Here is a 72,089-nt window from a genome sequence, read left to right on the forward strand (position 1 = left end):
TTCAGTAGTTCACACATGTATAAGTTTGATTCATTGCCTCTAAGAATGTTTCCTTTTGATTTTTCAGGGTGTCCGAATTTATTCCGTGCAGTGTCAGAATTACACAGGAGCAGACCACTTCTATCAGACCATAGCCAAGGTCACCGGAGGTCACTACCTAAAACTTGCCCAGTTCACCAATATCTTCGATTTTATCATGTCGATCTGCTACAGAGAAAAAGGCTCTGAATTTTTACAGGTGTGTAATCATATCAACCCTTTTTTACACTTTTTAAAAATGACAAGTATAAAATATTTTCAATAAAACATTTCGTTGGTAAATTTCAAATCTGATGTGAATCATTTGTTTTCAAGATTGAAAAAGATATAAGTGATCGAAACTCGACTAGAAATGTATTCTCCATTTCAGGATTACGAAAAGGAAGTGAGGGCAAGAGAAGCTACCACGGGAATTAACAAAGATTTGGACTCGTTATTTGGAGTTCTCCGGCGGACTGACAGTAGCCATGACGTCACAGAGACGGATACAACTGTAACAAAACCTCCACCTCCCATCAAAATGCCTTCCCTCACAAAAGTCTCGTCTGTAACAAGTATGAAGAAAAAGTTAGGAAAACCATCGTTGGGATCAAAGCCTACCCGAACAGGAAAGCCTCGCACAGTAAGCAAGGTACATAATTAAATGATTATTTATACATACCCATGTTATGAAAAGACGACTTATTAATTTAATTTTATGTGCATTGTTACGGTGTTATCGGGGTATCATTATCAATTTCGGAATTAGTGGAATTAAATTATCCATAACATATATTAGTGATATAATCACAAGTAACAATCTATTGTTTTTTTTTTCTTTTTAGAAAACAGTTTCACCAAAACTGAGAAGGGAAAATGTGTCTGAATCCAACTTTTCTCTGTCGGGCCGAAAATGGAGCGCGTGGCAAACCTGTCTGTCATGTGATAAAACTGATAGTGAACTTTGGGATAAAAGAAATGGCACCCATCTTGGTTACAGAAGGAAAGAAATATTTGATGGGAAACTGACAAGGCCTTCCATTTACGAGTTTTCAGTTCAAACAGCTCCTGGCCACAAAAGACATATAATGTATTCCAAAATTTGTCATGGACTTACCTCTCCACATAAATGGGAACATCGTCTTCTCGGACAGAAAGATATTCGAAGTCAGATTGAGGAAATTCTCTCGAAAGGCTGCTGCGTTGCTGTAAGGAGACTGAAACTTGTCAACCGAAAACCAACCAAAGCCAACACATTGAACTCCTTACGTCGTTACGACTACGCCTGGCGACGCCACGGCAGTCTGAGAACAGGTCATAGACCTGTAGTTAAAGGAACGGTCCAGATCTCTAATGACGCATTCTGATTTGCACTGAATTGGCGGACACAATGGCTACTATCAAAATATTGTGTAAATGACAATTGATATGATCAGTACATAAAAGTAATGATAACTGCTACTATTATTTTCACAAGTGTACAGCATTATCTTTAATCATGTCATGGTTTCATGGTCTGTAAAAATCGCGCCCTGCAATGTTTAGGAAGAAATTCCAGAGCGATGTTGTCATGTACATTTGTATTATCATAGCATTTGTTTAATGTCTTGTTGTGTTTTTATTATAAATATGTTTGAATAAAAATGTTTTAATGCGAATATGGTAGTTTTTTTCTGTGTCAAGAATGTAATACAATATTTGAAGGATAACAACTCGGATGAATGTAGACTCAACGGAAAACAAATTACAGTGGGCTACCACGTGTCGGGCAGGTTCTTTATGTCATAAACAATACACAAACAATATATAGAAACTGTTTTAATCTGATAAAGTCAAAACAGATATCTAAATTGATAAATGTCTTTTGTCATTCAGGATCTTCTTGTAAATCTCAAATGGAATTTGGAGTTATGAGAAGTGTTCTCGTCTGAGTTGAATCAGCCAGTCCTCCAGAAATTTGGCCACGTTATCTGGATTATCCTGGGACGTTGCCTTATTGTCCTCTACATATGACAGAAGTAAGTCTGACAAAATAACACGGAAACTAGGTTACATGGCCTCGCCTCCCAAACAGCTTAATTTTGTTTGTTCAAAACATGTTACAACATCGTGCATGCTTATGGATTACACATTCATCATGTATTTAAGAAATTAGAATAGTTTTGTTGAAATCACAGTCACCTTAGTGGAAATATATCAACTATTTACGTTGTTTTAACCAGTTTCCAATATAATATGATGCTATAATTTAGCAGGTAGTTCAAAATACCAAAAGCATGTAAATATAATGATGGTGAAGTCTAAATTCATCACAACCATGACAAATATTTCGTTGTTTCGTTGATACTATTTCGTTAAATACATTGTCTGCATTAGTTACTCGAAGTGATACAATTTCATACGATGGGAAGGACTTTATCAAGTACTCGAAAATTGAAAAAAAAAAAAACAAAAAAATACAAAAAAACCACGGCATATTATTTTTTCTGCCGTGATGGATTTCTTAATTTGTATGTAAACATGAACATTTTAATTGCAAAAGCATATCACGATCTGGATCACCAACGTCTAAAGACTTATAAAAACACAGCGGTAACAGGAGGTAAGGAAATAATTGGTTTTACGTACTTACATAACTGACCTAATCACAGTCTCATTGTTTCACGAAGCACTACGGTTACATAAGAAACAAGAAATGAAAAAATTGAATGTATCGCTATGAAATTATTTGACACAATTTGTGGTGTACTTTCCTGGTGCTGGAAGGGACCAGATGTATTTGTTAAGCGTTTAATGTTATTGCGTGTGGTAGAATTCACAACCATCAAACTGAACACATGATCCGCTGGAACTTCATTTCCACAATACACTTACCGCAGCACTCAATAAGAGCTGCAGATTGAATTAATAAATACTTATACCAACAAAATAAATTTCATAAGGAAATTAAAATCAAACTAAAAGTCTTAAATAACTCCAATTGATTAGATAAAATATACGGTAATGGTGTTAAAATCAGGTTGCAAAAATGTTTATTTGAATGTACTTGTGATATCTGTTTGAATTTAATTATGATTAAATATTTAGGAAATTTCCAGCAAACACAATAATTGGTACAATAATTAACAGGATAAATATTGGAAGGTTAGACTTTTTTCTTTTCTTTCAAAGCAGGCAGTTTATGTAATATTGAAACGTTATCAAGAATTTCAATAAAACCTAATATTTTCTCCAGACGGATTTTTTAAGAAATAAAAGATTTTAACTTATTTAAACTTATTTTCTTAAATATAATATTTCAGCAGTTCAATATATACAAAATCATGATGTCGCCCTATTCTACTATGGCCAGTCAACATTGTTGTATTGAAATAAGAGACTCTGGATCCCGTATCTGTCATCTGGTTTTTGCTTAGATAAAATTGCTTCGTCCAAACTAACGGAGAAGAAATTTTAAATATCCAAGCACACATTACGCACTTTATCCCATTGTGCCCCAATGCTCTGTCCCTCAGAGGTCAGCCAAACCATTCATGCTTCAGACCAAATAGAGTCAGAATCCTACCATTCTTACATAAGAAGGCTTTCCATTTTTTTTTATTTCATTTTATGTGGCCTGCCACTCATATCCTCGATTGAGAGGCCCACCATTCATACTAAACCCATTAGTCTTCACCCAAGGATGCTTCAGACCAAATTTTGGTCATCTTACAATGTCAGAAAGATTTCGATTAAGAATTTCCCTAAATGGGCCCCAACTCAGAGGGCAGAAATGCGACACTATACTAAACTGATTTCACTACTAAAAAGGATGCTACAGACCAGATTTGGGAAAATTCCAATTATTCCTACAGGAGGAATAACACTTTGAATGATTTGCCCGATTTTCTCCGATTGGGGCCTACCCCCTGGGGCCTTAGACCTATTTTTTATACAAAATTGATTCACCCTTACCGTTCATCATAAATATGTGAATGTGTCGGAGTGTTTTTTGTTAATATATATTTCAAAATTTTAAAAAGGCATGCTTCAGTGAAACAATGTATACTGTATACTCGTAACTCGTAAATGCAAGAATTTATATCAATCTAGAGATATATATGTGTCTGAATACCAAGTGCCAAAAAACCCGTATAATTTACTGTATACATTTTATGATATTTCACCGTATAAGTATTAGTATCAATAACAGATTATATAGTCAGCTCCAGCCAAGATCAAAAGATAATTCAAACAGAGTACTCCAGCCTCTCCATCCTAGCAACCACCCCAAGTCCAACTAAAACAATTCCTTACCTCAAAATGATCATGATCAACAAACTTATTATGATAAGAAAACTCCAGATGAAAAAAATTAAGGTTTGGTAATACTTGGTTAAATGGGATGGTCATACGCAAACAAACTGGGAACATAGAAAATTTTTACCTGCAATGGGTTTCAGAGTTTCGTGTTAGAGAAAGCAATTCAGCAATTTTCAGTAGAATAGAAAAATAACTTGCGGACCACACATAGAAATCGCTGATGACGATGGTTGATTTCTCTCTCTACTTACCACATTTTAATTATTTTAGTGTTTAGGTGTAATTTTGTACCGACAAAAAGACACTTATCTTTCCTTTCTTCCTTTACATTTTAGTTGTCTTTGGTAGTCCTAATATATCGGATGTGATTGTGATTATCTTTTTGCATACCCCTGGTCATCTCCGGAAAACCATGGGAAGTCAAACGACTGAATTTTGGATTGCTGTGTGAACCAACAACTCAACTTCATCTTGACAAGGAATATTGGTCTCATACGTCAGCGTCGCATGTGTGAGTCAGCTGAGTCTGTCATCAAAACAACGTCCCATTTAAATTCCTTACATTACTACTCTTTTGCAGGCTATTTGTATATAAGGCATCAGTACTATACATTATATTGGAGGTTCCTTCTAGTACCTATCAATGCAACACATACTCATATAACACAATAGATAGGTGAACCAGTCTATTTTACATATACAATTGACAACAAGCACTTTACTATTTTGTCTCATAAGTAACTCCAAACGTGTTTCTCACAAGACAACGATAATTTTGATGTTCATTTCATTAAGCCCTATCGTCAGTGACTAAAATCTCCTATCTTTCATCTATATTTTACAATTAGAAGGAAACAGTATAGTCACCATATAATTTCAGATTTATTCCAAATACCTTATGATCATCAATGACAGAAGTGTCTCCGTCAAATTTCTTGTGTACAAAATGGCAATGTTAGCTCTAAATTGTCCTAGTGGTCAGAAAATTATTAAAGGTTGTATTTATTTAGTACTTAGTTTACCATGCCGATGTATTTTTATACCACCAAGGTTGGGATAAAGTAACGAAAAGAAATTTCTATGTTACATATAGTTAATCTTCCACTGATTCAATTTTTCTTCAATTTTATTTTAGGACAAACGATGTACCCAAATTTAATCAACTTTCCAATTCCAAAATTCAAAATATATAACCACTCCTTTACAGAAACGTTAGCAAATGATCAGACCTTCCATCTCAGTCCAAAGAAAATTGTTCAGAAAGCTCAAAAGATTGTATTTAAAGCTCTTTCACCATCATAGTGTTAGCATCAGCTCAAAATCACAGTCTCAACATCACAACGTCAGCGTTACCTCAAGATCACAGTCTCAGTATCACCATCTTCACAACGACAGCATCATCTCAACATTACAACGTCAGCGTCACCCTAACATCACAGTCTCAACATCACGCCATTATCACAGTGGCAGCATCACGTTCTCACAATGTCAACATCACCTCAACATCATCAAGTTAGTATCACCTTAACTGATTTCCCTTTTTATCGACACAAAAGATACTTTTTGGTGTTAATTCTTATATAGAATATTTTTTTTACTTGCGTCCTTTACATTAATAAGCTTAATGTTAAAATAACATTAAACGATGAAAGATATATACCTGTTGAAAAGTTTGGAACTTCAAGTAAAATAGACGAAACAACGGCTAATATGAGGAAGTTTACACCGTATACTCTTGTAAATATTAAGGAGAAAAAGAAATGTATTAAGGAGGGGTACTTAATCATAAACACCAAGTTGTTAATCTTGGTAGTTCTAAGTGAATAATGCATGTAGAATTCTCTAAACAGAACGTGGTTAACCTGGAAAACGAAATCAACGAATACAACACAAAGAAATATGATATACCCTCCGATTCCCTCCTTCTATAAATTGTACCTGTGAGATACTACTTTATAACGATATCTCACCTTCGCAACGGTTCGCTGTCAGGATTTAAAAAAAATATTTGAAGTAGTACTTACGTCAACTGAAAATACTAGCAACATCATCTAGATATTCTTAAACTCAGGTACAATGTACGTAACTTACAATTGTTCTTCATTCGTTTGAGTAGAAAATTTTGTCAATAAATTCTCTTTTATATTATTACACGAAATCCTTGTAAATCAATTTGAAAATTTAATTAAAATGAAAAAAATATATTGCTTCACTAATGACAAAATTGACCTTAAATTAATTCGATCATTTCAATGATATGAAAACAAGTTTCTTTCATGAGTCTTTATTATAGAGTAATCAATAAACCCCGTTCGGAACATCTAATCTACATTATTTTGTAGTTCATTCGGAACTCTTTCTTCACACTGACGTATAAAATTATGAATGGATCCTGGACAAGTTCAATCTCGTTTCCGACGAGTCAGCTATTCGTGTTCGTTCTGATGTGACGTCAGCAGGTCGGAGTGTATATATAAGCTCGCCAATACACACAGCTTCACATAACAACTATTGCCACCGTGCAGAGTTCCCCATATACATACTAGCTGTGCTTCAGGTAAGGTTCTATATCTACTGACATCGCATATTCATATTAAAATAACTTATATAAACACAGTGTTTTTATAGATACTGTGTACAAGTATTTGTATCATATAAATATATATTTAAATGCATAAAATAACATATTACGTTCAGAAACAATACAATAATTTCAAATTGCTCAGCGAAAGTATTTGTTTTAAAGTTTTGTATTCTATACACTCAACTTTAAAATTCAACTCTGAAAAGGCTCGTTGTCAGTGCCCGTTTACTTCGCATCTGTAATATATAAAATTATGGTTATAAAATGCAGTGTTTATTAAAATGTCAAATCTTTATTAATAGTTAAGAAAGAAGTATGAATACTCTTGACATACTTTTCGCTAACCATCTTTAGTGTAAAAAAAGATAGAAAACAATAGTTAAAAAATGAATGATTAATGTATTTCTTTTAATCAAAGTTAACAAATAATTCCAGAAAAAAAGATGGCTCTACCCCCAGGCGGACTACAGGAAATATGTTTCTCATTTGATACCACTGGGTCAATGTACAGCTGCTTGGATGAGGTCCGTGGTCGTATCCAGGACATGATCCAACGTCTCCAGGCCGACATCCCCGGCATCAGGATAGCCGTCTTCGCTCATGGCGACTATTGTGACAAAAACAACTACATCACGAAACACATCGACTTCTCTACCGACGTGTCGACTTTGTGCAAGTGGGTGAATGATGTAGGGAGAACGGGTGGTGGCGACGCAGACGAGTGCTATGAACTTGTTCTGCACGAGGTCAAGAGTTTGAGCTGGACGCCAGGATCACAGAGAGCGTTAGTGATGATGGGTGACAATAACCCACATAAACCAAGTTATCCACAGAACACAATGAAATTGAACTGGAGGACGGAAGCAGAAGATCTATCGAAAATGGTGAGTATATTTATGATCATGCACCTAAAAATGAGGACTGTCAAAGAAACATCTTAGTGTTACTTCCTTATTTGATTCAGTAGTTCACACATGTATAAGTTTGATTCATTGCCTCTAAGAATGTTTCCTTTTGATTTTTCAGGGTGTCCGAATTTATTCCGTGCAGTGTCAGAATTACACAGGAGCAGACCACTTCTATCAGACCATAGCCAAGGTCACCGGAGGTCACTACCTAAAACTTGCCCAGTTCACCAATATCTTCGATTTTATCATGTCGATCTGCTACAGAGAAAAAGGCTCTGAATTTTTACAGGTGTGTAATCATATCAACCCTTTTTTTTACACTTTTTAAAAATGACAAGTATAAAATATTTTCAATAAAACATTTCGTTGGTAAATTTCAAATCTGATGTGATTCATTTGTTTTCAAGATTGAAAAAGATATAAGTGATCGAAACTCGACTCGAAATGTATTCTCCATTTCAGGATTACGAAAAGGAAGTGAGGGCAAGAGAAGCTATCACGGGAATTAACAAAGATTTGGACTCGTTATTTGGAGTTCTCCGACGGACTGACAGTAGCCATGACGTCACAGAGACGGATACAACTGTAACAAAACCTCCACCTCCCATCAAAATGCCTTCCCTCACAAAAGTCTCGTCTGTAACAAGTATGAAGAAAAAGTTAGGAAAACCATCGTTGGGATCAAAGCCTACCCGAACAGGAAAGCCTCGCACAGTAGGCAAGGTACATAATTAAATGATTATTTAAACATATCCATGTTACGAATAGACGAGTTATTGATTTAATTTATGTGCACTGCAAACGGTGTTATCGAGGTATCATTATTAATTTCAGACTTCGTGAAATTAAATTATCCATAATATATATTAGTGATATAATCACATGTAACAATCTATTGTTTTTTTCCTTTTTAGAAAACAGTTTCACCAAAACTGAGAAGAGAAAATGTGTCTGAATCCAACTTTTCTCTGTCAGGCCGAAAATGGAGCGCGTGGCAAACCTGTCTGTCATGTGATAAAACTGATAGTGAACTTTGGGATAAAAGAAATGGCACCCATCTTGGTTACAGAAGGAAAGAAATATTTGATGGGAAACTGACAAGGCCTTCCATTTACGAGTTTTCAGTTCAAACAGCTCCTGGTCACAAAAGACATATAATGTATTCCAAAATTTGTCATGGACTTACCTCTCCACATAAATGGGAACATCGTCTTCTCGGACAGAAAGATATTAGAAGTCAGATTGAGGAAATTCTCTCGAAAGGCTGCTGCGTTGCTGTTAGGCGACTGAAACTTGTCAACCGAAAACCAACAAAAGCCAACACATTGAACTCCTTACGTCGTTACGACTACGCCTGGCGACGCCACGGCAGTCTGAGAACAGGTCATAGACCTGTAGTTAAAGGAACGGTCCAGATCTCTAACGACGCCTTCTGATTTGCACTGTATTGGCGGACACAATGCCTACTATCATAATACTGTGTCAATGACAATTGATATGATCAGTACATAAAAGTAATGACTACTGTTACTATTATTTTCACAATCAAAGTGTACAACATTATTTTTTAATCACGTCATGGTTTTATGGTCAATAAAATCGCGCCCTGCAATGTTTAGGAAGAAATTCCGGAGCGATGTTGTCATGTGCATTTGTATTATCATAGCATTTGTTTAATGTCTTGTTCTGTTTTTATTATAAATATGTTTGAATAAAAATGGCTTAATACGAATATGACAGTTTTTTCTGTGTCAAGAATGTAGTACAATATTTGAAGGTAACAACTCGGATGAATGTTAACTTGATGGAAAACAAATTACAGTGGGCTACCACGTGTCGGGCACGTTCTTTATGTCATAAACAATACGCAAACAATATATGGTAAATGTTTTAATCTGATAAAGATAAAACGGAAATTTGTCATTCAGGATCTTCTTGTAAATCTAAAATGAAATCTTGAATTATGAGAAGTGTTCTCGTCTGAGTTGAATCAGCCAGTCCTCTAGAAATTTAGCCATGTTATCTGTATATTCCGGGACGCTAGCCTTATTGTCCTCTACATATGACAGAAGTCTGGAAAAATAACATAGATTCTAAGATAAATGGCCTCAAAAACAGCTTAATCGTTAAAAGCTAAATCTTTTGTGCAGAACATGTTACATTGTGCATGCTTATTAATTACATATTCATCCTGTATTTAAGAAATCAGACAGAATAATTTTGTCGAAATCACCTCAGCGGAAATATATTAACTGTTTATGATGTTTAAACCAGTTATATAAAATGATACTATGATTTAGCAGCTAAAATACCGCATGCACGTAAATCTAATGATGCCTAAATTCAGCACAACCATGACATATATTCAAATGTTTCGTTGAAAATATTTCGTCAAATACATTGTATGTATTAGTTGCTTGGAATGATATAATTCCATACAATGGAACGGATTTAACTAAAGTACTCGAAAATTTCAAAAACCGCATATATAACTGAGAGTAAAACGAAAAAAACACAGTGGTGACAGGAGGTAAGGAAATCGTTGTTTTCACTTACTGACAAAACTGACCAAATCACGGTCTCATTATTTCACGAAGCACTTCCGTTACATTAGAAACAAGAAATGAATGTGTCGCTATGAACTCATGCCTGGGGCTGTCGTGATATTGGAAGGAACAAAATATGTTTTAGCGCTTTATGTTATTGCGTGTGGTAGAATTCAAAACCATCAAAATGGACATATGATCCGCCTTAAACGGAAGTGCCGCTGGAACTTCATTTCACACAATACACTAACTGCAGATTGGATTGATAAATACTTTTACCGACAAAATAGTTTTACAAGCTTTTATAGGGAAATAAAAATCAAACCAAAAAACCCCAAAAGTCTGAGATAACTCAAATGAATTTAACAAACAAATACGTTAATGGTCTTAAAGTCAGGTTGAAAAAACTTGTTGAAAAAATAATTTGGATGTACTTGTGATATTTGTTTAAATTAAATTATAACTGAATAGTTGAATGTTTAGGAATTTTCCAGCAAACACCTTTATGATATAGTAATTAATAGGATAACCATTGGGTGGTAAGATTTTTTTCTTTTACTTCAAAGCAGGTTGTTTATGTTATATTGGGGACGTTATTAGAAATTACAATTAAAACAATATTTTCTTATGACGGATTTAAAAAAAATTAAAAGATCTATACTGATTATCTTAAATATAATAGTCTCAGCAGTAAAATAAATACATAAGTATGATATCAGGGAGCATAAACCTTGCCGACTCTATCCATCATGGTCAGTCAACATGGCTTTATTGACACAAGAGGCCCATGGTTCCTGTATCTCTCATCTGATTTTGCTGAGATAAAATTGCTTCTCCAAACTAGAAGAGAGAAGAAATTTTAAATATCCAAGCACACAACATGCACTATATCCTACTGGGCCCCAATCCTCTCCCTCGGAGGTCAGCCAAACCTTTTAAGCTTCAGACCAAACTGAGACAGAATCCTGTCATGCCTTCAGAAGAAGGCTTTTTGGGTTTTTTATTTCATCTTTTGTGGCCTGTCACTCATGCCCCAGAAGGCAGAGACCCATCATTCCTACAAAATCCATTAGCCTTCCCCAAGGATGCTTCGGACCAAATCTTGATAAAATCCAAATATTCTTACAAAATGACAAGGATTTTGAATAAGTATTTCCATAAATGGGCCCTTCCCCAGGAGGCAAAAATGCATAATTTTCTAACTGATTCCCCTGCATAAAAAGATGTTCCAGGCAAAATTTGGGCAAATTCCAATCATTCCTCCGGGAGGGATAGCACTTTGCATAATTTGCTCTATTTCTCCTATGGGCCCTACCCCAGTGGGCCTAGGACCTATTGTTTATACAAAGTTTATTCCCCTTTACCCTTTATCATATATGTAGATGTGTCGGAGTGTATTTTTGTTTAATATATGTTTCAAAATCTTGCAAAATATAAAACAAATTCGAAAAAAGCATGCTTCAGTGAAACAATGTATACTGTATACTATTTAGTGGGGTATGTCACAGAGGTAAATGTTTTGACCTTTCCTGATAGGTTGACATCAGAGACTTGACTGCCAATCAAGGATTGGGTTACATCATTGATAAAAGCTAAGCTAAGCATTGTTAGCTTGAAAAGGGTTCAAAATCAACATATTTCTTACATATTAGCAAGCTTAGCTTGAAATACTTAAAAGAGACACAAAAAGGGCATGCAAATGAGTTGATTGTCCAGTATCTAAGTTAAAACCAATTTATTTCTAATTATTTGTAATCAGTTACAATATCTCAATGTTTTTTCTGAAATGGTCAGTTTTGCATATTAATTAGCGGCATTTCAAAAAAGGTCATATCACTACAGTGTACATGTACCCCCAACTGATGCAAGCGCAACACATTAAGGTAGAGAACATGTCAATTCTGTTTTGGAATAGCTTTTTTTTTTAGATCATCTGATCTGTAGGGTCAGGATGACCAATATACGTTGTGTTTCACCCATCATGTTTCGTCTGTCGTTGTATCTCATGTGTAAACTTTTCATTCAAATGACTTTCTCAATAACCAAAAGGCTGAGGGTGCGAATATTGTACCTGTAGCTTAATGGGATGATGGGCTACCAGGTTTGTTATAATAAATGACCTTGACTAACTTTCAAGGTTACAGAGGTTAAATACGTTAAAATCTTTAAATAACTTAGGCCTGTAGCATGCTAAGACGACAGGCTACCAAGTGTTTTAAATCAATGACCTTGACACACTGTCATGGTCACAGGGGTCTAATATGTTAAAATATTTAAACCGCTTCTTCTCTATAACAAAATGGCCCAGAATGATGATATTTGACCTGTTATATGCTGGGATGAAGTGCTCCGAAATGTGTTCATGTCAATGATCTTGACCCGCTTTCATGGTCACAGACCGTGGCATGCTGGGATGAAGTGTTACCAGTTTTGTCCATGTGATTGACGTTTTCTCTTTGTAAAGGTCACAGGGATCATATGTGTTTAAAATCTTCAAACCACTTCTTCCCAATAGTAAAAAGGTCCAGTCAGTTAATATTGGTTCTTTAACATAAGTGGATGAAGGGCTACCAATATATTCAGGTAATTGACCTATCATTGGCATATCATCTAGGTCTCCAGGGTCAAATGAGATTTGATCTTAAGATTTCCATCAAGCAAAAAGTCAGGAGTAATGATATTTTTTTAGTAGAATGTATAATGAATATAATTTCAAGTTTGCAGAAAATGTTTTTATGAACCAACAATGACTTCTTTGTAACCTGATGAGTAGTTGGGCATTTTTGCGGCCTACTTGGCCTCTTGCATATATACAGGTCTTTATAGTCAGATGACTCTTCAGGCCCCTGTGCCTCTTGTTATTGTGGTAGAAACTAGTCACATAAACTCATGGTTGTTATATATGGTCTTTATTTCACTCTCGTTATTTATTTTCCTAAAGTTAATATAACACTTGCTGAAACTCACGTTATTTTTGTAACTATTGGAAAATGACTAGCTTGAATGAACCACAACCACTGATAGTGTAACCCCTCTGTCAATAATAACTTACCTATTAATCTCGTCCCAGGTTTCCCCTATTGTTGGTTTGCCTTGTCGAATGTTCATCAATGCTTTCCTCTCTGCAGATTCCTTGGGTCGATACACCATTATTGAACCTTCTCTAACGATGTCCCTGAAATCAGAATATATTCAAAAGAACTAATGTTTTTTCTTAGGAATCCTTTGCCAAAGCCATGGAGGATTGAGTTGACCAATTCTTTGACAGCCAATAGTATCAGATTGAGCTTTAGAGGACATGGCATTGCTTACTTAGCAGGTGCTGTCCATAAAGCTGAAGAGGCTTACACTCTGAAACACTTGGTCATATTTTGAACGAATTTTCCTTTTATTTTTCCATATTTTGTGTCTGTTTTGCCTATGTAGAATTCAGATTACAATCTTATGAACATGTCAGTATTAATTACTTTTTTAAGATGGAGCAGCCTCTTTTCACTTACTAATTTGTTTATTTCTTGTCAGAGAATTAACAAAATAAACCTACACTGCATTCTGCAATAAACGTATGATGATGTAAGCAAGTTTAGCCATGCGTTGGGACAGGACCTCAGTTGCTTCATGTCCATCTGTCCAGCGATGAAGCAGTTTTGTTCCCTTGCTCCCACAGGCATCACGCAGGTACTTATCAAGGCAATTTCTAAAAAGAAATGCCATAAGCATTTATCCATTCAATATATGTGAGATGTTTACATTTTTTATATTCTACCTATATTTTGAATAGAGGATTTAGTAACAATAGCCATTACCTGTTTATAAACAAGTGTTTATTTTGTTGAAGATGTTTGAATGGAAGACTTGTGTGAACCAGTGAACTATCTGCCAGAAATAACGTCTCCACACAGCGATGGTCTCCGGACATCAGGAGCTCTCCGAAACGAAATATCTCATGAATGGTAAAATCACATGATTCAGGCTCATTACTCTGACAAGAAATTAAAAAAACAAAACAATTTTAGTGTATTTAATCACAAATTAAGCAGATCTTGATATAATTATGGTCTTAGAATTGATATCAATAATATATAATAAATCCCGTTGAAGATTGTTCAAAAATTCCTTTTTCTATCATTTTACCTTTAGAGTTTGCTTGGGAGGGTTAAAGCCCAGAATGTCATGTGTCCTGGCCTGGTACACCAGGAACATGTCCATATCACTTGTAGGGGTGTGTAGGTTATACCTGAAACAGAAAATCGGTATCCTTTGTAGGTAAATGTATACATATGTTTACATAGTTTCTGTATTACCGTTGACAAAGTATATATATATAATACATGTATTACCTCTGACAAGGTATATATATAATACAGGTATTACCTCTGACAAGGTATATATATAATACAGGTATTACCTCTGACAAAATATATATATATAATACTTGTATTATCTGACAAAATATATATATATATAATACATGTATTACCTCCGACAAAATATATATATATATAATACTTGTATTACCTCTGACAAAATATATATATATAATACATGTATTACCTCTGACAATATATATATATAATACAAGTATTACCTCTGACAAAATATATATATATATATATATATAATACATGTATTACCTCTGACAATATATATATATATATTATACAAGGTATAAATATATAATACAGGTATTCTGACAAAATATATATATATATAATACATGTGACAAGGTATAAATATATATACATCTGACAAAATATATATATATATATAATACATGTATTACCTCTGACAATATATATATATAATACATGTATCACCTCTAACAAGGTATAAATATATAATACAGGTATTACCTCTGACAAAATATATATATATATAATACATGTATTACCTCTGACAAGGTATAAATATATAATACATGTATTAACTCTGACAATATATATATATATATAATACATGTATTACCTCTGACTCAGTGACATATATACATCTGTATATGCTATCAAAATTTATGATATTGTCATACAATTATATATAATAACTTTTTCTAAAGTCATTTATATTCTCTAAAAATGAAGTACATGTAAAGATTAGATTTACTTTAACATTTCTTTTAATATCCTGTAGGGAATGTGAGGTAGATCTATGTCTTCTGTTAAAATTTCTATTTTAATCATATTACATAGCCATGCATCTCATTTCATGAGACACCAGTATGCAGTTTACATGACCATTCTGATACTTTTCCTCTGTGGAAATACACAACTGGGTAATAGAGTAGTCTCTCGTGCATCTACAGTTCAAGATTTTATAAGTGAGTGGAACAATAAGTTTTTTTCTCTTTAAATAAATTTTGAGTTTGTGTGAGGAATATAAATCATGAAACTTGTAAAGCACTACCTCCTGCTACCAAATGGACATGCCATTACAATGCTTCCAAGCTCCTTTGTGACTTTCTCAGATATCTTCATCCAATTTTCATTCATCAAATCTACTTCATCTGAGGAATGAAAAAAAGGAACAGGCAAATTTTTGGCTGCCATTTCTATTTTTTGTTGTTGTTTGGTTTTTAGTTCTTTGTAAAATTCATCAATCAAAATACATAAATTATTTCCTAAATCACATGGCACTTCCTGCCAATTCCGTGCTTTGTTCAAAGGTGTCCCATCCATCAGTCTATACTGTTCCTGATCTGTTGCTTGGAAGCTGAGACACCTTTCACCAAAGTCATTCAAAAAATGTGTTTTCCATTTCACATCAAAGAAATTCCAGTCAGATTGATAAGAATCTGTACATGTTTGATCAGTGGCATGTTTATGTTCTGTATTTTCAGAACTATATTCTGTGGTCGTGGAATATTCACATTTTGTTTTTGTTCCCACTGAAGAACAATTTACACTCTTATGGATTTCAATGTCACTAGCCATTTCAGCGAAACCATGCCATCCATGACAATTGTTTACACTGAAAATGATGATAACGCAGTCACTGTTACTTCGGGCACGAGTGAGAAGGTCACTGGGGTGTGGAGGCGTCTTGCGACATCTACATGCCCATCTGGATGTGGTAATACATTTACGTAAAGACGCTATACTGTCACACTTGGCGATGAAATAACTTGTCTGGCTCTTACTACTTGAATCTGCCATCAAAACTGATCTGAAAGCATTGAAAGATATAACCATTAATATATACATAGCTACATTGAACCTCCTGTATTAACACAGCCTTATGGGGTCTGAGTGGTCTTGATATTAATGTGCACCAAATTGACCTTTCAAGAACGCTAGCTCTGTATGATACATGTACCAGTAAATAAATGTATGCACTTCACATGTAGAACTTCTAATGTACCCTTACATGGCCATTCCTTTTAATATTGGACAAAACTTTTAACGTTAACATTTAATGTAAGATAATTATTCTAATAAATGAATAATGTAATGCATACACAAAAGCTAAGTTTGAATTATCGGGTTGCAATCATGGGGTCAATGGCTGATACTGTAGAAACACTAATTTCTGTAGAGGGTTTGTTTTCATTAATTATGTGGGTACTCTTTAATCCACTGATCCACATGTCTAAGAACTGTGTAAGTAGATTATAAGTAGATTGACTAAGCATTATTTATCCACAAAATTAAGTGTCCACAAAACAGCAATTTTGAAAAAAAAAAAAAAAAAAAAAACAAACAAAAAAACTCACAAACAAAAGTTGAGCCCCTTGAGAATACATGATTTACAGTAATAAGTGGTCTTTAAGACTACCAAAACGGGTAAGTATTTGTTATAAGCAGGTTGCATTATTGAGAGAACCAAGGATATATATAGGGATGAAAGAAAATGTCTGTAATAGTGAAGTGGTTATAATACTGAGAGGGTCATTAAATGATGTTTCATTGTACAATATTAATGAATTAAATGAATATAAAATAAAAATCCAGAAAGTCAAAAATATCAAATTCACTTAAATCAGCTAATTTGGTTTTGTTTAATATTATGTGGACAGTTAGACAATAATTAAATGAAAACTGTTTTCACATTTCAAACTAGTCAGTATAGCCATTTGGAAATTTCAGTAAGACTGGCTGCAATTTAATAAAAACCTATGGTAAAATTCTAATGAATTCTACGTGTAATCAGAGACGTATATATATGTGAAATATACGTCTCTGGTGTAATCCAATTATAAATATATATAAAAATGAAGTAAAAAAAAACAATGTCACTTTGGTTACATGTACATCTCTTTACCCCACCAAACTGATAGTTTAAGACACTGACCATGCATTCTCTATTTATTGGTTAGTGTTGGGTAAATCGACACTTGGGTTTGGTTGCGTTATGCAGTACTGAGTTGTATTTGTTTAACTGTTTGGTAAATCGGCGCGCCGTCGCCGTGTAACACCAACCTGAAGTAACATCAAACACAAACCCATGTGCATGAACTTAATTATTATTTTAAATGGACAACAAAAATCACATTACAATGGAATAATGTTTTAGAATACCTGTTCTCGACCTATCCTATTTTTAAACGAATGGTGCAATATTTACATTTGATTAATGATGGAGGAACGGAATCGGCCGAGGTGTGCCGAGTGCAGCGTTTGACAGTTTACCGGAACCGGAAGTAAATACAGCTTGTGTTGAAATAGTGTACGTCGCAACCAGTCCCGGCAACAGACCCAAAGCCAACAACAGATTATGAGAACAATTTATATCTCGAGAACGATAAAATCTAATAAATCTTAAATTCTCTACGTTAATTTACTTAATATTTTTAAAATCTGACACTTCAAATCAATTGATTTCGTTATCTAGATATCTTAAAGCGTCAATTTGTTTATTTGTTAGTTTTTTTTTTTTTTTTGTGAAAATTTAGGAAGAATAATTCTGATTTAAAATACATAAGTTTCACTCTGAAAAGATGTTCACATCTAATCTTGCCTCGTGGATCTTTTTTTTACATTAGATGTCCGGACCGGTGTTAAGAGGTCACTCCTTCAGTCTGTGACGTTGAACATGTGAGATCATCATTTGTGTACAATTGCTATTATCTTAATAATAAGTCATATTAAAAAAGATAAGGAATATTTATGTAGAAAATCTGAAATCTGTTATTATTTGGAATTCGCGAGAGATAAATTATTTCTTATAATACTGGCACAGGTTTAGGGGCCGAGACTGGGTACGGTGTACATGGTTCACCCGCACAGCGAAAAAATGGCAGACGATGCGGATGGGGAAGATAAGCTGCAGATGAAAACAAGTAGTTCGATTCAGCAGATGCTGACTTCCATCATTCAGGAACGATGCCGAGATGTTGTAAAGTTTACATCAGACGGAGGTTCGATTATTGGATTATATTTCTCAGTTAAAAGTGTACTTCATTGTATATTTTATTTACAACCCTTATAACCAGCGAAATTACACCACGCCATATGATTGTTGTTGAAGATCGTAAATAATAACCTGCTCATTTCAGGTTTATATATATATATATATATATATATGCTTTTTACCACTCTACTAGTCTGAATAAAAGTGTCTTGGTATAGAAGTTACATTAATTGATATAATTTTTTCAGAGTTTGAATTGGTCCCCAGCACTGTAAATGATTTCTGGACAAGCCTCTTTACAAAATACTTCCTCAGTGGCTCAGTGTCCAGGGATGACACCCGAGATGACATGCTGTTTTATGTCCGAAAAATTCCAAACCCCAAGGGCAAGTTTTACATGAAGGTTTGTACTTCGTACTATTAATTACAATTTAAGTTAAGTATTTCCTTTTGGTTGAGACCAGCGGAGAAGTTGGCCAAGGACAATGGCTGGGGTTAGGGACGGTTGCTGGTCAAAAGCTGATCAACATAGCCTAGTGTTTCGGATAGCTGTTCCTACCAAAACAGCTGCTGCATTTCAGTTCTTCTTCCAGTACACTGCACAGCCACATTTATCATGGCTGTTCAGACCGCACATTTGGTGATCAGTATCATTGACTGGCCTGATCAAATGAAGGATTATGGAAATGGGGAAAAAACTGGTTTTTGACAACCTTAGATTTTGAATAAAGAATCTGAGCAATAGAAAAGGAATGTCTTACTCTAATCTTAAATGTCTTTTGAGATGAAGTTCCACGAATTGTTGCTGTTTAATTATCATATCATCTGGAAATCTTCAAGCCATCTGTAATAATTATCTAAATCTTCAGACCCACATCACAGTAATTTTTGCTATTTGATTCCTGGAAATTTCCTCTTTCTTATTGCCCCTGCACTCTGAGATAATTCAGTTTCTTTGGACCCAGTTTTGAAACCGTTATTGTTGTCATTTCTTATCATTATGCTTGAGATTTCTACAAAACTACCAAAAAATATACAATGAGATTGAGTTGCCCTGTCTATATTCCTCAATCTGTAGCAAACATTTCTAAAAAGAAGTCATGTGTAACACGAGAGAATAGCAATCTTTGTGAAAAATAGCGTTTTTTGCACATCTTGTGAAATATCAAACCAAAGGTGTTCTCAAACTCTATTAGTAATAATAAGCCAGGAGAGTCTTTATTGAAGAAAGTCATGGAGTTTACCCCAGTATACCTGCCTTTAAGAAGTCCTTTCTGGTTTTCATGTATACAATACAACTGTTCATTTTTATACGCTGCCGGAGGCTGTCGTATATTGGCGTCATCTCATCCGTCCATCCATACATCCATTTCTTGTGAACACAACTCCTCCTAAAGTAATCATCAGATTTTCATGAAACTTGCTCAATGTCACTACTACAATGGGTAGATGTGCATGAAGGAGCAATTTTTTGGTTCGTTGATTTTTGTAAGATTTATGCCATTTTCAACTTTGTATCTGTAGCTTGCTCATAGTGGAGCCTTGTGAATGTAACTCCTCCTAAACTAATGATCAGATTTTCATGAAACTTGCTCAGGTATCTGTCTCTTCCAGCTAAGCTAACTGGTCTCACAGACTTCATTTTGAGCTTATGTATACAGACATGTTAAAAGGACCAATCTTGATCTTTATATTTTGTGGCGGCATATATTGTGTCCACGGTACTCTTGTTTATATTATTAAGAGTAGGCTTTATAGATAGATAAATTGAATATCTTTATAACAGCTAAACGTTTAAAAGTGAAATCAGATGCCAGTTTATACAGAATAACTTTTGTAAAAAGGTTCAGAGTTATAGCAACAGGTTCTGATTTAAATACTTAACAATTCATTTTCATGCCCTTTTTAGGTCATTTTACCAGAATGGTTAGGATGACCTCTAGTCATTGTGTTTCTTCTGTTGTCGGGCATGGTGGGTAAACTTTCCAATCAAATGACTTCTTCTCATTATCAGTATGGTGCTGCTATTGGGCTTGGGCATGCTGGAAAGTTATTCAAATGAATTACCATAACCATTTTTAAAGACCAGAGGGGTCAATTAGTAAAGGTGTTTAAATGACTTTTTCTCGATTGACAAAAGGCCTATTGATTCATATATTTGGTCTGTATCATGATGTAATGAAGGGATACCAAGTTTGTTAAAATGAACGACCTTGACTCACTTCCATGGTTACAGGCATCAAACGTGTTAAAATGTTTAAACAACTTCTTCTCAATAGCCTAAAAGCCAACGGTGCTGCTATTGGGCCTGTAGCATGCTCGGAAGAAGGGTTACCATTTTGTTCATGTGGTTGACCTTGTCCCTTCTTAAGGGTCATAGGGTCAGATGTGTTAGAATCTTCAAACAACTTCTTTACGATAATGAAAAGGTTCAGTCTGTTGATATTGTTTCTTTAACATGATTGGATGAAGGTCTACCAAATTTATTCAAATGATTGACCTTGATCTACTTTCAGGATCTCTTTGGTCAAATGAGTTGAGATTTAAAAATTTCTTTTTCAAAATGCAATAGGTTTGAAGTGATGGTGTTTTTTTTTTTTTTTGTGGTAGCATGTTTAGGGAATAGGATTTCAAGTTTGTAGAAAATGTTTTTATGAACTGACATTGTCTTTGTAAACTGTACAGTAGTTGAACAATTAATGCCTATTTGGCCTCTTTCATATATAGGTCTTTATAGTTAAGACCTGTAGGCCTCTTGTCATGTGTGTGTTTTTTAAAATGATTTCAAGCTTACTAATAAGAAATTTGTTGATTCTGAACCCTTTTCAAGTTAACAATGCTTAGACCATTTATAGGTCTTCTGAGACGATGTCTCAGGGTGTTCTATTGCAATCACCTTTTGTTGGAAAACTCCTGAACAAATTTCATGTAAATTTTACAAAAACCTTCCACTGCTAATGATGCACCAAAATTGTAAATAATATGTACCTCAGCCTGAGGGGCAGGGCCAAAAAGGGTAAAATTGATTGAAACTTCAAAAATCCTCTTCTCAAATCGTAGGTGTGGTAGAATGAAATACTCTTCCTGGAAAGGCATAAGATGCTTTACCAAACTTGTAAATTTAAACTGCAACTGCTCCTGTTGAAATCAATGTATCTTACCCAAATTTGGTCTGTAGCATTCCTTGGTAAATGGGAATTGATCTTGTTTAGGCATTAGCTTTCAGACCTCCTAGGGCCAGAGGGGTGGAGTCATATAGGTGATATAGAAGAAAAACAAATTCTTTAAAATCTTATTCCTCCTATAAGAATGATTGGATATTGCCCAGATTTGTTCTGTATCATTATTAAGTGAAGGGGATTTTTTTGTATGAAAGAATGGTCTCATTCCCCTGAGGCAGGAGGATCAGGGGCCCAATAAGGGAATAATGTAAATTCTTTGAAAAACCTACTTCTCCTCCTGTAGAAATGATCGGATTTTGGCCAAATTTGGCCTGAAGCATTCATGAGTGAAGGGGAATCAGTTTGATATGAACAATGGGTCTCAGCCCCTGAAGGAGTGGTGAGGCCCAATAGGGGAAAAAGAACAAATTATTTAAAATCCTACCCCTCCTTTAAGAATGATTGAATTTTGGCCAAATATGGTCATGGGTGAAAGAGATTCAATTTTTTATTAACAGTGGGTCTGGGCCCTATCGGGCAGGAGGGGCAGGGCCCCTACAAGGGAAATTGAAGTAGCCTAAGAGCAGATTCTTTAAATTCCTATTCCTCCATTAGGAATGATTATATTCTAGGATGAAGGGGAATAACTTTTGTATAAACAGTGCATCTGAACCCAACTCACGGAGGGATGGGGCCTTATAGGGGAAATAGATACAAGATCAACAAAGTAGTAAATAAGGTGGGCTCTACAGTGCCTATGAGCTTCTTGCTATCACTCCTTTTTGAGAATGATCAAATTTTATATAATCAAGAGCAAAAACTGTAAAGAAGAAAAAAGAAAGGAAAAATTTCTACTTTTAATGAACATATAAAGTTCAAATGGTGGGTGCCAATATGTCTCTTGTTATAGCTCAACCAGATATATATGTATTGTAATCTGCATTATTAGAGTACATTTTATAAAATCATTATATTGTTGTATCTAAACTATGTAACAGACATCTTTTATTTGTATAAGAATTCATTCATTGTTATGATATTGATTGCAATGATGATGGATCTCTTTATTTTGTTGTGTTGTCAGACGGAGATCGAAGTATACCGTAGAGCCTCAAAGAATGTTCCATCCCTTGAGGACAAGACAATCAACTGGGAGGAAACTGTATACCTCAATATAATTTTACATCAGGTTAGCAATCTGTTCATAAGAATGTCACACAGACTAATGCCTTCATAGGGATTTAGAGATGGAAGATTTGTATTCGAAGAAAGAAAATAAGATAATTTTTAGTTCATATTAATGGAAGGACCACTGATCTTATGTCATGGTGCAACATCAGGCGTCTTTTGTCTGTCACCCTGTGTATATCACCTTTTTACAAAAAATCACTACTTGTCATGAACAACTGAACAGTTTTTGACCAAATTTGGTAGGAAGCTTTGAATTAATCACAGTGCGAAATATGATTGCCCCACCCCACCTTACATAAAACATATCAAACCGGAAAGTGACTTTGTATTCTTTCCAAGCACTAACTCCTCTTCCCTACCCCAACCCCCACCCTAATCCCAAACTCTAAACCAACCCTCAGCTCCCTTTCAGAGAGTAAGCCTACTTTAAAAATGCCTGGCATTTTCAGAAAAAGATGTTTTTCTGAGCACCCAAATCACTTTAATTTGGTTCACACCTTAGTTGAACAGTACCATTTAACATGTAATAGGAATTTTTCCCATGGTTCTTCGAAATGTTGGTTGCCATGGTAACAGGGAAATGTAGACATGACTTGATGACAGTTGTGACTGCATAATGCATGATTGTGGTATTTATTGTTTATATAATGAATCGCAATTAGGATTAAACTGTTGTGTAGCTTCCCATTCCTGTATGTATGAGGATTAGCAAATTTTTTGTCAGTAAAAGTAAAAAGTAGTTTAATTATCTTGTAGTTTGAGTATACGGTCACGTGTGCTGTTTGTACAAGAACAAGTGAAGCTGATCTTCAAATCCTGAAAAAATTTTCACAGGTAAGCTTTCTATTAGGTTATCTGACCCAAAGGGTCAGAATGACCTATGCATAGCTATAGTGTTCCTTTCATCATCATTCACGGTTCACCGTCTGCCGTTTGTCAATTTTTCACTCAAATGACTTCTTTTCAGTAACCAAAAGGTCCAAGGTGTTGAAATTCTTTGTCTTTTTTCAAGGTCACAGGTGTCAAATATGTGGGACAGTTTAAATGGCTTCTCCTCCATAGCCAAAAAGCTTAAGTTCATTATATTGGCCAGTAACATACTGGGATGAAGGGCAACCAATTTTGTTCATGTGATTGAACTTTTCTCTTTTTAAAGGTCACAAGGGTCAAATGTCTTAAAATCATCTCACAACTTCTTTATAATAAAATGGTGGATGCAGTTTAATTATTGGTTCTTTAAGATAAGTGGATGAAGGACTACCAAATTCATTCAAATAGATGACCTTGACCTATATTCAAGGTCTCTTGAGTCAAATGAGTTCAGATCTTAAAATCTTTTTAAACAAACTAAACATCTGGAGTAATGACATTTGTGTGTATTAAGAATATTATTTCAAGTTTGCAGAAAATGTTTTTATGAACCAACAATGACATCTTTGTAAGCTGATTTGTCGTTGAGTACTATTGTTAGGCCTACTTGGCCTCTTGCATATATAGGTTTTTATACTCAGATGACCGTTAAGGCCCCTGGCCATGGACCTCATGTTTTTTTTTTGTTTTTTTTATAACCTTGAATTAAAAGAAATATGATTCGATCAAGGTTTACAATAGAGTAAACTTTGATGAAAAATAGAATGGTATCATGTACAATACATTACAATACCTGTTAAAGTAACATTCCCAATATGATTTAGAGGATATCATATAACATTAGATAGGGTGAAGAATATCAGTAATTCTGGGTCAGAAAGCAATTTATTTTCACAACAATGTTCCCTTTTAATGTACAATCAAAACAGCTTGTGGAACAACCTCATTAAAGACACCACCAGAGTTGGAGATCACTATAAACTGCACCTTACTACTAGATCACATGTAACATAACACCACTTGTATTAACTTTTAAAGGCTTTAAAAACATTACAATTAATTTGCATATTTCACCACTAATATAGCACAGCTGATGCTAGTCAATATGCATGGCTCCTTCAAATTGTCCACACTAAGTTTTGTTTTGGGATTTTCTTTTGCTAGAGAGTATACCCATCTCCTAGTCGACGAAGGATGGACAGCAAAGGAACAGAAGAAGAAATTACTTATCCTAATATCTTCTTCACTGTCGACAATTTTGAAGAGGTAAATATTTGTTAGGGTTTTTCACCATTCCAATTAACTGAATGTCTTCAGTTTTCCTTCTGCATTTACCATCAATATTGGACCCATTAGAGGAAATAGAGATAATTCTTTAAAATGCTACTCCTTATAAAAGAATTATTGGATTTTGTCCAAATTTTGGTGGAAGGGGTGTGGCCCAATGTTGGAACTGGAGAATATTTTTTAAAATACTTCTTAAGGAATGCCTGGATTCTTTCCCAATTTGGTCTGAGGCATGCATAGGTAAATGTTTATGAAAATTTTGTAAACTTTGAATATTGTAGTCTTGTGTGATATTTTCAGGCTTTTGGCGACATCATTGTGCGAGATAGTGAGATGGTATGTGTGGAACTAACAGCAGCTGACAGAAGGGGGAATCTACAGGGAGTTATCTTTCTTGGATCAATACGCTATGAAGCTCTGAAAAAGGTTTATGATGCTCGGGTAAGAGAATATCATAGCTGATCTAGTTTTGAACATGGGCACATGATAAAAATCCTTCAGAGCAAATGCAAAATGACAAATTTTATAAATGAAATAGTTAAGATAATAAACAAAATTTCTTAAATAAAAAAATTTGAATTTGAACTTATTTACATAAAACTGCTCCATCATAGAAATGATAAATAAAACGTTCTATTGGATAGATTGGTGTTTGATATAACACAGTTCTGTATTCTCTGAAATGGGATAAGCTAGAATATAGAATGTGTTAGACAAACTTGAAATTTGTGATGGTACACTCCTGTGGTATAGGCAATTTTAACATTTAAGATGATACAGGTCTGTGTGAAAGACAAGCTTATCATCTAAGATGGTTCCATTTTGTGTTATAGGCAAGTTTGACATCAAAAATGGTACAGACCATGTCTCTGGGATGGATCAAGAGTCATAAACGAGTTGAGTTTGTGAGGATGAGAGGCCCACAAAGTAAAGGACATGCTGAAGTAGCAGTCAGTCGGGTAGAAGGATCAGGACCAGAAACACCAGATTTGGAGAACTTTCCTCTCGAAGACTTTGATGGCCAAGAAAGCGATCAACAACAGGTCAGTGTGGTCATTGTGGTAGTTGTGGAAAAGAAAATGATTTTTAAACAAACATCAATGTTTGTTTGTTAGAATCGATAGTAGACTTTCAGTGCATGTCTATATAAGGATGGCTTCTACTGTGTCCCCGTCTGGTAGTAATACTTTCCATTTATAAACTTTTCTTTTCATTGATAAATATGCATAGTTCTTTCTATTGCAGCCAAAGAAATTGAATTAGGAATGTGTCACATTTACGCCATCGAAAAGATTTGCTCAGTCTTGCTAATTTTTGATGTTCACCTTTGACCTCCATTTTCATGGCATTCTTTTCAAAAATGAAATGGCAATGTCATCTACCACTAGTAAAATGAAAGTAATTTACAATATTGACACTTATAAAATATATACAATTTACTTACATTAAACATACACTAATTTTTGCATTTATATATAACGACTCTTACACCACACATCTTTCACACAACATGAAATGATATCTCTCACACTGATGAATATTTTTGCACAGCTGGCTTGGTCACAATGTGTCATGAACAGGAAGTGAGTTCCTAAAGTTATCCCTGATTAACATATGCATAAGCCTCTATACAATGCAGTAAATCATGTAGATGACCTAAATACACATTAAAACATTGTAGGGAAGTTTATGTTGTAATTAAAGGTTTGATTTGTACAGAGCAGTACAAATAACACGGGGAAATGCAATTTTGCTTTTTTATACCATTTTATGTTTGAATTGGTTTTTTTTTATTTATTGGATAATGTATTCTTACAGTGTGTATACAGCTACTACTGCTCAAACTCAGAGGATGAAAAATCATTTGTAAATAGAACTAGGGATGTACTGTGATAAAGACAAAATTCACAGAAGTTGAATGAGAAGTTGACCTTATTTTGTTGTGATATTATGGAGGAAAGATGACCAGAATCAGATGCAGAATCAGATAAATATAAATCAAGGTCAGCATGCAGTCACAGGTGTAGGTCAAATTTTGAATATTTTACTGGTGATTTCCAGTAAATGGTTTGTATGACAAGAAGGAAAGTTAACAAGAATCAAATAAAAAAGTGTCACCCAATCAGAGGTACGGGCCACAAGGTTAAAGGTCATATTTTGAATATTTAAGTTACTATGTATGACAAGAAGTAAAGTTAACCAGAATGAAATGAAAAGTGTCACCCAATCAGAGGTCCAGGCCACAAGGTTAAAGGTCATATTTTTAATATTTAAGTTACTATTTTGTTATGACGCTATGAAGCAAACTTGACTAAATTCAAAGGAGAAACCAGCTGACCACATGTCAAGGTCAGCAGATCATAGGTAAATGTCTGTTGATGCTTGTTCAGGTAGATATAATACTGTTTACAGTAAAAGCACTAGGTGCTTTTTCACAGGTAAGAAGAGTTGTAAAAAGAATTCAGAAGACCACCATTTTCATAGTAATCATGGTAGATAAATTACTGAAGGAGCAAAAGTCATGAGTGCTGATATTGGGCCTGTAAGATGCTTGGAGGAGAGAATGCTACCAAGTTTGTTCTATTTTGTTTATTGCTATGAGTGACTGCCTCATCAATAACTGATTTAATAGTACCTTTTAACTTACACCCTTGGTTTTAGAGATATGTCTCCCAGTATTTTCAGTACTTTTATTGAGCAATGTATTGATTTATCATTAGAATATCCCGCACCTTAGTGATATATTATTATACATGTATATTCGCAGCAGAGACAGTGATCAGAAACAGATTGAGGTTTTTTTGAGTTAAGTAGTCTGACTGTAGTATAAATTTTCAGCAGAACCAGTACACACAACGGAGAATGAGTGACCCTAGCTCCTCACTTGGCTCCCTGGTGCGAGGTGGCATACGAAGAATGAGCATGAAGAAGTCACGATCAGAGACGGAGAGAGTTGATCATACACTAGATGTTGATGGATGTCATGAAGTTGAGGCTGGCACCATTCAGGAAGGTACATCTTATGAAAGGTCACGGGTCAAATTTGTTAAATTCTTAAAAAGACTTCTTCTCAATAACCAAAAGGTCCAGGCTGTTGATAATGGTTCATTAACAATAAGAAATTAATAATATGTAATGAAAAAGTGCTCCGGACCAAAATCCCTATACAGGGTCCTTTTCAACACCTCCTGGTTTATATCTTTTCAACTCTTATTTTATATCTTTAGTAGGGAAGACACCAACACCTTGATCTGTGGACAGAACTTGTCTGTATCTCCAACATTTTCTTGATAATTTCAGAATTGAAAAACAAAGAACAGTATGATGGTTTTCTTGGAAAAAGTTTTGGACAAGCCTGGCAAATCTTCAAGGAAAGAAAAAGGCTTAATAGTGTGGCTCTCAACTCCTATCTTACCTATATCACACTTCCTTGGCATCGGATAGTCGCAGGTAAGTCAAAATCTGACAAAAAATATCAGACATTGTCATAAAGGTTAGGGATGGGGCTGTAGTTGCCTGGAAGACACAAATCAACAGAATATTTCGTGGGGGAGTGGAAGGGGAGGAAGGGGGAGGGGCAAATATTCATGATGGCTACACCATGGCATTCTGAATTATATTGCATGTTTAATGACAAGCCATGACATGTTGAAAATTTTGGAGGTATAACTTTGCTTAATTTCCATTGGAAATCTTTTAAACTTGTATAAAATTACTAGTAATTACTAGTAAAAGTTCAAACTGATTTTCAATTTTCAAAATCTTCTTAACATCCAGATATAATAGAATCAAACGTTCTTCATGATTGTTTGATACTTTACTGAAAGTTGTGAGTTTCATGACCCAAGGGTCTCACATTTCTTCCAGGGGAAGAGGTTAATTTTTAAGTTTACTTTAACTTATATAGCAAAATTGAATTTTTATGCATAACATTTATTTTGCATTGGAAATAACTTATAAATTATTTAGTATAGGATGAGAGTTTTGATGGTATGCATGGATTGACACTGGCTTTTTATGATCAGTGTCACAATTTCTTTTTCATGACACTGGATAGCTACTTACCCTGTAACCTGTATATTCCATAATGCTCGTCACAAATGATTGTCAAGGCTGCTAGGCTTATCCAATTATCTGTAATTTTTTTCAGGTCAAGATGACCTGTTGGTATCATGTGTCTTCCATTGTCCTTAAACATTTTATTAGCTTATCTGGCCCGAAAGTTCGGCATCCATCCGATGTCAACTTTTCCATTTATACAACCTCTTCTCAAAAATCAGCAGACCAAATGTCATATTTGGCTGGTGGGTTGTTAGGATGAAGCCTGACAAAGTTTGCTGAAAAAAATAACGTTATACAATGCAAGGTCACAGGGGTCAAATTTTCAATAACTTTAAAGGACTTAGAACAAAACGAAATGCACAGAAGTATGATATTTTGGTGGAAATGTGTTTCCAGGCCAAAAGCCTAACAAATTCGAGAAAAAACAGAACGGCATTTACCTATAATCCAGGGGCTAACTGTCACTGTTTAGAATTGAGTTTTAGAAGCTGTTTGTTGTGAAAGTTGGCTGAAATTCATTGGATGTGCCTTCTTTGAATGCCAATGGATTTTTGATTATCATTGAATATCGGATGAGAGATACAGGCCCATTGGGCCTCCTGTTCTCTTAAGTACTACTCCTGCTTAACATTTCTGCAGATTTCAACCAAATCTGATCATAAACATAATTGGGATTCAGGAACCATTTCTTTAATTCAGAAAAATTCAAGTTGGTCTGAAACATTGTGGATAGGAAATCTTTTCTGAAATTCAGAAAGTAGATTTGAGCCATAGGAACTTTAGGGCAGGGCCCCTATAATGGAAGTTAAACAATATTTGCTTCAAAACATTACTCCTTCTTAATGTAATGTGGGCACTCCTCACTTTGGACCTTTAATTTTTCATGAAACATTCTTGAATGCAAAATGAACCATTTATAATCTGTTGCATACATTATGGATTATCTCCCCTGCATCCTTCATGCACAAATGTCACTTGTAGTTTCACACTCACAGGTGAGCGCTTGCATTGTGAAATCATAATCAGCGAGTCAGGAATCGCTGTCACAACGAAGGTGGATGTGGGGTGGTATACTGGAATTAGGTTGTGTCAATCCATTCCTCCATCCATCTGTCTGTAGATCCATCTCTAATCTGTATACATTGTAGATCTATATCAGTTTGAGGGTTAAGATACCTCCCCTTTTTGGAAAGTTATGCTCTTTTAGGAACTCAGAATAATATTTAACATAAAGGGTGAACTCTCGTTAAAATCAGTTAACAGTTTCTTCGAAAACTTTATAAGACATAGGTATTTGGCATGTAGATACCTGGAATGATTGAATGCTGTACAGTTTCTTGCATTTGCAAGTTAACTGCTTTTATGCTGCCATGTGCCCTCTGTTTTCTGGGCTCAGTTGACTGTGGGTCTTATGTCCTGATTTGGTGAAGCTAATTGTCAGCAGGTTCAAGCCTTCCACTTCGGAATTAATTGTCATGACAATAATGTGAAATAATGTGAAAAACGTTAGCTATCGATTCGTTTAACATTGATGTTGATGGAATCTATGCACAAATACATTACCATCAAAACAACATCAAATCATTCTTTTGATTTACTTGTTTTTATACTCAATTTGCTCACAAGAAAATTTAAACGATGACAATGTCTTGAAAATAATTCATGTCAGTGAAATGAAAATTGCAAAAGTGTCTCTTCAAAAATTATTTTCTTCCAGAAAAAAATGTTGCCAATTCATAAAAATTTCTGATAATACAAAATATTGTATATTCTTTCAATAATCAATACAAGCAGATTACAAAAGTATATCATAAATAAAAAATGTAACTACGCAATACATTTTATTTAATGGTAGAATATCTGTATTTGTCTAAAACAGTGTCCGAAGTTTTTTGTTTTGGAGGGGAGCTAGACTAAGTGTAAAGTTAGAAGAATCAAAATTAAGGAACATAGAGAGCTGCTTAATGTATGAATTCTAGGAGAATTACTATGAAGATAAATAGAAACACAGATTAAGATTAAGTGTTATTTTGTATTGTTGTTTTGCCATGTAAATGTCAACATATCATAGGATAGGCTTTCGTATGACTGTGAACTCAAAAAAGTAAAAAAATGTTATTATTACTATGAATAGGTGTGATCATATATGACAAACTTGCATCTTCCATAATTGGATGAAATTAAATTCACTAAATTTATCTATTTATAACAGCTATAATGAAGCCATACATACTGGTTATTCATTTACTGCTGCAGATACTTTCTACTTGAAGTTTTGACCAGGCAAATCATATTTCAAAATATGTCACTCCCTCACCCTTAATCCATTACTTTAATATCATTATTCTATTTGCAGATGTATTGGACAATCGTCAAAAGCCAATATTGCTTTTCTGACAGATAGGGGATAGGGTTGAAACACGTCGTATGAATATGACTAGTACAGCTGGAATAACCAGCACAGTTAATGTAGAAAGATGACCTGTATAGATGGAGTGACCAGCACAGTTAATGTAGGAAGATGACCAGTACAGCTGGAGTGACCAGCATGTACGAAGAATGACCAATACAGTTGGAGTGACCAACACAGTTCATGTAGGAAGGTGACCAGTACATCTGGAGTGACCAGCATGTATGAAGAATGACCAATACAGCTGGAGTGACCAACACAGTTAATGTATGAAAAAAATGCATCTGAAGAGACCAGTACAACTTCAGTAACCAGTACACAGAGAATGTAAGAAGATGGCAATTTAATTGTTAAACAATAAAGATAACATGTGTGGCAGGTACTGGAATCAATATACAGTCCAATGTGAATCAATAGCATCAGCTCAGTAGGAATCTGCAAAGACAGGAGGAGATGACAGTTGGTATATGAATCCGTGATAACAGCGGTTATGTGAATCAGTGATGACAGCGGTTATGTGAATCAGTGATGACAGCGGTTATGTGAAACAGTGATGACATGGTATGTGAATCAATGATGGCTGCCAGTATGTGAATTAGTGATGATAGCCGATATTTGAATCAGTGATGACGTTGTATGTGAATCAGTGATGACAGCCAGTATGTGAACTAGTAGTAACAACTGCTGTGTGAAGCAGTCCTGATAGTTGGTATGTGAATATGTGAATAGGTCATGACAGCTGGCATATGAATCAGTGATGACAACTGCTATGTGAATCAGCGGTAAGAGCTGGTATGTGAATCAGCAGTAACAGCTGCTATGTGAATCAGCAGTAACAGCTGCTATGTGAATCAGTGGTAACAGCTGGTATACAAATCAGTTTTCACAGCCAGTGTTTGAATGAGTCATGACAACTAGCCATGGTATGTGAATCAGTGATGACTGCTGGTATGTGAATCGGTGATAATGGCTTGTAAGTGAATTGCTGATGACAGCTGCTATGTGAATCAGCAGTAACAACTGGTAGGTGAATCAGCAGTAACAACTGGTAGGTGAATCAGACCTCCAGTATGTGAATCAGTGATGGGAGCTGGAATTGAAATCTACAGTTCATGATGGTCAGTATTCAGATCAGTGACGACAGTCAATATGTGGATCAAAGGCCAATATACATACATAGAAATAATCAGATATGAATGCAGTTGTTGGTTATAGAGCCTGTTTCAATGAGATAGTAAAAGTGGCAGGTTGATATGTGGACTGATGATCTGTGTATGTGGACACAGTATATCATGTATTACGAAAACATGTGACCTTGTTAGGGACAAACAGACTGAGGGATCATTAGAATATTACAATTTACCATGGGTATAGGAAATGTCATCTATAGTCTCCATGCTGAACAGATTATATATTATTTCATAGACATCACTATTTCAGACAATGTAACAAAAGAAAAAGGCTTGACTATAGCCAAGGAGTTAGTGTTTCTTCCGACTTTACAGTTGGGGCCAAAGTTTAACTCCATATTTAGAAAGTTAAAGATAACTTTTTATCCATTCTAATTAAAAGACACAAATCATTTTCTTTCCTCTAACTCACCAAGCCCGAAGTGCCAAGTGACCTTATGATACACCCCACCTTCTGATTGTCCATCCATACGACTTTTCCTACAAAATGTCACTATATTAAAGTCATGAACGACTGACCGCCAACTTTTCTTACAAACTGTAACTAGTCATGAACTCATGAACGACTGAGCAGATTTTGACCAAATATGGCCCAAACCATCATCAGTGGAAGTAGAATCAGTTTTATGTAGATGGTTGGTCTCAGCCCCCTGGGGAGGGGTCCAATAGGGAAATAGGGTAAAGACTTTAAAATCCTTTTCCTCTTTTAGAAATGATTAGATTTTGCCTCCCAATAGGAGGGGCGGAGCCCATTTGCCCATAAGGTTATATAGAACAAGTTCTTGAAAATTCTTCTTCTATAGGAATGACAGGATTTTGTCTCAATTTCGTCTGAAGCATGAATTGTTTGGATGAATCCCTCATGAATGCTGAGTGCTGAGGGATGTGTGGATCTGTTACAATGAAAGTATTGGAAATCTTTTGTCATTTTCTGCTTTGATGCAGAAATTTTGTTGATATCTAGTTTAGAGCTTTAGAATTACTCATCTTTTGGGGAAATGAAATAACATAATTGTAAATAAAATTTTTTCTAGTGAAAGCTGAAAATTTGATATCTCTTGTTAGCTCACTTTGTCCATTGAGTTGGTTAGATTATGCCATACCATAGCTTCCCATGTCCATCCAGCAACTTTTTCCTAAAAATCATGACCAAGATTCGTGTTGCTTTCTTTCTTGTATCATTCTAATTTTACAAAAGAATCATTTTCCATTCTCAAGTTGATATGAATACTCTGTAAGGGGACCATCTCTATGTGTTATATAACTTTATTCTTTTTCTTGGATAATGCAGAGGTCAGATTTGGCCATGCATAAAGGTAGTCGTACATAATTATGTATATATTGTTGCCAATACTTAACTTAAGCTTAACATTTGTATATAGAATAGAAGTTCTTATTATAAACACAACCAGTAGAAGATTAGAGTGTGATATTTCAATGAGTACACAGTCATCTTCATCAGAAAAATGACCAGTGTGGAGCATACTAGCACTAATGTATGTAGTTGTATGAGATAGTACAGAACCAACCAACTTTTTCGACTTTACTAAAATCCTATGTACACTAAGGTCAAAAATAGTGTGACAAGATGGTAAACAGATTATAGACCCAAAAATTACACCAGATGGTAACAATGAACTGCAGTCAATTTGGCAATGTTTTGTGACATTACCAACCTGAAGAAAAATATTCAGAAAAAAAAAATGCATTTTAGTATTTCTCTCTTTCCCTCCACCATCTATATTTCCTTGTATATAAATGATGGTTTTGTTATTCCCAAATTCTGAAATGTCATCTCTCGTTTTGTTGCGTTGTATGTATATAATATTATATATGATATATCTGTTTTGAATCATGTTAATTGATATCCTTTTAATGTCAACTACCATTACCTAGATTGTATATATTCACATTTTGGGTTGTGCAATGTCATATTTTAAGAAATATTTTTGCTGCCAAATTTTTAGGTCATCTGACCCAAAGGGTCAAGTTGACATATAGCCATTTTGCTTTGTCTGTCATTGTCCTGCTTGCGTTGTGCGTAAACTTTAAAACCCTATTCCTCTTTCATACCTGGATGGATTTCAACCAAATTTGTCCAAAAAGGGAAAAATAAGATAATAGTTTTCTTCAGAATGCTACTCCTTTTTCATGCTTGTATAGATTTCAACCAGATTTGGTCTGAAACATCACTAGGAGTGGAGCATCATTTCTGATCTTCAGAAAGTTGATTCTACCCTTAGTTAATAGGAATGACCTTGATCTGCTTGAAAGGTCACAGGGATCAAATATGTTAAAATCTTTAAATGACTTCTTCTCAATAACTAATATGCCAAAGATAATATTAGACCTGTAGCATGCTAGGATGAAGGGCTACCAACTTTGTTAATATGAAAGACATTGACACACTCAAGGTCATAGGTATCAAATGCGTTAAAATGTTTAAATGACTTTGTCCCAATAACCAAAGGCCCAGAGTGCTGATATTGGACCAACTTTCAAGAAAACAGGGGCCAAATATTTTGAAATGTTAAAGCAACTTTTTCTCAATAACTGAAAAGGTCTTGATATTTGGCCTGTAGCTTTGCTTTTTCAACAAGCAATACGTCTGGAGTAATGGCATATGTGTAGTGCAAGTATAAAGAATATTATTTCAAGTTTGCAGAAAATGTCTTGATGAACCTACAATGTCTTCTGTGTAAGCTGTAAGAGTGGTTGAGGAATTTATTTTAGGCCTAGCGGTATTTTGCCCCTTTCATACTTTGGTCTTTATAGTCAGATGACCATTAAGGCACTTAGCTCTTTTTTTTTTTTTTTTTTTTAATGCTATCATGAGAAATGTTATGGTTTGTATTCAAAATTTTATTTATATATTTTTATCTTAAGAGATAAATAGGTATTTTTGTTTACAGCAGATGACCTTTCTTTTGATGAATATAAATTCACTGTTGAAAGGTCATATTCATTATTAATAGTGGTTCTATCAAATATGATATTTAATATACTATTGCTTTTGATATCAAATGAACATCGCATTTGATATCACAGGTTTTTTGTTGTCAAATTTATTATAGCTTTTGATATCATTTCTTGTCACAAATATCGCATTTCAGGGATTAAATTGCATCAGCTGATAACAAAATACATCAAAATGATCGCAATGATTCAATTATTTAGTGCTCATGATGTGTACAATGCCTTAATTGTACGAAGGTTTGCTGTCTCCATGACGATTCATAATGGAAGGTGCATGTCCCATAATTCTTACAATGTATAAGGAACCAGGAATATAACAGCTTTATTCAGCAATATTCTTGCAGTGTAAGGTGTTGCTTTTCCGACTGCAATCTTCCTTTAGGGAGAAATCACGTCGCAACTAAATATCTAATGAAGTCACGAAGAACCTTTTGTTACGGGCACTGGAACCTGCTTTCTTTAGAATATGAGTTTGCCATTAGTCTACTTCTAGTCGGATTTAAAAAATATAGATGTTAATATATGAAATATTCTGTTAATATACAAGATTATTTAATTGATTCTGTTTAAGTTTTTGTTTCTAATGTGCCTGATTTGTGTGACATTGTGTAGCTTAGCTTCTGTCTGTGTCTTATCTGTGTGACATTGTATAAGTTACCTGTTTTCTAATCTGTCTCATCTGTACAACATCGGACAGCTTACTTGGTGTCTAATCAGTCTTATCTGTGACATTGTATAGCTTACCTGGTGTCTAATCAGTCTTATCTGTGTGACATTGTATAGCTTACCTGGTGTCTAATCAGTCTTATCTGTGTGACATTGTATAGCTTACCCTGTGTCTGTGTCTTAACTGTGTGACATTGTATAGCTTACCTGGTGTCTAATCAGTCTTATCTGTGTGACATTGTATAGCTTACCTGGTGTCTAATCTGTCTTATCTGTGTGACATTGTATAGCTTACCTGGTGTCTAATCAGTCTTATCTGTGTGACATTGTATAGCTTACCTGGTGTCTAATCTGTCTTATCTGTGTGACATTGTATAGCTTACCTGTTTTCTAATGTGTCTTATCTGTGTGACTTTGTATAGCTTACCCTGTGTCTAATGTGTCTTATCTGTGTGACATTGTATAGCTTACCTGTTGTCCAATCTGTCTTATCTGTGTGACATTGTATAGCTTACCTGTGTCTGTGTCTCATCTGTGTGACATTGTATAGCTTACCTGTGTCTGTGTCTGATCTATTTCGCATTGTATATCTTACCTATTGCCTAATGTGTAGAAATTGTGTGACATTGTGAGGTTTTTGATAGTGTCTAATGTGTGTTTGAGGTTTTGTGGAAGACAGTCAGTGTAATGATGTTTTACCAATATAGTGATTCATTGTTAATTGTTAATTATGTTTTATTTTGTCTATTATCATGTTTACAGCTACCATATACTGTAAGACAATGTAATTTTAATACAGTAAGCCAACTGTTCTAAAACTTATCACCTACAATTTGGAGATTATTCTGCCTTTCATAAATGTGTTGTAAAGTTTTATCACCAAGATTGACTTTATCCATCTAATTTCAACAGAATTTTATATCATTTTAATTTCTCTAATTACTCTGTACATTGTTTATCAATATGCATAATTTATTGATTGACTTTTTTATTCAATTAAATCAAAAGATAAAAAGTTGGTTTCAGATTATAGAATGATGTGATCAAATATACATTCCCAAAGCTACATCAACACTTGAATGTTTTTCAAGAAAAAAAAATGCAGAGCCAATTTTCCAAGTTGTTTGCTTGCAGTCGCAAAGCTTAAAAAACAAAGTTTGAAAATACAAAGGAAGAATAACGTAGGAAAAGTTATAAAGATATTTAGTATATAATGTAGCTTTTGCCATTGGATAAATCCCATGTGACTTTTGTTAACTTGTGATATCAACTGGATATTCCCAGTTCAACCAGTTAATATCCGAAAACTGGTTAAAATCAGGCGCCACAAAAAATGGTTTATGGAAATACTATTAACATGCGGGCTCCTATTACCGCAACCACGATGTGTAAAGATGGAGTCTGATGGTGTGTCTGTCTTTTCCTGCACAGAAAATCAGATGTGTCATCATTAATCTTTATTATATTATAAAACTGTTATGGACATTTTACTTGGTTAGTATGCTGTGATATTGACCAGGAAAAAACAAATATTGACCACAGTCCATAATTGTATGATATATATATCTTGTAATGAATTTTATACACTGTATTGAAGTTTTCACTTGATAATGAAAATCATGACACATCTTTGCAAACAAGTGGAATTTGAACGTTATAATAATTTGTATTTAAGTTTACATCTTGTAACCGGTTACAAAAATGATTTACTCTCAGTTTTTGTGTCGCCTGCAGAGCTGGCGGACACTTAGGGATCACTTTGTCCGTCGTCACGCGTTGTCTGAGGCGTCGTCCGTACGAAAGCTTTCCGGACTTTTTTCGGTAATGCTTTGAGTTATCAAAATGATATTTGGCATATGGCTTTTTGTTGCAAGGGTACAGATTAAGTTTGATTCCTGGCTGTCTGTGACATTTTTTGGCAGAGTTATGCCCCCTTCAACTTAGAAAATTTCCTGGGAATATTGTTTCCTGGATGTTTTTGGCTTTTGCTTTGAGTTATGGAAATGAAATTTGGTATATGGCTTTTTGTTGCAAGGGTACAGTTATGCCCCTTTGAACTAAAAACATTTCCTGGGAATAACTTTTTTGGCTTATGCTTTGAGTTATGGAAATCCAAGGGTACTGTCTGTGACCCTTCTTGGCTGACTTATACCCTTTTGAACTTAGAAAATTCTCTGGGAATATTGTTTTCTTGACTTTCTTTGGTTATGCTTGAAGTTATTGAAATGAAATTTGGTATCACAACTTTATGGTTGATCGTTGCACATCCAGTTCAATTTCTGGGTGACTGTGACACTTTATGCAGGCCACACATACAGTTCCGAGGAACTCTTGTTAATGAATAAATATGGTGTATAAATTCGAAAAATCCTTCTTCTAACTGAACTTCCTTAACAAGAAGTTCCCAAACATCTCTTGTGAACTGTATATAACTTTTATGTAATTTCTAAATTTTACAATTTCGGAAGTTCTGATTTTAAGTCTACCATGACATGAGATGGTGTCGTTTTCAAATCGCTGGATATCCATGGTCTACAATTACGGTTACTACATCTTGAAAAAGTACTTGATGGAACCTCGTCAACTTTCATTTGGAGGTTGCCCTTGGCTCAAAGAGGTGCTCTTATAATTTTGGGATTGTCTACAACAAAATTTGTCTTCTAGCGGTATCATTCCTTGAGGGATTCTCATCAAATCTCATACACTTTTAAAACATAAAATCATCTTGGGCGATTGTTTTTAAGGGTTGTTGGGTCGAGCTCAAGGTCACCCTTACTACATTTAAATAGTTGTTGTCAGTTCTCTAGCGGCTTCATTCCTCGAGGTATTCTCATCAGATTTATAACACACTTACGAAGCATGGAAATACCGTTAACAAATTTGAATTATTGGGCCAAGGTCACTGTTACAAGTTCTAGAGAAATCTTTAGGGATTCCCACTTACAAACTACCATAATATCACAGACAAGATCGGGGTGCAGGATTTTTGGATCAAGGTCAAGGTCATTTACTATTTTAAGAAAATCTTAGAAAATCAGTCAGTGCACTAGAGGTTTCACTCCTTGAGGTTATTCATGAAAATTCTTTACATTGTTCTATTTAAAAATCAAACACAAACTAAAGGTATACTTTTTATTTTCCAAATTTACGCTAAACAGCACCACCTCTATGAATTCATGGCAGTGAAATAGCTTGCTTAGACTGTTAGCAGGCAGCTGCAGTGCTTTTAAATAGCAATACTCATGGAAGTATTAAAGCCGTTTCTTAATGATCTGCATTTAATAGATAGCAAAACAAATGTACATTCAGTCAAACTTTGTAATCTTAAGTCAGCAGGACCATAGGAAAACTGAAGTTATATAAGTATTCAGGGTTAGCCAGGTGTTTGGTCATGAAGTTTGCCCGAAACTGACAAAAGACTTTGAAGTAAATGGAGTGTTTGAGTTATACGAGTTCCAGAGAGGACCGTGTATAGTGGACGCCAAGATCTCAGCTCCCTTTTATGATATTCCATTGAGTGAGCAAGTACATACATTTATGATATACTTATCCTTGAAAACAGTCAGGGTTACATGTCAGATTGGAGTACAGTTTACTGTTGTGTGTCATTGTTAGAGTAATTACATTTGGTGCCCAGAAAATAACTTCAGACCATACTTGTTTGTGCATTTAGTTATGTTGTTATAACGCTATTGCAGTGTGCTTTTAATCATAATGTAGTATATTCTGTCATCAAATGTGTTTATTTTTGTCTGTCATTGAGATAAGATATCTAAATGTTGAAAATATAATCAACCAGGCATTGTAGATGATCTGTTTTAGGGCGGTTTATTAACAATCTGCTTACCTCAAATACAATGTGTATTACAATGTTAACAACTCAATATATAAGATGGTAAAACAGATAAACATTTTTTGATAACCTGAGTTTTTGTTACAGGCATTTTGATGACATAGAAGTTCCCGTATATCAGAACATCACACATTGATACTGAGATAAGGTTCAACTTCAAGTCACGTGATTTTACAAAAAGTTGAATATATGTCTAATGACTTCATTTCTGCAGTTTTCCAATCTGACTAGATTTTCCTACATATTAGCTTGAAAATTATTTTTATTGTCTCTGTTTATCTTACACCCAACTTTGTTTTATGAAAATTTTATTATTATATTATAATGAAAACATTATATAAAATTTATCAGGTCTGTAATTATATATATTAGGAGGTTGTGATAATTATCACAATCTTAGACTCAAAACGTCACATATCCTCCTATGTAGAATTAGATATACATGTATTTGTATTTTACATTTAAAAATTCTAAATCATGATATCTTTTATCCAGTAGAGATGAAGTTTTGATTGTTTTGGTTGTGTAGTTGAGATACTGTGTAGAAATCTCTTGTGATAATGATATACCAGACCAATTAATAAGTCAAAATTGTTGTGTTCTCATGCATTTTGTTCAAAATAAAAAAAAAAAATTTCATATACATTATTGAATGTTATTCTACACTTCATCATACCGTGTGACATTGTTGGATATTCCATGATAATTAAGATATAATGTTATTTGTCAGAGTATTAATATAGGGCTCAGCTTTTATGATAATTTCAAAAAAGAATTTTGTATGTTTTTTTTTCTTAATGAAGAAAATACCTGTAAAACATGCGAATAAAAGTAACAAATTGATGCAGACTTCTTTATTTTTTCCACATTACATGCAGGTTAAGAGTGCTTTTGATGATTTCTCTGTAAATACATACTGAAAGCATCATTTTATACTGACAGATGGGTTACCCAGTAAGGAATCACACAATATCAAGGACTTTACCACCCCGATAAGAGGTTAAACAATGAAAACATAACATTTTGTAATATCTAGAAGGACAAATTCATTAATAACCTCCCCGTGTAATTTTTCTATAATTTGTGAGTTTTGCATTCCCTGTATATCACATATTGATTGTTTTAACAATGTATCCAGGTGTTAAAGTCGTTGATATTGCATGTTAGTCATTATTGGTACTATTGGAGGGTGTTTCATGTTTTTTTTTTGTTTTTTTTTTAAATGTCTTTGCAAATAAATATCTTATTATACACAATAAAATCCTGGATTGTCACATGTTCAAAGTTCCCGAAAATGTTGTTATTTCTATTGCTATATTGCTAATCTCTTTAAAGAATATGGACGTGCTATGTGCGTCACGGTCTGCTGAGTTTCGATAAACTCTTGCAGTTTCTTGTATAAGCATAATCAATATGCATAGTTCCAACTATATTACCTATGATCAGGTGAAAATTTTGCAATCTTATTTGTTCCCTCAAAAATTATTTGTTACTGGCTGGACACATATTTATTAGATTAAATATAAACAAATTGATTTTATCATTTCATTGCGTTTCAATAATATTGAAAAGGTTTAATAGAAAATGAAGAGATAATAAGTAATTCTGCAGTTCTTAAGTTCCAATCACCCACAAATTACAAACTAACCTTTCTAGTCCTTGTTGATTGTTTTTTGTAAAACGCAGTGTCTGATCAAGCGTAGACCAAAAAAATGGGATATAATCCACTTGCATATTTAAATAACTTTATCAAAATATCTTGTGAAATCAAACATAGAAACGTTTAAAATTCTTTTTTGAGACAAAGACATGCCCACCGCCTTCCCAAACAATAACCAACAGTAGCAATATGTTTTTGCGAAAAAGCTGAAATATGGTGAAAATTTGAAGCTAATGGGTTCTCGTGTTGCAGATCTGTTTTACATACGTTCAATATACTTTTTCTAGCTCATAATGCACAATCAAATAATTTTAAAACGATTAAACGCAATAAGTTAAACGACTGTAATTTTCACAATTTACAAAGCCGTTATTTTCTGTGCATGATGTTAATGTGTATGCGTGATTCAAACAGGGTCGTTCGAATGTCAAGGTTATGTCTATATTGAAAAGGTGTTTACACGAAAGTGAAGCTCTTCATTTTCTCTTTTCAAATGTTAACATGTCATATATAGATTTTCATTTTACATGTATAACATGTGTGTCTGCCTCGTCATTACAAGACCTGGATGATCATGGTTCAGATCAATTTCTTTACAAATAAGATTTTTTTCTACGCTTTGAACTATAGATATGTCTCTATAATTTATTTTAGTTAAATTGAAATATTACATTCACACGATAATTTAAGTAGCTTTGATATATTTATAGGGGGTGTCTGGTCGTACTGTAAAAGTACGTATATATTTATCTTGGAAGATACTTATGTCATCTTACAACCAGATTATTACTGAGGTAGCCACATGTATCCTGTGTTAAACGTTTGGTATAAATAGACCCCGCTTGATTTACTAGGAGAAGGGCGACCATACAGCAGAGAGAGAGGAGAGAGGCTAGTCTCCACTGGCGGGACGACAACTCACTTGGGCTTTTCCCTGAACTATATTAGAATGTATTTTTTAAAGACATGGATGTACTTTTGTAAAATTATGTATACATACATTCTAAATAAAGTAAACATGAAGACCAGAGGTTGGATTTCGGTGTCATCACAACTCTAACTCCACATCAACACCATTAGACTCAACAAAACCACAAAAATGTATTTCGCTGAAGGTTTTTTTTTTTCGCTGACACTACATATATAAATAGTTGAAGAATTTTGAAATTATAATCTATGGTGATCAGAGGCATACATTTTGAACTTTTTATTTACTAAACGACATATTAGTATTTTTCTTCTGAAATGCCGCTAAACAATCTATAATACAAAACAATCGTTCACCTGCGCGACGCGGTACGTCCTCAATAGCTGTATAAACTGATTTGCCGGGAAAAAAAGTGATCCCTGCCATATGTGTACATTGTAAGTTACAGTACATGTACATTGATTGGCAATGCAAGACTTGGCTTTCTGAACATGTATACTAGATCATGACACTTTGAAACCTCAACAGGTTTATCAACATAAACATGTAGTTAGTAGGAGTTGTCGCCCTTCGGTTGTGGAATGAAATCAATTGGAAATGGAGAAAATTGTTTCGTTTTAAACATACTCGATTATAAATTATTTCATTTCGGAGTAGGGTCCGACAAAATGGACAATTTTTGCGTTAACAATTTAGATTTAAGACTTCTTAAAAAGTCCAGATCCATTTTTCATGAAATTCCACCGAAACCTTTCATGGCAGATGAAATACAAAATTGTGAAATATTAAGTCCCCATCTCGGAGGGATCTAGTGGAATTTTAGTATAGTTTATATAGGAGGAGAACATTTTTAAGTTTGTCAATTAGAACGATGGGATAGCAAATTTTTCCATGACTGACTCAAAGGGACTCTTGAGACGAGGCAAAATAAATGAAATTGATTGTTTTCTTCCACTGTTGACACGGGTGCTGGAATAAAAGAATTAAATATGCTCGTATTTTCTTTCCAAAGTACTTTATTTACCTACATTTAGCGTATCATATAGTTCAAGCTGATACCAATTTTCGTGGATAGGATTTAAGCTTTAACTATATCACATTAGATAAGGTTCGGCTGTCTGAAGCCTTGTACTTTTGTGCACTGTTTGCCAATCTAATACTGCATCGGTACATCGGTATTGAGGCGAGGAAACCACGTATCGCTTAAGGTAGAAACTTTGCAGATCTCTACAGATCAAAGATGACAGATATCTAAAGTATTTTTTTTCCCTGATAAGTAGCGTTTGGACATAAATGCAGCCGATTAAAAGATAACCTATCCGAATTTGTTGAAATAGAATCTTCGTTTCCATATCATTGTTGGCTATATTCAGGTCGAATCACGTGATTGTACGCCATACCTCTTTGAAAGCAGTCAAAGCTAGACCTTATTTTGGACTTGGAGTACCTTGGCATATTACCATGAAACATGTTTTTTACAAATTTGAATTTGCCATAGTGTACATCAAGGACACCTTCTTGGTCCTTTTAGGTTTTTTTCAAACACCAACATGTATGCGGATATTCATTAGATGATATCAGAATGTTTGTAAATGTTGTGTTGAAAATGTAATGATGATTGATAATAATAAAACAAAATTGTGTTCATGCCATTAGATTAAAAGATGATTAAAGTGAGGTGAAGAACTTTAAGAAGTATCTGGTGACTACGTGTAAGATATACATATATAGATAAAGTATCAATGAATATCAAATTGTAATGACTTCAATATCTCATATCTCATTATATCCTTTCCCATGAACTCTAAATTAGGTATAGTAGTTAACCCTGTGTGCACTTTCTGTACCTCCGAAAGTGAAACGACAATTCATTTCGTGTGGGACTCCCAGGAATTGCAAAATTTATTACAAAGGCTTGAAAATCTTTTAAATGCACTTTACATTCCGTTTTCAATACATAAGCACTCATTCCTTTTTGGGTTCACAAATAATGGTATTAATGGTAAAGTGGACAATGCAGTAATCAAACAGTACATTTATAGAACCAGAATTTGTCTTTACAAATCTTTAAATATAAATGCATTGGCCAGTAGCATAAATTATTATTACAACATACAGAAGTATCTATCAAATGCTCAAAATGATCTTGCAAAACAAAATTTACAGATATCTGGAGAAATTCCGTTCAACTTGTAAAAACTAAAATCCTAACGGTTTCAGAAATGTGTATCTACTAATGTTACTTTCCACATCTCTCTTAGAATTATTTTCCACACGTCAAGCTCTTTCTGACCTCTTTCTTCTCTATACAAAAGAAATTTTATAATATCAAACTTAGGTGGCAAACTAGCAAACATAGAAATTAAATCAATATCACACCTTTTATATCACCTTGTTTCTTTCTTTATTTTTTTCTCTATGTAAATGTGACTGAGTCATATGGGTGTAAACAAAATTAAAAAATGATAAATCTTGCTTTTATAAGGTTTTCCATAACTGTGTACATATGTGTGTGTATGCGTGTACATATGTGTGTGTATGTGTGTACATATGTGTGAGAGAGGGTGTATCTGTATGTGTGAATCATAGTGAAAACGCAGTACATTGTATATATTATTGTGTTTGCTCTTTTAACATGTATGTATGTGTATATATTCAAAATGATTTCAAAATAAATAAATATATATATATATATAAAGTTTCTGGTGACAAACTACTGATGATGGACTGACGTGGGTAGATAATATTACAACAATTACATCTCGAGTAGACAAATATTGAATGCTTACGACGATATATCAATCCGTATCTGTCTAATGAAGTTGAATTAAATGTTTCTTCTTTAATGCTTGTGTTTCCTCATAATTTTCAAAAATGTAGTATTGTTTGGTCAGAGAGCAATTCCGATTTATTGATTAAAAAGATCAAAATAAAAAAACAGCTAGAATTATTCTAAATAAACAACTTGACACGTCTTCTTTTTCTTGAAATGCTGAACGGCCTTCGATAGGTGCCTATTGATGAACTTTTTGGTATTTATTATCCCACATTCATCTTGTGGTAGATTATCCAAATCGCCTACGTCCGTGGTCTGTCCGTACGTAAACAATTTGTTATCGACATTTCTTGTGCTGTATGGATCTCTATAAGATTTCATATGCAGGACCCTTAGATGTGCCTTTTTGCTTTTTGGGACTGACCTCAGAAAAAAATGGCGACCAACTTTGATTTGGCTGTGAAAGATTCTTATCGATATTTCTGCAAAGAAATGCTCAAATTTCATCGCATTAACAGCAAAAACAGAGGAGAGAAGAGAGAGAAAAAAAATCTTTTAGGAATAAATAAAGATTGATGGGTCCCAAGATCCATCAGGGATTTCTTGTTCTTAGCCTAAAAATCTTTTTAAGTTTAGGATTTTTTTCTTTTACTATGCTGAATCATAGTTATCTAACAAGGTAAATTTCTATCAGATATAAAAACCTATCGAAACCTCAGGGGAAAACTGTTGTCATGAATAACAAATAAGATGAGGAAAGAATTTAGACCCAAAGATACACCAAAGTACAATGTAAAGGGAAAAACACATGGCTAAAAGATACCAGCAGGGACTTTGGAGGCACCATCCCAAACGTAAAATGCAAACAACACGAACTGTAAAAATAACAATCTAAAGAAAAACAAGGTCAAGACCCGAAAAGACACCAAACCACAAGGAATGAAACTTCAAGATATAAGGAGACAAAACCGAGGAGAAAAACAACACATGACACAGAGAAATTCCAAAGCTAACGAAAATGTAGCACCATTAGCTGACAAGACGACAGATTTAAATAAAGGTCAATAGTCAAACAACTTCAACAACACCTACAGGGAAATACAGAACTATAAGGAAAGACAACAGCAAAACATTGGGATAGAACTGTAGGAGAGGAGGAAATACAGAACGGGAGCTACCGAGTCATTTAAGCTAAAGGAAAGAAACTTTCAGGAGTAGAAGGGACACCAAAAATTATCAGACAAGCTGAAGGAGATCAAGAAACATTCTAAAAAAGGAAGACGACATCATGAGACACAAAACAAATTGGGAGATAACACAGGGACATGGCGAGACAGCAAGCTAAAAACATCGATGCAACACAGATTATATAATTTCTGCACAAAAAACTCGTCTCTCATTGAATACACGTGTTGCTGCAACCAAGGATGCTTAAACTTATACACGGAAAGTGGCAAACGTGATTATGTTGTAAATTGAAAAGACAAGATTTGTAGAATATTAGGTTACGATAAACAAGATAATGCACTGTTTGAAGTAATTGGAATCCATCAGATGACATATACTAGTCTTGTCTTCTTTGTACTTTTAGGAAGATAATTACACTCACGGCATCAAATTAAGCCTCCGAGCTAATGCCCTTACGTCTGGGATGTGCAGAACACCATTCTTTCTGCAAACAAGTTTCAAGCATTTTCCCAATTTCTACATATACAGTAATCAGCCGTAGTAGGCTATTTTATGGTTCTGTACAGTGACGTCATTGCTAAATATCAAGATGCGATTTGTGCACGTGTCACTGACCTTGCTGCTAATGGACGTGTATATATAGGAAAGAATGTAACCAGCTGTTGGTCATGGAGACGGTTTGGTGCCATAGAATTGCAGTAATGACGCTAGCGGTACACATGGACGTGGCAGTCACATATGGTGACGACGGATAATTGGCTTGTCGAAAATTGGAAAGACAATATAATAGCACTTTGAGAAATGAGAACCAGATATACAAAAACGGAACTAATAGACAAAATTACGTGCATCAAACACATCCAGCTTCATATCGCACGGAGTAATAGATTTTTTCTCAATGAGATCACTATGACGACCGTAAAACTTCCCCATCAACCTGCAGCTTTTGAAATCTTGTAATATGAGCTTGTCCGTCAGTTGACGACTTCTAACACGAAAATTGTAATAATGCGAGCAGGTCCTTAAAGATCGAATCAACTGCGACATGTTAACACCATAAGTTGGGGATGCAAGAATGTTGCTATCCAAAAATGGAAAAATGATTAATGCAAAATGATATCGAATGTTTGGTCACTAAATGACACATGTGATCCATAAAAGCCAATTATATTTAGGGCTTTTAGATTCATTTTTCCTTATTTTTCATGCGAGCTGGTCAGATGATAGATGAGTGAATTACAAAATATATATCATAAAAAAGCAAATCATAACGTTACGAAGTCAATATTGAAAGCATATAACACACGTATTTACTTTTTGTTCATATGTGTCATACCACCTTATTATCTGGAAATTAATTGAAAAAAATACTATTATTTTCCATCGTATAAGCTGCATATTGATGTTTTAACTCACCCGAAACAAGAAGTTCCCAGAGGTTAAACCCTGAAGTTCAAAGCAAAAAGATGTAATAGGTTTTGCTAGATAGAATGTACGAGAACACACCCTTCCATAACGGTAACAAGGAAAGTAAATATCGGCTAAAACCAATGTTCAATAATGGATAAAGGACGTTACCTAATTATCGATTTTATTAAATTTTTTTTGTGTATTTGAGAGTCATCTAAGATTAATTAGAAACATGTATTCTGAAACGTACACACAGAGGATTTCAAATAAGGATAGAGATTTAGGTATCAGATAGGATTACATGTACCCTCCTGATGTCCGCTTAAGTCTTCGTAAGACATTTTTTTCAGCACTTGTATAAGATGAATTCCGACATATTTCTTTCCCATTTAGAATCCAGTCTATTTATATTGAGTCTTCGGCACTGCTGGTCTCTTGCACTGATGTTAGTACCTGCTGACACCATTGCATGATGGTTGGGGGCGACTTAGGGATCTCTATCTCCTTGACAACGCTTTTTGACTGTTTTGAATGAATCGCTGTCACGTTATTTCCCCTGTATGTAACTAGTACGATGAAGCCCTATCAAGATTAATCTGCCCGGTGAAAGAAAGTTGTACGATTTTGGATGTTTCGTTTTTGTGACATCATCTTGATTCAACAAAATTTTGCATGGCGAGTTGTCGATGAATCATAAAACGTTTATCTTCCTGGAACACTTTGTGTTATTCACGTGTACTCTTTAATATCCATTCGTTTGCGCGTTTTTTGTCCTCATTTACAACAATTTGAGTAAGAATAGAGATTTTATCAAGGTGAATGTATTTGCTTGTGTATTTCTTATAGAAAGACCGAAAACCTCATTATCCTTACTATCAACAACATTCATTTCTGACCATACCATCACGAACTCCGTTCCAGCAACACTTTTCGCGAACCCTGTACATCCATTAACACTACAGTAGTCAACACGCTATTTGCGAAATCGAAATACGCTTCGGAATTAATTTGATTTATTCAAAGTTAATGAAAAGATGGAACACCCGGGGTTTTCTCCATGTCATGCTCATTACGAAGGGTTGTGAAAGATCTAAATATGCCAAAGGTGTTGATCTAATCATGACGCGTTGAGTCCGGTGTCTCTTGTTTGTCTGTCACTTTTGTCGAATGTTACTTTTATCGTTGACATAACTATATCGCTTTCAGCACGACATAAATGCACTAATATATCTAACCTCTGGAATTGAAATTTATTCCGACAACGGAAACAGGACTGAAGGCAACCTGTCTCCATTTTTACTGATTATTCATAAAGACGAAGACAAACGACGTCGCCGACTTCTATTTCCGGCGTCTCCACTGTAAGAAAGAACACATTACACTCTCCATCCCGCTAGGCCGATTAAACGAAATCTCCCGACCGACTTCCTATTAGAAAAAGAAAATATTAAGAAGGAATAAAAAGGTTTATCGACAATCCGGAAGCACTTTTCTTAACGTTCTGTTAAATAACATTGGACACATTCATCCTAAAACGATGAGTGTAACGTTTTTTTTTTACAAAGTCGTATTACCTCCCTTTGGGGAGTTTTATTACTGGAAAAATATTCTATCAAAAGTCAGATCAGGTTATGTAGAGTCACCTTTTATCTTGTGATGGTCATAAGAAGGGCCATCATTCTTTTGCCTGTTATTTCAAAGTTGCTTTTGTTGTTTTCTGCACTGAACACATAATTCGCCGTGCAGTTTTCTTACCGAAAAAATATAGCCCAAATAACTTCCCATTCGTTGTTGATAGATAAAATCACATTTAAAGATAACTTTCTGTTGGTTAAACATTGTTGCATTTTGGGTCATAAACTCATTTATGATTTAGCCTGCCTATGCTATAGGCACATTCCAGGTAAATTCCGAATTCATAGAGAGCTTTTCGATCAAAATGATCTCTTCGAGAAAAAATATTTCATGCTGCAATGTGAAGCTGGACGTGTTTGATGCTTGCAAACTTGCCTGTTGTTTCCGTTGTTGTTCTCATTTGAACATGGCAGGTGTTGTATCAAGGTGAAGCAGGAGACGCTTACACTTCTGGAACATCTGGTCTTATCATTCTTGTACGTTTACAGGAGCATCCTTGTAAATCTTTCTGTCGTTAATATTTGCCCTGGTTACATGGAAAGTGGCATTTCTTGAATAAACTTATATGCCCATAGGGGATGTATGGTGTCGATGACACCGGAGACAATTTTCCCTTCCGGGAGGTCGTGTTTTGTCCTCGTATCCTACTGTGTTCATATCTCGTAAAATCGATTTTGAGTAAGAACTATTTTTTTTTCTTTAAAAATATATATGTACGTATATATATATATATCTTGTAAAAACAGAAATTCATTACAGCTTGTCAGATCAATGAACCATCAGGTTGTCGCACGTGGTCTCCATGACCATATCTTATTACGACACGATTGTCACGCGAGAAATGGTACTTTACTGTCTCTTAATTTCACTTCTGTCACGTGAGTTGATATATGAGCATTTTGTTTGCGAATCCTATTTATTTATAGTTTTTAGTTAGTTATCTATTGGTTCATTATCTATGTATTTATTTATCCTGACAAAAGGGGCCGAGATAGCGTCGGCGTATTGAATGTTGCTCTAGATCCCAGGTGCATAGTACAACGCCGACATTAAATCTGTGTTTCTCATGAAGCTCTGAGAAACGGACCTGTGTTAACATGGTTGTGTCCTTTGGTAAGGCACTTTATTCTTATTGTTCTTAATGGCATGCGACGGGCCTCGCTATGTTATTCAGTGAGGTTACCACTGGCTACTAAGAGTAGACAACTCTCTAAATGACCCTGGATGTTGAGAGTGCAAGAAAACCCAACAAACAAACAATCCTGACCTATCCTGGTATAATTGCTCTTGCTGGCACACGATGGGACTCTCATGTATCGTTCAGTGACCATTGATGTTCACAAATCGACAAACCCAGTTAACAAAGAAACAAATCATGACCTATTACCCCTCTCCCACCTTGTTTGTTCTGCCATTGTTTTCTCCAAAAATTCAAACTAAATTCCTTCGTGATTTAATATGTGGGATCTACTTTCAATTTACGAGAAAAAATAAACCTTTCATGTCACTGGTTTTATTATCGATGTAGCTACAGATATTGTATATGCCCGTAGCGTCTTCGAGATGCGTTGATACGAATAGAAATCTTGGAACTTCATAGAAAAATGGAATAAACCGCTCCGAGGAAAATGAATTTCCTGTACCAGATGTGTTACTGGAAAGAATCCGAAGTAAATGCGCACCAATTTAAAAGCATATCTACATGAATGTAATCTCACGGCCAGACATGTTCTAAGGCATGATGTCATCGAGTACGAGATATTGAAGAAACTTATCTAAGATCTATTCACATTAACCCATGTCTTTTGTCAATGCGTTGTCTTCATGAATAAAACAGTTTTAAGGGCGAATGCCACCAGTTATAAATTGGCTTCCAAGAAAAAAAGAGTTCTGCATTAGGACACCGACACGGATGTTAAAAGATCTATTTATTCCCGTGTAAAAAAATAAAAAAAGAAAAGGGAAAGAAAGCATGTGCTTTTTATTTCTACGGGTCCTGTCTGTTGAATTGCGGTGCACTTTATGGTCCAATGGTGGCTTCAATTATCTACGCCCAACCTTATCTGTCCAAACAAGCAATTAAAATCACACGTCTGTATGTTTTATATTGTTTTCCTGTAGGTGGTGTTGAAAGCTGACATTTGATGACGTCATCAATAATGGAACCGCGTATCTATACTTTCATGTGAGGAAACGCCGTGATTCATGACTAAGCTACCATCCCTGATTCGTCCCGAGAAACATTCTGTTTTCTGTAAATGAAGTTTCATCTACCTTTTAAAATGTGTCAGAAGAGGTGTTAAACATACAGTAACTGATTAAATTGACAATGTATGTGTCATAAGGGGAGTTAAACATACAGTAACTGATTAAGTTGACAATGTGATAGGTATTTTTTTACGGAAATCTTCCTGGATGGCCTTAAGAACGACATGTCTGCTCAGTATGGGATAACCGAAAGAGCTCGTGTGGGTTTCATTTTGTTTTTAAAAATCGCCATACCATTTATATTCTCAAAGCTGAACAGGGCATCCTGCTATAACACCATAGAATGGGTAAAAGTGGATAATTTTACCCGTTCTCGTCTAACCTAGCTGTTGGTGTTCCCTTTTGATACTCGTCCTCGTCTGACCCTAACTGTAGATGTCGCTTTAGACAGCCGTCCTCGTCTGACACTAGTCTAGCTGTTGGTGTTCCCTTTTGATACTCGTCCTCGTCTGACCCTAACTGTAGATGTCGCTTTAGACAGCCGTCCTCGTCTGACACAAGTCTAGCTGTTGGTGTTCCCTTTTGATACTCGTTCTCGTTTGACCCCAACTGTTGGTGTCACTTAGGGCAGCCGTCCTCGTCTGACACTAGTCTAGCTGCTGGTGTTCCCTTTGGACATCCGTTCTCGTCTGACCTTAGATGTTGGTGTTCCCTTCGAAACGTGTTCTCATATGAGCAGGGCTCTTGTTGTCATCCGTCCTCGTTTGATCTTTGCTATTAAAAGAGTCGACGTCATACCTTCAGCAACCTATAACATAAATATTTAAATAAATGAATAGATAAAACGTACTTCTATTTTGAAAAGCATATGTCTTTTTTTGTTTATTTCATGAACATCCCTTGAGTTAGGAACTCATGACATAAAATTTTATTGATCTATTTTAACATTACTATTATTTTTTTCCTTACTTAACTACAGTGAAACATCGAAAATAACAAAATCGTTGGCAAAAAACTGCTTGATAAAAGTAATGTAAAGATAAAATTGTGTCCCTTGATCCAGTACAAAATATCTAAGGAAACAAAAATTGTCATAGATCAATGTATTTGTTGTTGGAGACTATTCATCATTCGGCATAAATCGGCTGATTCCGGTACACTCCGTCATTTTGATGTAGTGGCCACGTGTTTGTCGTTTAACAACAGGAACACAGACGTCAGTCTCCAGACACTGGAAACTACATAACAAAATTAATTATTGCCAATTTCAGTTTTATTGCCAATATTTTTAAGGAAATTTTATATTACATTTCGAACCAGACAAATAGTGCGTATTTAATCTATGTTGTAAGCTCTCATTCAACTGAAAACCACTTACGTAACAGCGTCTAGCCGACAACGGTCTTGTCTTAGAACGAAGCTATCCAAGCGACAATATTTCTTAACACTTTTCATGTAGGTGGGTGCTTTATTACGGTGTTCATTCATATATGATTGAATATCATGTTATTAACAGTAAACAGAGAAATCAAATAAAGATATTCTGTCTGGGTTTTTCATTTATAGGTATAAAGCGACGATCTAAGCGAAAAATGTCTTTTTGTTGTGTAACGAGGAAAAATTGACTCTACTTAGATACAAGTTGTACATGTAGCATCTGTCAAGGATTAAAAACCATATTTCTTTTACACATAAAGGTAATGGATAATCTACTCTGATTTCAATTAATATTTTTACGCAGAAGGCTTTAGATTGAAAAAAGTAACTATATCACCTGACATCTTTCTCAGCATCATATTCAATGTTAGGTTCCGAGGTCGTGGTTCGACGCTTCCTACCACTTGTGATTTGTGATTCCCCAGAAAGCTGAGAAACAGACCTGTCTGAGCTGAAGTTGTTGTGCCCTTGGGGCAAGACAATTACCCTGGACATCATGCGACGGGCCTTCCGTATGTTTCTCGGTGAGGTAGGCACTAGCTGCTACAAGGCATAAAAATTCGAGATTCAATTTCATGATGTACGTAACTATCGGACAATATTTGTCTGTTAGTCAGTCATTTTACCGTTTTACTGTCTGTTAACAAGTTACAGTCACTCTCCCGGTCTTACCACCTGATTCTCACTTGATTTATATCACGGAACTCTATGCTTTTTTACCTTGTATAATTTTGAACTGATCTTCCCGAATATTTGCGGCGTATCCAGATGGCTGTGTTCTTGTGTCCATCAGTTTTTAAGTATATGAAATCCTCAGAGCTTCAGAAGATGATTGTTCTGGCATGTAGTTAAGCCAAGATATGGTTTGAATTACGCTCTAAAATAGAATGCCTGTTGATCTTTTTTTTAAACTGACGGTCTAATTTTAATAGATACCAAAGAAATTGCAAATAAATAAATTTAATGGTAAAAAATGATTGCCATTTGTTTATATGACAAAGACTTTTATAAAAACAGTTGATGCATGTGATAGTGTATGGTATATTTTTTTTACTTCGCTAACAGTCATTTTGGCACTTGTCAGCATGTCCGAAATCGACGCTATTCCACGACAACTCGTACACATATCACACCTTTGTGTACTTATGCTTTTGTTAGTGTTATTTCTTAAAAGCGAAATATAAGTTAACAATGTCGATTGATAAACAACTCCATTTCGTCCCGCATATGAAAATTAGTGTAGTGATTAATATTGTTTTAAAAGTCACATTTTATTAAAATTTTCCTGGTTGTGTATAAATGAATCTTTACATAATCCTTGGACTTTATTCAACAACCTTTGAATCATAGACCATATGTAAGTAAAATTGTTGTCAGTTTTGTACTATTTGTCTAAGTGTGTTATTGTCTTAATGTCGTATCTTATTACTGTTTCCCTTTGATCTTAAATGTGCATTATGGGTTTCAATTCGTGAGTAGAATAATTGGCACAAATGCAATGGATATACCAATTACCCCTCTTACAAGGTTAAAATATTAACATTTGTAGTTATGTATGTGTACCTGTATGTGTGTATATCTAAATGAATGAATGAATGAAATAATGAATGGATGAAAATGAGAATGGAAATGAACTAACGAAAGAAGTAAACGTGACCTCCTGCGTGAGGTTCCATGATGTATGGGGGAATGATCTCAAGGTCCCATCCTTGGCATCGCTCCGAATTATTTGTCGAGAAATTGAAAAAAGAAAGAAAAGAAAATTCACACAATTTGGAAGTTGTAGCAGACGCGTATAAAACACTTCACAAATTACACAGAAATGTTATACATGTTAAATAGTGATGTCTCTCGTTTCCGTAACAGTACACGAAACCGCGGGGTAAAGTGCGTGCGACATCAATAATTAATGTTAATTTCATAAAGAGAGTGGATAACGAGAACTGAACATGTTTCCGGATCAGTGATATAGCCGGTACTGCTGTATGCTTCAGGGGTTAAATGGGGCACCTCGAATCTATTCATATCTTTTATCCTGTTTGTAATTAGTTATCTGACTATGCATATATATTCAAGAAAAATATCATTTGAAAACATAAACGAAACAAATTTAAATGAAATTAATGAAACTGTCATTAAACACGAAAGAAATTGTAGATATCGCTGTTTCCATGGAACCTCTCCCGGTGCCGAACATTCTGTCAGGGTCTAAGATTCTCCTACGGCCTAACATTCTGTCAGGGCCCAACATTCTCCTAGGGCCTAACATTCTCTCAGGGCCCAACATTCTCCTTGGGCTTAACATTCTGTCGGGGCCCAACATTCTCCTAGGGCCTAACATTCATTCAGGGCCCAACATTCTCCTAGGGCCCAACATTCTGTCAGGGCCCAACATTGGCCTAACATTCTATCAGGGCCCAACATTCTCCTAGGGCCTAACATTCTGTCAGGGTGTTACTATCTGTCAGAGCCTTACATTCCGTCAGGGCGTAACTTTCTATCAGGCCCTAACATTCCCCATGCCCTAACATTTCCCCAGACCCTAATATTCTGTCAGGGCCTAAATTTGACCAAGTCCGAATCAATCCTTTTGACTTTTCCCATTGATATATTTTATCTTCCCGATTACTGTCCGTTCCATATATACATCCTTCCTCAATAAATTTTCCCCGTCCCGATTCTTTATCACTACCTAATGACAGAAGTTCCAGATTGGGGCCAGGCTTCATATTTACCCATACTTCCACATCGATAGTATCTCAAATCATTTATTTTCCTAACAGTTAGTCATTTATCACTCCCAATATTGCTCATATAGTCAGATCAATGTCGATGAAACCAATCACGTGACATACCGATGTCGACGACCACTTTTCGGTGTGCCTGGAGGTATATGTAGCCCGCAAATGGAAATCCAGCACCAGACTCTCAATTTTTACCAAAATAACAACACTGAAACATTTTTTTTAACGGGAACATATATACAGTTACATCATTAGTGAATACAAAATAAAAATAGATTACAAAAATATACACATCTGAAGGCAACAACAGGAAGCACCGAAGGAAACATTCCCCATAAACCACTCCTGTGAACAACAGAAACACAGGAGACAAATTATAATGTTGTCCAAACTTTTGTTATCATAACTGACTACACAGTTTCTGTATACTTCCCCCATTTGACACTTCCGTTAAATTTGATACTAAGATGCTTTTGAATCTCCGTAAAATCTTATAAGGTTCCGTCAAATTCCATATCACATAACTTTCTATCAGAAATAAAAAGTACTTCACTTTTATCAGGACTAACACAAACCAATTAGGCTTTATACCCACATGTAGTTCAAAGATTCGATGTCTTCATTAGGATTTGATTGAATTTCAAGACAGGAACAAATGGGGAGGGGGGGGGGGTTGTGGGTTGTGGGTTGTGGGGGGGGGGGGCACTGAAGTGATGTATTATCTGCGTAAAGACGAGAAGCTAAATCCAAGACATCTGTTATATCGTTTATATGAACCAATGATAGGTGACCTAAGATTGAACCCTGGGGAACATCAGGATCCATAAAACCTAATTCTAAAAGCAATTCATTAACATTAAGCCTTCGATGTAAGTGATGACTAGACCCATAACGGTCTGCCCATTCCATAGGGTTTTCACGCTGATCAAAGGATTTTAAAATATCATAAAAGACAAAACACGTATGGTTTGTGGCCTTATTCCGACAATTCCTGCGTAAATTGAATATTCTCTGGTAGGAAACATTGACTAACAAGTGACGTACGACATCTATCATTCAGAATACCTACCATGTGACCGCTTTGATCGCTGTTGTTCCATTCTTATGCCATTTTCGTGTTGTTTTCCACCGTAAGAGCCATTATTGCGAGAAAATTACATTACATGTCACTTGGACCTAGCTTCTATTTTGAATACAGCTCTCAAACCAGATGAATCGGACAAACCGAGCATATAAAAGGACTCTACTAGACTTACCGCCTTCACTCAATGTATTGTAAATCCTTAAGAATTTAAACCAACTGTTAAAAAGTTTTTTTTCTCTTACCATTTTTCTTTTCTTTATTTTTCGTCTTTCTTTTATTTTGTGAAACGTAGCATTTCAGGTGTACTCATAGTGAATATTGGTATTTGTCTAAATATATTTATATTTTTTTCTAAAAAGAGGCAAATAATAAATTCAGTTATTCAGTTTCTAGATAAAAAGTGTTCAATACTATAATACTCCTTCTCTTGTAATACCTTTTAATCTGTATAAGACTGTATTTGAGGGTTTTTTTTTCAGTGTAATGTTTTTCATACTTAATGGCAAATTCTAGAGAAGAATTGACAAATGACAAAACTGTTATCTATCGGGATATACAGAGTCTCGCTATTTGGGTTATTGTTAAATTGAATTCACAAAAACTGACACTGTTTTAACGTATATGTAACCAGAAGATTGAACAAAAGACACACAAGTGAATTGCATATTTAGATACCAATTAAAATGAGATAATAATAATAATAATATACAACATTTATATAGCGCACTATCTATTTTGACAAAATACTCTAATGCGCTTCACAATGACATAATAATCTTACTACAAAATTTACAGAACATGTATAACACAGTAATCAACATATGTAACACAGTAACCAAATCAAGTAAGTAGTGGTGAAAGTATGTATATACAGGACGTCTGCGTGAGAGTCTAAAATGCAGACGTAAACAGGTGGGTTTTAATATCCCTCTTGAATTTGGCCAGGGATTTTGACTTTCTAGTAGCAGATGGTAAGCTGTTCAACAAAGTGGCCGATACCTTTCCAAAGCATCGGTTACCATAAGTCACAGTCCGAGAGTTCGGAACGCACAACAAGGATTCTGTCTCCGATCGTAGTGATCGTGACGGCCGATAAACGGTGACAAGTTCCTGCAAATATTCAGGAGCTGTTCCATTTATTGCCTTGTATGTATACATCAAAATCTTGTACTGTAACCGGAATCGCACGGGCAGCCAATGCAATAAGTAAAGGACTGGTGTAATGTGGTCCCTCTTTCGAGTACGGGTAACTAGGCGTGCTGCGGTGTTCTGTACCCTCTGCAGGCGGCTCAGTAGTGTATCAGCTACACCAACGAGTAACGCGTTACCATAGTCTAACCTAGAAGTAACAAGAGAATGTACCAATGATAAAGATAAAGAAGAGTCACTTAATGAATTAAATGTAATTAGCGCGCTTTTCTAGCACTCGTCAGTGATGCACAAGAAGCCGCTTAATTTTGAAACCTAAGAGACAACAGAGAAAAAAAACAAAATAAAAATCAATCGAAAGAAATGTCAAGATCAAGACGGAAAGATGTATTAGCCTCCATTCTTATCTCTCAGAGTTACTTCCCTTAGTTTCACCCTGTCTTAGCTTGACAGCCAATCGGGGCTGAGATCGACTTTGAGTGACTACCCATGAAATAAGATTTAAAAGATTCAAAAGGTCCATAGGGCCTGTGCTACGACCCATTTAGTGTCGTTACCATACAATTGAGACATGGTTATGTTTTTCGTCTGAAAAAAGTATTAAAACCACAGCGCACATTACGAAATGATACACGGTTTGATTAACAAAGATCAGTTTGACAATATGGTGGTAAATATGTATCAAAATATTGCAAAATAAAAAAATAAAAAAATTAAAAAAAATAAAAATATGTTTTTTCCCTTTTTTGATATTTTTCCAGGTAAGACAATTTTTCAAAGAACTGAAGCATCTACTTTCAGTTTGAGTGCACCAAAAGTCTCGATGTATTATTTGGACCCTTCTGTCAAGAATATTTGGTGAAAATTCCAGGAAAATCGAGAACTGGTAAAGGGTGTAGTTTAAAGGCCAAAAGATTAGTATTTCAACTCTAATAAATTTTGTTGGGGTTCAACAGCGGTCAGTATTTTTTCAGTAACATTTTTCTTATTTGCAGACCGTTGTAGGCTATATCATTGATCAGATTTAAGTTCTTACAAGGCTCCATCCAAACCGGACATGATATCTTACAATTGAATGAATGAACAATTTTGTTTTTTTTATGTCAGGTCTGGACATGCTGTGTTTTTCTTCATCATCACAAATATCTTTATCAAGAAAATGTCTACATGTTATATACAGGTATATATCTAAGCGAGTGGGCGTAAAGAGTCACACAAAATGAGTGCTGCGCTGGTATTTTCCCTGTATATAGTTTCCTTCGATCCCCCTACAAACAGTAATACTAATGCAAGCAGTGGTACCTGTCATGCTGAAGATGCAAGCCGGAGGTTGTATCGTGTAGGCGATTTTACAATAGTACTGTAAATTTGTCGATATACTGATCCTTCTTAGTATGGTATATTGCAGATCCTTGGATCAGCTGCAGCAAACAATCAGTCTAGGATCATTACCACGGCAAAAAGCAGGTTCATAGTCAACACCACAGCAGACATAGGGGTAAGGGTCAACACCACAGCAGACATTAGGACTGGACTCAACGCCACAACAAACAACGGGACCGGGGTCAATTCCACAGCAGACGAGACCAGGGTCAAGAGCACACCAGATAACGAGACTAGGATCAACGTCATGACAGACAACGGGACCATGAGCAACACAACATTAGACAACATAACCGGGATCAGCGCCAGAGTAGACAACGGGACCAGGATCAGCCCACAGCAGACAACGGGACCAGGATCAACACAACAGCAAACAACGGGACCAGGATCAACACAATAGCAAACAACGGGACCAGGGTCAACGCCACAACAAACAACGGGACCAGGATCAACACAACAGCAAGCAACGGGACCAGGATCAACGCCACAGCAAACAACGGGACCAGGATCAACACAACAGCAAATAACGGGACCAGGATCAACACAACAGCAAACAACGGGACCATGATCAACACAACAGCAAACAACGGGACCAGGATCAACACAACAACAAACAACGGGACCAGGATCAACACAAAAGCAAACAACGGGACCAGGATCAACGCCACAGCAGACAACGGGACCAGGATCAACGCCACAGCAAACAACCGGACCAGGATCAACACAACAGCAAACAACGGGACCAGGATCAACACAACAGCAAACAACGGGACCAGGATCAACGCCACAGCAAAAACAACGGGACCAGGATCAACGCCACAACAAACAACGGGACCAGGATCAACACAACAGCAAACAACGGGACCAGGATCAACGCCAAAGCAAACAACGGGACATGGATCAACATCACAGCAGACTACGGGACATGGATCAACATCACAGCAAACAACGGGGTCAGGATCAACATCACAGCAAATAACGGGACAAGGATCAACACAACAGCAAACAACGGGACCAGGATCAACACAACAGCAAACAACGGGACCAGGATCAACACAACAACAAACAACGGGACCAGGATCAACACAACAGCAAACAACGGGACCAGGATCAACGCCACAGCAGACAACGGGACCAGGATCAACGCCACAGCAAACAACGGGACCAGGATCAACACAACAGCAAACAACGGGACCAGGATCAACACAACAGCAAACAACGGGACCAGGATCAACGCCACAGCAAACAACGGGACCAGGATCAACGCCACAACAAACAACGGGACCAGGATCAACGCCAAAGCAAACAACGGGACATGGATCAACGCCACAGCAAACAACGGGACCAGGATCAACGCCACAACAAACAACGGGACCAGGATCAACACAACAGCAAACAACGGGACCAGGATCAACGCCAAAGCAAACAACGGGACATGGATCAACATCACAGCAGACTACGGGACATGGATCAACATCACAGCAAACAACGGGGTCAGGATCAGCATCACAGCAGACAACGGAACCAGGATCAATGCCACAGCAGATAACACAGGACCAACGTGGCACAGGCACAACGCGTGAATACACTAAAAAGGGAAACAGGTGTTTTCCCGTTCCACTACAGATAATGAATATATATGTACTTGTCACATTAATCATCTCTAAATCTCGTTCCAACCTTGTAGTTCTCTCTCTCTCCTACTCTGTGTGTCTCTCTCTTCCTCCCCCCTCTATCTCTCTCTCCTACTCTGTGTGTGTCTCTCTTCCTCCCCTCCTCCCCCTCTATCTCTCTCTCTCTCTCCTACTCTGTGTGTGTGTCTCTCTCTTCCTCCCCCCTCCCCCCTCTATCTCTCTCCTACTCTGTGTGTGTGTCTCTCTCTTCCTCCCCCCTCCCCCCTCCCCCCTCTATCTCTCTCTCTCTCCTACTCTGTGTGTGTCTCTCTCTTCCTCCCCCTCCCCCCTCTATCTCTCTCTCTGTTTTTGTTTGCCCTCTGTTGTGTGGTTGTGTGTGTGCATGAGTTCATTTAATATTGGGGGTATTTTGCTAAAGAACAAAATGTATAAAAAGTATCAAATCCTTTTAATGAAATAAAAAGTTAACGATGTTTGATTTTTGCATTTATCATAGTTGTTTTGCATTAAAGACAGGGTGACAAAAACTGTTATCACATAAAATTATCTGTTATATGTTAGCTATGATTACACAGACGGGTATAAAATCGACATGAGCTTTTGAATATTTTGGAACAAGTTAAATATGTGTTGAAAACAGAGTTTAAACAACGTGAATCGAAATTTTCATGAGAAATACTGCATTGACCAACACAGTGTAACATATGTACACACTTTGCAATATTTATCACAACAAACAACGGGACCAGGATCAACACAACAGCAAACAACGGGACCAGGATCAACGCCAAAGCAAACAACGGGACATGGATCAACATCACAGCAGACTACGGGACATGGATCAACATCACAGCAAACAACGGGGTCAGGATCAGCATCACAGCAGACAACGGAACCAGGATCAATGCCACAGCAGATAACACAGTACCAACGTGGCACAGGCACAACGCGTGAATACACTAAAAAGGGAAACAGGTGTTTTCCCGTTCCACTACAGATAATGAATATATATGTACTTGTCACATTAATCATCTCTAAATCTCGTTCCAACCTTGTAGTTCTCTCTCTCTCCTACTCTGTGTGTCTCTCTCTTCCTCCCCCCTCTATCTCTCTCTCCTACTCTGTGTGTGTCTCTCTCCTCCCCTCCTCCCCCTCTATCTCTCTCTCTCTCTCTCCTCTCTCTCTCTCTCTCTCTCTCTCTCTCTCTCTCCCCCTCTATCTCTCTCCTCTGTGTGTGTGTCTCTCTCTTCCTCCCCCCTCCCCCCTCCCCCCTCTATCTCTCTCTCTCTCCTACTCTGTGTGTGTCTCTCTCTTCCCCCCCTCCCCCCTCTATCTCTCTCTCTGTTTTTTGTTTGCCCTCTGTTGTGTGGTTGTGTGTGTGCATGAGTTCATTTAATATTGGGGGTATTTTGCTAAAGAACAAAATGTATAAAAAGTATCAAATCCTTTTAATGAAATAAAAAGTTAACGATGTTTGATTTTTGCATTTATCATAGTTGTTTTGCATTAAAGACAGGGTGACAAAAACTGTTATCACATAAAATTATCTGTTATATGTTAGCTATGATTACACAGACGGGTATAAAATCGACATGAGCTTTTGAATATTTTGGAACAAGTTAAATATGTGTTGAAAACAGAGTTTAAACAACGTGAATCGAAATTTTCATGAGAAATACTGCATTGACCAACACAGTGTAACATATGTACACACTTTGCAATATTTATCACAACAAACATCAACACAATATGTTTGTCAAGTAAACAATCAACGCCAAAGCAAACAAAGGACTCAAATAATTTAAATTTGCATTGCAGACCAACATAAATCAGATATTTTGTCAGCACAAGCTGTGTGTGTCTCTCTCTTCCAACCTTGTGTACTCTGTGTGTCTCTCTCTAATTCCTTCTATCTCTCTCTCCTACTCTGTGTGTGTCTCTCTTCCTCCCCTACCTCCACACCTCTATCTCTCTCTCTCTCTCCTACTCTGTGTGTGTGTGACTCCTCTATCTCTCTCTCTCTCTACTCTGTGTGTGTCTCTCTCTTCCTCCCCCTCCCCCCTCTATCTCTCTCTCTGTTTTTGTTTGCCCTCTGTTGTGTGGTTGTGTGTGTGCATGAGTTCATTTAATATTGGGGGTATTTTGCTAAAGAACAAAATGTATAAAAAGTATCAAATCCTTTTAATGAAATAAAAAGTTAACGATGTTTGATTTTTGCATTTATCATAGTTGTTTTGCATTAAAGACAGGGTGACAAAAACTGTTATCACATAAAATTATCTGTTATATGTTAGCTATGATTACACAGACGGGTATGAAATCGACATGAGCTTTTGAATATTTTGGAACAAGTTAAATATGTGTTGAAAACAGAGTTTAAACAACGTGAATCGAAATTTTCATGAGAAATACTGCATTGACCAACACAGTGTAACATATGTACACACTTTGCAATATTTATCACAACATGTAATATGTTTGTCAAGTAAACAATTCACAAAAGGTTACTAAAATTCAAATAATTTAAATTTGTTGATACCAACATTTAGTCTGTATTTTGTCAGAGCTGACATGCATTTATCTACAAAGAGGATTTCTAGTCATTGTTCCAAACGTCGATTTTAAGTGCATGTGTACTAATTCCTTAGGGTCTGGCTAAGATGTAATCTTCCCTAAAGTACCTCCACACAAAGCATCATTTTTATACAAGATAAAGGAGTTACGTTGTAACGAAAAGACTCACTAAATCTCAGTGGAACACCTCGAGACATATCTGTGTGCGATATCTAGACATCCTTAAGTCCGAAAAGTGCAAATAAGTTAATGTGTTTTAGCCAATGAAATTGCTGCACGCCGGAACCTAATACACTGAAAGATATATAAAATTGGGCGAAAATTTCGAACATTTACATAGATAAACGGACGATCTGATATCATTCATGAATGTAATTAAGAGCGAGAAATGGTATAAACTATGTTACACAGATCTAAAATGTTTAAATAAATCAAGTTTCAAACCGGTCGTCCATCGGGCTGTTTTCACCACCACGGATATATACCACTTTTGAATAAAAAATCTATATCAAATCAACTCTTCAATAATTTGACTAAAACATTTGGTTTTATATAAAAGATAAAAATCCTATTGATGTGTATTTTGAATCTCAATGGAGCATTGTACTGTTTTAGATAAAAACTAATCTTATGAAACTTGGGGAGAACACACTAAGTCGGTGTTCTATCACACTAAGTCGGTGTTCAAGCACACTAAGTTGGTGTTCTTACACACTAAGTCGGTGTTCTATCACACTAAGTCAGTGTTCTACCACACGAAGTCAATGTTCTGTCACACTTAGTCGATGTTCAACCACACTAAGTCAGTGTTCTATCACACTAAGTAGGTGTTCTACCACACTAAGTCAATGTTCTACCACACGAAGTCGGTGTTCTAACACACTAAGTCGGTGTTCTATCACACTTAGTCGGTGTTTTACCTCACTAAGTCGATGTTCTATCACACTAAGTCGGTGTTCTACCACACTAAGTCGGTGTTCTATCACACTAAGTCGATGTTCTACCACACTAAGTCAGGGTTCTACCACACTAAGTCAGTGTTCTAACACACTAAGTCGGTGTTCTAACACACTAAGTCGGTGTTCTATCACACTTAGTCGGTGTTTTACCTCACTAAGTCGATGTTCTATCACACTAAGTCGGTGTTCTACCACACTAAGTCGGTGTTCTATCACACTAAGTCGATGTTCTACCACACTAAGTCAGGGTTCTACCACACTAAGTCAGTGTTCTAACACACTAAGTCGGTGTTCTACCACACTCAGTCGGTGTTCTAACACACTAAGTCAATGTTCTGTCACACTTAGTCGATGTCCAACCACACTAAGTCAGTGTTCTATCCAACTAAGTAGGTGTTCTACCACACTAAGTCAATGTTCTACCACACGAAGTCGGTGTTCTAACACACTAAGTCGGTGTTCTATCACACTTAGTCGGTGTTCTACCTCACTAAGTCGATGTTCTATCACACTAAGTCGGTGTTCTACCACACTAAGTCGGTGTTCTATCACACTAAGTCGATGTTCTACCACACTAAGTCAGGGTTCTACCACACGAAGTCGGTGTACTACCACACTCAGTCGGTGTTCTAACACACTAAGTCGGGGTTCTTACACACTAAGTCGGTGTTCTACCACACTAAGTCAGTGTTCTATCACACTAAGTCGGTGTTCAAGCACACTAAGTTGGTGTTCTAACACACTTAGTCGGTGTTGTACCACACTAAGTAGGTGTTCTAACACACTAAGTTGGTGTTCTAACACACTTAGTCAGTGTTCTACCACACAAAGTCGGTGTTCTACCACACTAAGTCGGTGTTCTAACACACTAAGTCGGTGTTGTATCACACTAAGTCGATGTTCTATCACACTAAGTCGGTGTTCTACCACACTTAGTCGGAGTTCTACCACACTAAGTCGGAGTTCTACCACACTTAGTCGGTGTTCTAGCACACTAAGTCGGTGTTCTTACACACTAAGTCGGTGTTCTATCACACTAAGTCAGTGTTCGCCCTAAGTCTGTTTACAAACCGTTCTACCTAAACTGTAAACTCAGAAATAATAAAAAAAAATCCATTTAATAAAATGTTACAAATTTATATATACATAGTTTTTGACGCTTTATTTCATGGAATTGACACAGTATACATGATAACATAAAATCACATTCACACGCTCTAAAACTCACTTATATTAACCTGTAAAACAGCTTTAGGAGTAAGTAAACTTTTTACATACACTATATTCATTTTTTATAATATCTGTAGGTAAACCTTCATTGTCCCGGTTTGGGTCTCGTTTGACTATTTTTCCAGTGCTAGCCAATGACAGGCGCCCTCAGAGAAAACGAGAAGTCGTTTAAACCAACTTTCAGCGATGGAAATTTAGCATGCTTACTGTATATTGCAACGCTGTTATGCAAGATGCTCAAAACTCCTACCAACGATTTTTGCGTACTCTTAAATAGAAAGAAATACACTACAAGCTTAAAAGTGGCGTTTGAAATCTGAAGAGGCTGTTAAAATGTTCACCGGCGTGATCGAGACCAACTTGTGCGGGCGGACTCTTTGGCGATAGAGTCTCCCGAGGGTGAAATCAGTGCTGTAGGAACAACCCGTGCCAGAACAGCGTTCCACAGGTCAAAACTAAATGGTGATGTATTGTTTTAACATAAAATAAAACTCTCGTTTATCGTAAATAAAAGAGGACGGGTTTCCGTTTGACGCAAGATTTATGAAGCTGGTCTTTGAATGTTTTATTTTAATAAGCCTCTGACGAACTAAATTTGGGGGGGGGGGGTGACTTTTGTTATAAATCACACTGAAAGAAACAAATTCTGGATCCATATCATCACACGATCTTTTTAACTGTGCAAAATGTGAAGTCATCTCTACCAAATATTTATTTTTGAGATCCCTAGGTAATGTGCGAGTGTGACATCATATATCTGACTGCATGTCACAATGGCTTGGCTTCAATCAGTATCAAATATCATGCTCATTTCTTAGGCTCTGTACCTGCTAATTTCATGTTGCCAGTAATGAAGTTTGAAACCCTACTGCTTGGGTGGCAACGGCTGTCATTTTTTTTTACTGATTATGTCGTTCTCTTGACTTGAATCTTAATACAAAATCAAGACACCCTGTGGCGTTGTGTTTCACCTCGTGACAACATTTCACAGACAAGACAGGAAGTTACGAGGACACGGCAACAGAAACGGTCAGTTCGTCACGTGACCTTTCGGAATCTCTTTTTTGCCCATTATGTTAAACCTTATTGTCGTAACTCATTAATTTTGTCCTTTTGTGAGAGCAATCATTGTTTTTTTTTTTTTTTATTTTTGTCAAGTCAAGTTCTAGTTGTGGAGTTTTAAGTACATGTAAGTACCATATTGCGTGACAAATATTGTACTGTATCATGTCAAGTTTAACAAGCTATATTTTTCATAAGAAAATAATCGTTACCGATAGCTGAATCAATAAAAGGAACAGCCATTTGACTGGCTGTAACGTTGTTTTTCGCTATAATATAGACGTCATTATTGTCACGCAAGTAATAGCAGTGATTGTCTGAAAAAACAACACCCCTGTCTCGTCAATCATTCCCAGAGTGCATTGCAGCCCTCTACACGGCTCTCTGACTATAAATGTTTGACATAGATGTCACAAGTGTCTGTTTCATAACTGTGGTCAACAATTTTCTGCTTCATTCAGCTAGGCTTATAAAAATGTCATATAATTATGACGTCATAATGACTGGCTTTGATGACAATAGTCACGTGAAAGTTAACAGCCACAACGTCACATGAATAAATATAAAGTAAATATTTTTTAAACACTAGATTAAAAAATGTCTTACTTTAGAGTTTGTTTAAAATTGCACAAGACAGTATGGAAGTTCAAAACACAAAAACACACTACAAAGCGAGAGAAATCGTGACTAATGGATCAGATGTTCCGCCATAAGAGTCCCACACAATAAAATGAAATTACTAAAGAAATACAGTTTTCAGTTTACAGATGTATCACATTATGTAGGTAAGATAGGATAACCGTATTACTCTCCTGCAATAACGTGACCTCATACCTTTCTCAAACTCTATCGTTGTCAGGCGGATCGCTGTAACATCAGATAGAGAGTGAAACCAAGGGAAGTAACTCTTGGAGATCGGAATGGAACTTGCAGGAAATGTCACGTATTGGATCGAGTTGTCACGGTATCATACTGATGTATTTTGATATCATAGTTCGAACATAAAAGATATCACGAGAAACTTGAAAAACTGATATGAACATTTCTTATACAGCAATTCGTTTGGTTTGGGGAAAAGGGTGACAATATTTTGATTTTCCATCTTGAAAGAAGTTGCTTTCTACATTTTCTACAAGCAAATTAATGAATGTCATTGCCGATTGATAAAAGAATATAAATATATGAAAAAAACCCAGCGAACTTGGGTTTGGTATACCAAATCTTCAGATCTCTGGATTTCAAAGTTGTGAATTGTTACTGAACTTTGACCTATTGAATGGCAGATTCTTATCAGGTGTCGATGTTCTGATAGTGTGAATATAAGTCAAGGCTGTAGCATTTTATTTCAAAAGTAGTCATCAGTGACCTTTGATCTTTAACTTGACCAATGATCATCAAAATTAAATCAGTTGTAGAAATTGAAAGTACAAATTGTAATTGGAATATGAACAAAGCTAAAGAGAATTTTATGAGATATCTTAAACTTGTGATTTCTGCTACACAGGCACATGCGGAAGGTCAGACGGACGCCTAGACGGGCGGACGGACGGTCAACAAACAATTTAAGAAATCAAACGGAAGACATCAAAAAACAATTGAAACGAAGAAACTAGTAGCTGGTAGATATATACTTCATGTGACATTTTAAAAAGTACATGTTTAGTTTGAAGATGGGAATGAATTCATCTTGAAAAAAAAACAAATATGTTTCTTGTACGGCCATAAAACGTCATACAAAGAGTACAAAGAACTATGAGTAACCCTGTACAAGCGTCACAGTAACTTTAATGCATCAGAAATCCCCACGACTCTCCTATTGTCTAAAGCTGATGACACAGCCGATATACCATTGTTGTATAAATGTGTATCATCTCCATTCCCGGGCGGCAGGAGATCAGTGCCAGGATTTCTTCTAATGTCACAGACAAGGAAAAAGGAGAAAACGTTTGATATTAACAATGTGTTTTTAACACGCACTGAACACGTCATGAGGCCTCTCAATGCAAAATACAACATAATTGACACGGGATACAAAGAGATTTCGTTTCGATCTATTTTATAGTTATATAATTTGCTATCCTTGTAACCGATAAACACACGTCATCATATTTTATTTTTGAAAATGATTGTTAAAAAAGTCTGTAAATATGAACTGATAGTGAAATAGATACGGTGATTGGTCATTCATTTTCGTTATGTGTACATTGTCAGCACACGGGAAACTGAGAATATGTCTTGATTCATGCATGTATGTAATTCTGGAGAAGTCGTCATTCTGAAAAATGCACTTCTCTGTGATGTATATTGAAGGACCAAATTTCTATTTTGCAAAATAGAAAATTAATGTTTATAAAGACAGCTTTCCCTCATGTTAAAACATAGTTTCATGTTTATCCACTCTAAAGTCCAGTACTGAACAGTATATTGTTTAAGTCTTTCTGATACCACTACAACAAAACGACTAAGTCTTCAATATTTCATATATATTCAGTTGCGAAATACAAGATTCCATCGTTTATTTTATAGGGGTATCCGTTTAAGAAAGTCTCAAAAGTTTGACAAAGATTTGTATAAGGACCATATTTTGAAATTACATGTATACATGCGGACTGTTACGAATTATCAGGCCCCTGTGTGTTACCCTCATAATACCTCATGGTAAAGTCTGGAGTGTTAGGAATTGGAAGGCCCCTGTGTGTTACCCTCATAACACCTCATGGTAAAGCCCGGACTGTTACAAATTATCAGGCCCCTGTGTACTGTTACGAATTATCAGGCCCCTGTGTGTGACTCTCATAACACCTCATGGTAAAGCCCGGACTGTTACGAATCGCCAGGCTCCTGTGTGTTACCCTTATAACACCTCATGGTAAAGTCCCGACTGTTACGAATTATCAGGCCCCTGTGTGTTACCCTCATAACACCTCATGGTAAACCCATCTGGTTAGTAAAGATGAATATCAAACATAACTAATATTTTTATTTAATTAAAACTCTCTCTGGCATTTTCCCCCATTTATTAAATCCAATCTATCCTAGTCTGTAAAAGTCGTTTGATAACCGCCGTTTATTGCACTGTCAGTGGGGGTGGTGATATATCGGAGTCTTGCATAGGAATCTGACCTCCCAAGTATTGATTCGGGTCTACGGACGGAATGTAGAAACATTGAGTATTCATATGATTGAACACAACACGTAATACCTTAAAGATCCTGTCATGTTTTGTAACAGACCTCATTAAATGAGATTACGGTTCAAAGAGAAATTTATCCTGTGATAACCATTAGCTTTGACTTTCCGCCTGTTAATAAGTCATAAAATATGCGCTTACAATCCTCTAATGTTTGAGGCTTATACGTTGTTTTACCTAGAAGTACCAAAGAAGAAAGTTTATGATCAGTAGTAATGCTATCGTCATATTTAAAAGATATAAATTGATTCAATGTATCACATTTTATGAAAGTATTAAGGATATTATGTCGGCTAACATGATATCAAAGCACAAGTAACAGAAATGTTGGTTATTGTAACAAGACGGAAAATTCGGGTATTGTAACAAGAACAGAAATTATGGCTAATATAATCAGAACAGAAAAAATGCGGTATTGTAACTAGAACAGAAAAGTCGCCTATTATAACTAGAAATAAAAAACCGCTTATTGTAACTAGAACACAAAAGCCGGCTATGGTAATAATGACAGAAAATTCGGGCAATGTAAAAAGAACATAATTGTTGGTCACTGTAAAGACAGAAACGTCGTGTTTGGTAACGAGAACAGAAAAATTAGTTATTGTAACGACGGACAAATAATGAGAATATAAATGCTGGCTTTTGGAACAAGAAAAATATTCAGAAGGTGTACATCCGCCTTGCCATGTGCATTTATATCCGCCACATGAACAGCCATAACCATTTAGTGGCGGTGTCTCCTAGTATAAAGCAGCCGATGGATTTCGCTACATCTTTGCCAAATATTATACAAATCAATTATGACGAATTGTTTTTCCTGAAGACACATCCATGACAGTACAGGTAGATCGGATGGTAATGTTAAAATTTGTTTCCTATGAAACACTAACCAATCCAGTTTATGGATCGATTGGTTATTCGCATTGTGTTTATCGTAGCTATCATGAATAGTTAGGATTATTTTGAGGCGGAATCGCCTTGCAACAGCATGAAGCTATCTCGGTGAACAACATACGGGAGGTCCGTCGCCAACCATGTAGAGCAACTAAATTGAAGTGTTTTAACCAAGGACACAGCTGCGTCAACAAAGACCGATCCACTTCTCGGATTCTCTAGAGAAACACAAACCGACACGAGTATGGAGTATCGAACCACTCACCTCGGTCTTCACTGAGGTTACAAAGGTCATAGCTCTACTCCCTGGTCATCGCGGCTCCTCGGTAGAGATCGAACCACACAGCTCGGATGTGCTCCTGGGGCTTTAAAGTCTAATGCTCTACCAATGTCAAACTGCGATCTGCCGTTACGTCTTCCATGAACTCTGGCATAAGCAACACAATGGGCATCGGAATGATAAACACTTGAACATCCGCTATGGTTGTTACCAGTTTTTTAATTGGTTACAATAATTTTTCGTTTAAGAATGGTTTGGACATTATTTTGGTTGTTTAGATGCTCATTTTGATTAAAT

General features: G+C 35.7%; 5 protein-coding genes across 6 annotated transcripts; 4 read left to right on the plus strand and 1 right to left on the minus strand.

Moving 5' to 3' along the window:
* Positions 1-67: 67 nt before the first annotated feature.
* On the plus strand, positions 68-1,385 carry LOC132563821 (uncharacterized; the record flags this gene model as incomplete). The annotated part of the gene is made up of 3 exons (XM_060228576.1): positions 68-238; positions 410-661; positions 864-1,385. Coding segments are annotated over 3 exons (945 nt in total), but the record flags the coding sequence as incomplete, so codon positions are not given.
* Positions 1,386-7,347: 5,962 nt separating this feature from the next.
* On the plus strand, positions 7,348-9,248 carry LOC132563799 (uncharacterized). Its single transcript, XM_060228549.1, has 4 exons — positions 7,348-7,788; positions 7,931-8,101; positions 8,275-8,535; positions 8,727-9,248. Exons 1-4 carry the CDS (start codon positions 7,348-7,350, stop codon positions 9,246-9,248), a joined length of 1,395 nt encoding a protein of 464 aa, XP_060084532.1.
* A 495-nt stretch (positions 9,249-9,743) lies between these two features.
* LOC132563818 (uncharacterized) lies at positions 9,744-17,974 on the minus strand. 2 transcript variants are annotated; one of them, XM_060228573.1, is made up of 7 exons: positions 17,916-17,974; positions 15,759-16,517; positions 14,493-14,595; positions 14,165-14,340; positions 13,903-14,055; positions 13,411-13,533; positions 9,744-9,885 (listed from the first exon to the last, which is right to left on the minus strand). In XM_060228573.1, exons 2-7 carry the CDS (start codon positions 16,505-16,507, stop codon positions 9,774-9,776), a joined length of 1,416 nt encoding a protein of 471 aa, XP_060084556.1. In that variant the 5' UTR covers positions 16,508-16,517; positions 17,916-17,974; the 3' UTR covers positions 9,744-9,773. The 2 variants fall into 2 exon arrangements, with proteins under 2 accessions (XP_060084556.1, XP_060084555.1); XM_060228572.1 differs by having other exon boundaries at positions 17,870-17,916.
* A 610-nt stretch (positions 17,975-18,584) lies between these two features.
* LOC132563823 (uncharacterized protein KIAA0930 homolog) lies at positions 18,585-31,669 on the plus strand. Its single transcript, XM_060228578.1, has 10 exons — positions 18,585-18,708; positions 18,950-19,104; positions 22,947-23,051; positions 23,810-23,887; positions 25,088-25,189; positions 25,511-25,651; positions 26,044-26,253; positions 28,049-28,223; positions 28,511-28,660; positions 31,629-31,669. Exons 1-10 carry the CDS (start codon positions 18,585-18,587, stop codon positions 31,667-31,669), a joined length of 1,281 nt encoding a protein of 426 aa, XP_060084561.1.
* A 28,864-nt stretch (positions 31,670-60,533) lies between these two features.
* Positions 60,534-62,523, plus strand: LOC132563800 (uncharacterized protein DDB_G0287625-like). Its single transcript, XM_060228551.1, has 4 exons — positions 60,534-60,922; positions 60,972-61,462; positions 62,116-62,120; positions 62,353-62,523. Exons 1-4 carry the CDS (start codon positions 60,534-60,536, stop codon positions 62,521-62,523), a joined length of 1,056 nt encoding a protein of 351 aa, XP_060084534.1.
* The last annotated feature ends 9,566 nt before the right edge of the window (positions 62,524-72,089 follow it).

The sequence above is a fragment of the Ylistrum balloti genome, unplaced genomic scaffold (assembly GCF_031769215.1).
Source record: "Ylistrum balloti isolate Yb309-2 unplaced genomic scaffold, AGI_CSIRO_Ybal_v1 Utg371872, whole genome shotgun sequence".
NCBI lineage: Eukaryota > Metazoa > Mollusca > Bivalvia > Pectinida > Pectinidae > Ylistrum > Ylistrum balloti.

Excerpts from the sequence above, each read along its gene's own strand:
- LOC132563799 (XM_060228549.1), top strand. The coding sequence starts at position 7,348 with ATGGCTCTACCCCCAGGCGGACTACAGGAAATATGTTTCTCATTTGAT. Across the intron at positions 8,102-8,274 it reads AAGGCTCTGAATTTTTACAG|GATTACGAAAAGGAAGTGAG; the intron begins GTGTGTAATCAT and ends TCTCCATTTCAG. Across the intron at positions 8,536-8,726 it reads AGCCTCGCACAGTAGGCAAG|AAAACAGTTTCACCAAAACT; the intron begins GTACATAATTAA and ends TTTCCTTTTTAG.
- LOC132563818 (XM_060228573.1), bottom strand. The coding sequence starts at position 16,507 with ATGGCAGATTCAAGTAGTAAGAGCCAGACAAGTTATTTCATCGCCAAG. Across the intron at positions 14,596-15,758 it reads TGTCCATTTGGTAGCAGGAG|GTATAACCTACACACCCCTA; the intron begins GTAGTGCTTTAC and ends TTTCTGTTTCAG. Across the intron at positions 9,886-13,410 it reads ACCTGGGACGAGATTAATAG|ACTTCTGTCATATGTAGAGG; the intron begins GTAAGTTATTAT and ends TTATTTTTCCAG.
- LOC132563823 (XM_060228578.1), top strand. The coding sequence starts at position 18,585 with ATGGCAGACGATGCGGATGGGGAAGATAAGCTGCAGATGAAAACAAGT. Across the intron at positions 23,052-23,809 it reads TCAATATAATTTTACATCAG|TTTGAGTATACGGTCACGTG; the intron begins GTTAGCAATCTG and ends ATTATCTTGTAG. Across the intron at positions 25,190-25,510 it reads CTGTCGACAATTTTGAAGAG|GCTTTTGGCGACATCATTGT; the intron begins GTAAATATTTGT and ends TGATATTTTCAG.
- LOC132563800 (XM_060228551.1), top strand. The coding sequence starts at position 60,534 with ATGATCAACACAACAGCAAACAACGGGACCAGGATCAACACAACAACA. Across the intron at positions 60,923-60,971 it reads ACATCACAGCAAACAACGGG|CAAACAACGGGACCAGGATC; the intron begins GTCAGGATCAAC and ends TCAACACAACAG.